The following is a 60948-nucleotide window of genomic DNA, read 5'->3' as shown; positions in this document are numbered from 1 at the left end:
TTCAAAAGCCGTGGAACTTAATGACCTTCCTCTGAACGCAAGGATTAGAAACAGCAAAGCCATCGGGCATATTCGGTAACACATGCAGATCTCCTTTTGCACATTTCTAGTCACCTTATATAGTTTCTCATTCATCAAAATATCCAGTTTCCCAGTATGTTCCAGTCAATGCCTGAGAGTAAATTTTGAGACTGTTATTCAGTAGCAGTCCAAAGCATTGCAGCTTATCATAATATTACTACAGCATCGTATTTGGGACGACTGCTGTAGAACATTGTAGTTCTATTCTTTTTAGTAGGGTACAAAATGCATCTTTAATCATTGTCAGCAATTAGGCCCCGATCTTGCCAACTAATGAGCACCCTCTATTCCCCATTGTCTTCAGCACACTGTACTTGATGGGATCAAGCCCTGAAGTTGCATACTATGAATGCTACTTCAAGGTGAACTGCAGAGATTAAAAAAAAACAACAAGCTTTTGCCTTTTGTGAGTCTGGGAGCCCCTCAACACAATACTGATACTCTCATTACCCCAAACATGCACTGTTGCCAGATGTATCTAAAAGGTGTCATGACCCGCCCATGCATAATAATAGCCATTGATGGACCTATCCTCCATGAACATATCTACTTGTAGCCAAGAAACAGCAGAACTGATCAATAGTAGGTTCATATTTGGGTCATATCATGTGGAAGAAGGTCTTTGATTTAATGGATGACTAAGAGTACTTGTCCCACCTTAAGGGTGTTTAACATTCATTGGGAAGGTATGTAAATGAGAGCTGGACACTCCTCATTCTGTGGAATGTTGAGTGAGGCCTTCTACACCAAAAAGTTATATTGGCATAACTGTGGTGGTCAGGAGTATGACAAAAGCCATAACCCTGACTGATTTAGCTATGCTGCAATAGAGGCATCTACACTGGGGGTTATGTTGGCAGAGGGCTTCTGTCAACATAGCTAACTTCATGTGGGGAGGTAGTGTTCCTGTACTGACAATAAATCCCTTCTGTTGGTGTAGGATGCATCTACCCTACAGGGCTATGCTAACGTAGTCCTTGTCCATAGTCCCTGTCTCTTGGGAGCCATTTAGAATACTGAAGCCAAGTTAATGTGGATTATCTGAATGACTATAAACATGAAACCCTCTATTTACAGAGTCACATTTCAGAGTAAAAGTTAACCATCAGAAGGCTGTATCCAGATCACCCCGAGGAGTCCTGTCGTGTTTTAACAACTCAGCAATAGAACCAAACTTTCCCCTCTGTCTTTTATTATCATGAAGAGAGACATTATTGGCTTATTGTTTCAGGTAGTAATTAGCATCTCTACACACTCCAAAGCCTAAACAATTACAAAATTGAATAATTTATGGTTAAATTGAACTATTTCTGTCCACTATAATACTGTGTGCGTTGGAAGGACGCTACATTGCCTGTAGCTCCTCACTTATTGAATTTAGGCATCTCATTCATTAGTGATACAATTGGCTGTTACAGGCTGTGTGCAGTAGCTACTTGGGGTGGGGGGAGGGTGTCTGTTTGCACTTCTGAATTAACTGGTACTAATCCATGGTTACTTGTGCTTAATTAGGGCTAGATTCTGCCATAGGCACATTCAGAGGTGGAGTGGCTGCACAGCAGTTGGAGTACCAAGGATTTAACGTTGAGAGCTGGGATTTCCTCCCAGCCAGAACACACTGGTATGTCCATCCTTGAAGAGGGTGCCGCATACTCCCCCTCAATACCATTCTAGCTGTGGGCACGAGGGAAATGGCAGGTCCATCGCTTTGACTTCACCACCACTCACCTTCTTTTAGGTACCTAGCAGCTGTAGCAGATAGACTTTTTTGCTGCTTTTAGAAATTCTAGCCAGCCCTTGCTCAGCATTGCAAGAGAAGTTCAAGCATCCTGCATGGGCGGGTCAGAATCTATTATGTAATAAATCATATGGTCCAGATTGTACCTCCAAGATCCATACGTGAAGGAGACCCTTCACTCTGGGCCTTCGCCTTGCTGCACAGAAGGTGGGAGGCTTTCAGCTGCCTCCATACCACTGACCTATCTCCCCAACTTCGGATGCCATGCAGATCTGGGATCTGTGCTTGGGAATGTGGTGCAGACTGGGCAGGCTGGGAAGAAGAGTGAGTGAGTGAGTGAGTGAATAGAGGAGGGTGCTCATAATTCCAGCCCCAAAGACAATCCCCAGAAAAATAATACAGCTTGGGTTTGGAGGAAGGCATGGCCTGGGGGAGTTCCTGGCAGTATGGGTACAATGGAGCAGTGCTATGAGGCAATTTTTAGGAAGGACGTGTGAGAAAAGTGTCAGCCCGAGGCAGAAGACAGTTTCATTAGCAACAAGCTATGTGGAAAGCAGACAGAGTTGTAAGAAAGATCTTTATTGAGCATGATTAGAGAACTGTGTTACATGCTGAAGCCAATAAGGGCCTGGTATCTCCTTTCTCCAGTTCCACTCATACCACAGGACCCACCAGGCCAGGGGGTGGGCCCTATAGCCATTTCCTCAAGCAGTTGAACTATACCTCCTTGCCTGGATGATGCAAAGGGATCTCTGCAACAGGATCCTTGCAGAGATTTCCCCCCAGAATTATGTATCTGCAAATCAGTGTTCAGGAGATAGTTTTTAAAACCTCTTAAAAAAAGCCCACACAACTCCTTGCAGCCAAAGAATTGAGTGAGGTAGCATGGAACATCACTGCTTTGCACACACATTTGGAGAACTGTTTGCCAATTAGTGCCGCCTATGAAAATCCAATGGCACATGGATTATGTATCAGAACAGCTCATAGACAGGCTGGGGCCTATAGGCCAGGTACATTAGGCCCACTAATACCCAGAGTCATTGTGATTTTGTGAGACAAACAGATATTGGTATTGAGGGACAGATTTAAGGTACTTCTGTTAATATACTAACTTCTTCCTCAGCCTCTAAACCTAATGTGATCTCTTGCAATTAATCTTCTCCAAAATAGCGCAGAAAAGGACTATCGCCTGTGGGCATTTCTTTTAAATTTCTATAATTATTAATAATCATTTAGATCGCACTTCTCATTCATAGATCCCAAAAGTCTAAAACTATTGGACAGATTCCCATGGAAACCAAAATCCAGAATCTTCACACGTCTCCAGTCCTCTTTCTGTAGAGGAATCTCATCACTGAAACGTGACCACCTCAGGAATGGAATTTTAGAAAGAACAATTTCAGAGGGTTTTTTCTATTGACTACATGGGAGCAAGCAGGACCTTAGCTTTGACAGATCTAGTAAATTATAGCCACAGAACTTCCCCAAAATAATTCCTAGAGCTTATCTTAGAAAAACATTCAAACTTGATTTTAAACAGGCCAGTGATGGAGAATCCACCACAATTTTTGCTGAATTGTTCCAATGGTTAATTATCCTCTTTGTCAAAAATTTATGCCTTATATCCAGGCTGAATTTGCCTAGCAGTTGGATCATGTTATACTTTGCTCTGTTAGATTTAAGAGCCCATTATCAAATATTTGTTCCCTATGTAGGTACTTTATAGACTGTGCTCAAGTCACCCTTAACCTTCTCTTTGTTAAACTAAATAGATAAAGACTAGGTCTACACTGGGAGGGGGATCGATTTAAGATACGCAATTCGACGTATCCGAGCCGACTTACCCCGCTGTGAGGACGGCGGCAAATAGACCGCCACGGCTCCCCCGTCGATGGCACTTACTCCTACCTGGGCTGGTGGAGTACGCGCATCGATTCAGGGATCGATTGTCGCGTCCTGACGAGACATGATAATTCGATCCCCGATAGATTGATTTTTACCCACCAATCCAGGCGGGTAGTGAAGACAAGCCCTGAGTTCTTTGAGTCTGTCACTACAGACATAGCTCATACTACAAGTTTCAAATCACATCACAAATCAGATGACAGTGTATAAGTACCTTCATGGAGAGAAAATACCAGGTACTAATGGGCTCTAATGTAGTAGAGAAAAGCTTAACAGGAACCAATGGCTGGAACCTGAAGCCAGGTATATTCGAATTAGAAATTCCACACAACTTATTTAACAGTGAGGGTGATTAACCACTGGAATGAACTACCAAAGGAAGGGGTGGAGTCTTTATCTCTTGAGGTCTTCACACCAAGATTAGTCACCTTTCTGGAAGATATGCTTTAGCTAAACGTAAGTTATGCTTTAGTCAAAATAAGGGCTCGATACAGGGGTAACTAGGTGAAATGTAATAGCCTGTCTTATACAGGATGAAAGACTACATGATCTAATGGTTGCTTCTGACCTTAAACTCTGTAAATGTATAAGTCCTCAGAGCGGCAGGCAGGGCCTCAACTGGCTAAAAATAACCCCTCATATGCAATATTCCTTTCTTCACACTTGTGCAGAGTGATCTCTTCCTCATTCCTAGGTGGAATCCAGCTTCTTGAAGAGTTAGAATTCTTCGAAAGCAACTGTAATAATAAACCTTGCAAATTTAAACAAGGGCTCAGACTCTCACTGTTACTTTTGTTAGGAACAAAATCAAAGGGCTGCAAAATGTATTTCATTTGGTTTTTTCCCCTAGGGCATATCTGATTCCAGACACTGCCTGGTCTCTTGTCATTACAGACTCAAGATTATATCAGATTAATAACCACATCCCACTCAGTATTAATTATATATCTTGTCCGATTTACTAACATTTAATATGGTTAGAAAACCCTTCAAGGAACCATTAGACTGTAGCAAATTCTATGGTTCCAATACAATTTGTGATTTTATCATTAGCCAAGAAATCTAGCTAGTCTGTTCTCTGACTCATTGGCTGAATCGGACAGAAATTTGCCTTAAAAGAAATTAATTAATTAATTGAAAAACATAGCTCCAACTTTACAGTATCAAATCCTGTTCTTGTTTCAACTGGCATAGATCCAGATTATTTCTGCTGAAGCCAGTGAGCGAAATACTGCTCTGAACCACACTGCTATAAATTATAAGTAATTCTGTTCATGTCAGTGGAGCTACTCTGTATTTATTTCAGACTAATGAAAGCACACTCCATGCCAGTAACCCAGAGCAAAATTTGTCTCTCATAGTTACACAAACATTTTTTCTAGAATTAGAAAAAACAAGTACACCTCTACCCCGATATAAAGCTGTCCTTGGGAGCCAAAAAATCTTACCGCATTATAGGTGAAACCACGTTATATCGAACTTGCTTTGATCCACCAGAGTGCGCAGCCCCTCCCCCCCCCCCCCCAGAGCGCTGCTTTACCGCATTATATCTGAATTCGTGTTATATCGTGTCGCGTTATATCGGGGTAGAGGTGTATTTTTACAAACAAATAAAATTACAATTTAATTTCTAAACTTTAAACTGGTGTTAAATATCTCCATTTTTTCCCCTCTGAAACAAAACCAAAAATCTATTCATGAAATATTTTGGATTTAGAAATATTTTTTTTCTATGGAGGATAATTACCCAAAAGTACCAAAACCTAATATTGGTACAAATAGAGTTAAATAGAAAGTTTTTTATTTGCAATGGTGACTTACATTTTTTCAGAAATTCTCCAATTCATCAAGGTACTTAAACATGTGCATACAATGGGTAGTACTATTGACATCAGTAGGACTACTTGGGTGCTTAAAATTAAATGTTTTATCTGCTTGGATTACAAGAAAAAGGTTATTCTTCTTCCCACACTATATTCAAGAACTTACTAGGTGTGATGCTATCTGACTGAATATGACCATTTATAGCATTGATATTACCACTGTTATACAATTGCAACAAATATTGTACAAAGTATGTCATGTAAGGTGTCAACAGAAAAGTTATGATTTGCTAAGTAGGATTATCCAGTTTAGGTGCATGTATCCTCTTTGTATCTGAAGTTACGAATATTGGCTATGCACTTGTATCTTACATGTGTAGTATTTCTGACCTCCCCAGGTAGAATTTACAGACAGCTAAGTGTTGATGACCCACTCAACTCCCAATGGGCCACCGAAGAAATTCATCCCACCCAGTAAGCCTTTCCTGTGCACACCACAGAAAGAATATGGGCTGCCTCTGTGTGTCACAAACTCATGTAAGGACATGTGATGTGCGCATGTGACCCTGGACTCCATCTTGGGCAGTAATTTTCCATGCACCTGGGCTGTGGGCTTCGTTTGAGCAGTAAAGTTCCATGCACATGGCACCTGAGACATCTCTATTTTGTCTTTAATTGCCTGCTTCATTTCTCTGGACTGGATTTCTAACAAGGAAGCTGTGAATAAGGACTGATGAGCCCCAATCTGTTTGGGTAATTCCAGAGAGACTTTTACAAGCTAGCAGTCTATTCCATCACTCCTTCAAACTTGATACAAGGACTTTGCAATCCCTTTTATGTGTTATATATATGATCTATTAGCCATTTATAACTCTTCTTTTATTTTCTTATTAAACCTTTAGTTTTTACTTAAAGGATTGGCATCAGTGTGATTCTTGGGTAAGATCTGAGTTATATATTGACCGGGCTAGGGGGCTGGTCCCTTGGGATTGGAAGAACCTTATAACTGATTAAATTGATTTTTCAGCTGCCACTCATAGTCTAGTGTCTGGATGGTGAGCCAATGGCTGGAATGCCTAAGGAGACTGCATTTTTGTTAACTCCTTGGTAACCAGTGTGGTGGTATAGAAGTTCATTTTGTTATTGGCTTGATATAATGACCAATGGTTATTGGTTCTGTCTAATGACAGAATAACCACCAATTTGGGGTGAGTCTGCCCTATTTCTCAGCAGTCTGTCCTGAATTTGGCATCCTCAGCTGTGACGCACTGAGGCATGGTACCTCTAGGTAATGATTAAGGCCCCAATCCTGCCAGCTGTTGCACCCAGGTACAGACACAAGGGTGCATCCATGCAGAATGATTTGCAGGACAGGAGCCTACATTTTCACACATCTGGATCCTTGCTTGTATTTTTTGCAGAAAGAGCATAAACAATAATTTCTCTCCCTGAAATTATTCATTGTATGTGGGCATGGAAAACAAAGTTGGAACCATAAAATGAGTCACAGAAAGTTGATATACAGTCACAGATTTTCATTACTGTGTCTGCTGTAAGACACTGAAGTCCAGTGTCATTTCTCTTAAAAACATATTTTTTTAGAAAAGGCCACTTTCCCACAGCAAGCAGAGCAGTAACCAGCTTCACTTGCAGAAGGAAATGTCATTCTCTATTCTGTGCTGTGGGCATCCCGGTGAAAGCCGTGGATTATAAATACCACCACATTAGCTAATCAATAACAATTTTTTCTTCTCTGGAAAGGGCACTCCGTCAGTAGGTCAGAAAATCGAGTAATGGAACCAAATTAACCATCACTAGTAAAACACAACTGAGTCAGATCCAAAGCAAGTGTATGTCAGTGTAACTCCATTGTCTTCACCTGAGGATCTGGGCCACCTTTATAACTAGAGCCCCGCAAATCTGTGGATATCCACTTTATATCCATGGACCATGTTTGACGATCGGACCCGGATACAAATTTTGTAATGGTAATGACTTTCAAATACCACCGACACCAGACAAATTTTAACTAGTCATCTTGAGATAACTGGTTCAGTAACTGATTCCCAGCACCAATTCCCTGAGTTCTAAATAGCGTTGCCTTATGAAAGGAAAAGTTTGAATCTATTTACCTGTCCACCCACCTACCCTTTATCTGTAATACACATAGCATTTGGTAATTTTTCCTGGTTTGGGGCCATGAGCCAATCCCCAGTGAAGCCAAAGCAAGTCTTCTATAGTCTTTAAAAGGTCAGGTCCTTTATGCATAACATGTTTTTTTAATCATTCAGGTAGAATTAAGGGGCCTCAGATAATTACATGCTCAGCTCCCATTGCTTTTCAATGACAGTTGCGTGCCTAACTTCTTTAAGCTCCTTGAAAATCCTAGCCTTAAAGAAAAACAAAAAATAGCAAAACAGGTTCCTCCTTACTTGCTGGAGCAATGCTGAAGTTCAGATGCAAACTCTAGGCCCACCCATGGTTACCTATATTAGCCAAATCATTTCAAAACCCTTTTCTGATTTAAACCAACCCTTAAAAAGAGGGATCTCAAGTAATCTGTACAGGAAGGTTATTCATAGTCCCTAGCTGCTGCTGCATTATTGAAAAGCCAAGATGTTCTTTGCATGAATATCTTTATGCACCTGGTGATGTTCACATTTTTGTGCAGTCTGTTTCACTGATCCATCTAAACATTAGAAAGCATTTTCAGGCCAGCCTACTGACCTAATGATAGTGCTAGGCACAAGTGGCTCACAGCTTTTTTCACAGGTCTTTTAGAATGCAGTTCAAACTGTTTTTAGCTAGGACAATGTTAGAATCCCATTTTCAAATGGTTAGGTTAACACAGCTAAACTACACATGCAAAAAGGACTTCTCATGTCAGGACTGTTGGAGGTAGAGGTTTCATGTCTCACTCTTTGGGATAAACCCTGTTATCGTCAAGCATCACCCAGTGTGGTGCTCTGCTCTATCCAATGTTGATAAGTCGGCTGCGTGTGTGTGTGTTCTCCCTATGTGCTGTCCCAGCTCTGTGCAGATAGCTGGCACAGCAGATCTCGAGCGAACTGCCCAATGACCACAGACTCTGATAAGGTACGAAGGCACCCGGCCAAGTTTATTGGCAAATGAAACACAGTCTCTAGCTCCCTGGATCAGATGTCTACAGTTCTGCTAGTACATATGTGCTCCCTGACAATGGACTGGCTCAGTCAGTGGCAGGATTTACCACTGCCCCCTAGGCCAGACAAAGACACCGCCCCAGGGATGCATTCTTATACACAGGTACAAACAAGTTACATGTCACTCCTGATGTATTGAAGTACAACCTCTCTGCGTGTTAGGGTGCCGCCTCTCACCTTGTACATGTTGGTTCAGACAAAACAACTCTATCCATCATGAACAGGAGTACTTGTGGCACCTTAGAGACTAACAAATTAATTTGAGCATAAGCTTTCGTGGTCTACAGCCCACTTCTTCAGATGCAGAATGGAACATATAGTAAGGAGATATATATATACGTACAGTATACGAAAAGATGGAAGTAGCCATATCAACTCTAAGAGGCTAATTAATTAAGATGAGCTATAATCAGCAGGAGAAAAAAAACTTTTGTAGTGATAATCAAGATCAAGATTATCACTACAAAAGTTTTTTTTCTCCTGCTGATTATAGCTCATCTTAATTAATTAGTCTCTTAGAGTTGATATGGCTACTTCCACTTTTTCGTGTACTACACATATATATATCTCCTTACTATATGTTCCATTCTATGCATCTGAAGAAGTGGGCTGTAGACCACGAAAGCTTATGCTCAAATAAATTTGTTAATCTCTAAGGTGCCACAAGTACTCATGTTCTTTTTGCGAATACAGACTAACACGGCTGCTACTCTGAAATCTATCCATCATATTACTCTTTTGCCCCTGTTTTTAGGATGGGTCAGCCTGTTCCTTGTTATCTGTGTGGAATGTGCTAGTATTGGAGTGTTCTTGGGACCATCCTGGCACATGTTTATATCTCTAGTGTCCAGTACCTTTTATGTATGTGTATTTTTGCAACATCAGCCCTCTCCTTGCCAGACTCTAAGCAGGGCCTGCCTCTTGCTCCTGTTTTATATTAACAAAGTCTTGATCATTACTAAGATCAGGCCTTAGGCCTCATACCGTGCCTCTGATACAAGGGTTTATGTTTCAGGGCCTCATCTTATTACACCTGTGTCCACTGAAATCAATGGCAAAAGTCTCATTGACCTCTTCCATCAGTCCAGGTTTCTTCACTTCCCTTTTAGGAGAGGATCATGGCACCTCACTTTCATGCATCAGCAATGATGGCCACATGTACCAATCCTTAGGAAATTAACCCTATGGTAGCAGCCAATATTTTTATGGTCAGAGTGTAGCTATGTAAACGAGCAATAAGCAAAGAATTTGTATAATTAAATCCTGCTTTACTTCCAGAGGGTTTATTTTTCCTGAGACCAGTCTATAAAAGTCTACTTAGCACTTTCAAAGCTCCTTACACCCATTATTTTTTTAAGAGGGAGAGGATCATTAAAAAACTAAACTACTCTACAACTGACTCACATGATTTTACTACAACAAATTACTCACCTGTGGCCTGGCATATGTGGTACTGAAGTCAATGGAAGCTGAGACTGTAGATTGAGGCTCTTAATAGCAATATGGGAGAGAAAGAATGGTCTAGTGGCTAGACTATGGGTGTAGTAGGGTTACCATATTTCAGCAAGCAAAAAAGAGGACGGGAGGAGCCCCGCCCTAGCCCCGCCCCTGCCCCTCCCACTTCCCGCCCCCCCAGAACCCCCAACCCTCCCCCCGTTCCTTGTCCCCTGACTGCCCCCTCCTGGGACCCCTGCCCCTAACTGCCCCCCAGGACTCCACTCCCTATCTAAGCCTCCCTGCCTCTTGTCCCCTGACTGCCCCAACCCTTATCCACACCCCCACCCCCAGACAGACCCCTGGGACTCCCACGCCCCATCCAACCACTCCCCACCCCCTGACAGCCCCCCCCAGAACTCCCAACCCATCTAAACCTCTCTGCTCCCTGTCCCCTGACTGCTCCGATCCCTCTCCCCACTCCTGCCCCCTTGACAGCCCCCCCCAGAACTCGCAACCCATCTAAACCTCTCTGCTCCCTGTCCCCTGACTGCTCCGATCCCTCTCCCCACTCCTTCCCCCTGACAGCCCCCCCCCAGAACTCCCAGCTCCCCACCCCCCTGCTCCTTGTCCCCTGACTGCCCCTTCCTGGGACCCCTGCTCCTAACTGCCCTCCAGAACCCCACCCCTAAGCCTCCCTGTTCCTTGTCCCCTAACTGCCCCCTCCTAAGACCCCCCCCAACTGCCCCCCAGGACCCTACCCCCTACCTGTACCCTGACTGCCCAAAACTTTCTCCACCCCCCCCAAAAGCCCCCCCCCGTTTCTTGACTGCCCCCTCCAGAACCTTCCTGCCCCCGGTCCCCCTTACCCTGCTGCTCAGAACAGGGTGTTGGGCTCTGTGCGAGCCGAGCCGGACACGTGGCTGAGCTCCCCAGCACAACAAAACCCGGTCCCTGGCCCTGCACAACAAAACCCGGTCCCTGGCCCTGCACAGTGCTGCTGGACCGGACTGCAGGGGAGAGCTGCCGGCTCAGAATGCAGGGCGGCTCCGGCTCCTCTACAGCTGCTCAGGAGTCCAGCCCGGGATTTTTCTGCAGCCCTCCCAGCCGCTCGCTCTGCCGGGGGAGGGGGAAATCCCGGACATTGTGAGTGCTTTACAAATTCCCCCCGGACGCTATTTTTAGCGCGAAAAGGAGGACATGTCCGGGTAAATCCGGACGAATGGTAACCCTAGGGTGTAGGAGTCAGAAGATCTGTATTCAATTCCCATCCTTGAGTAAATCAATTAATCTACCATAGGCCACAGAAGTACATAAATAAGATATAGGCCCTGATCCAGCACTGAGCTCCATGCAGACAGAGCCCTGCTTGCTGACTTAAGTGGGGTGGGCTCCAGGTAAAAGTTTGCCCCTGTGAAGCTCTGTGCCCCACAGGAGATACCCATTGCTCTCTAACCACACACACATTTGTTGCGAAAAGTGTAAATTTGTTTTTATCTGCTAGGTTTCAGTTCCTTGCAAACTAAGCAACTTGTCCTGTCTCTGAGAAAACTAAGACCCCAATACTGCATTCCTTGCTCTAGCACAAATTCCATTAGAGCCCATGGGAGTTTTTTCAGAGAATGAGTGTGCAGGATTCAGGCCCGAAAAGTTAGATCTGAGTGCTGCACTTCCTACAGTGGCTAAACTGAATGGCTTAGAAATCTAGAAAATTCCTGTCCTAGTAATACTTTCTTCCAGGACTCCACAAAAGCAGGAAGATTAATAGCCTTAATACCTACTCAGTGGAATATCATTATTTAAAGTCATGTAACAAAGGTACAATGACTAACAGTGTGATGGGTGAGAGGGAGAGCTGCTTTCCAAACCAATTAATCAGAAAGTCATGTACTTTGCTGCAGAATGATGTAGTGTCTCTAAAAAGCCTCACTTCACACCCACATCTGCTGCATGATAGAGTCTAAACTACTTGCATGTTTATGGTGAGCACAAAATGTGTAAATATCACATCTAAATGTGATATTCACGAAATCAATTTTCCCTGGAAATGACTGATCTCAAATCTGAGCCTGCATGATAGGGAGCGATTTATAGCACCTTCTTTCTATACTAACAGAAACTGAACGAGTTCCATCCCATTCACTAAAGAATGGTACATTTATTTTCTAATTAATTATTGCCAGTTACCATATAATAGTCCAATAAATTTATCCAAAATTTAGGCCTGGATCATGCAAATACTTATGCATGTGCTTGGATGGTCATGGATTCATAGATTATAAACCAGAAGGGACCATTATGATCATCCAGTTTCACCTTGTACATGCCACAGGCCATAGAATTTCAGCCAGTAATTCCTCTTAAACCTGTAATTTCTGGCTGAGCGTTTCAGTCTTTTAGAAAGACATCCAAACTTGATTTAAAAATTTCAAGTGATGAAAAATCCAACTCATCCCAAGGCACATGGTTTCAGTGGCTAATTACCCTCATTGTTAAAAATGTGTAGACAAATTCTGACTAGAAATAACCCAGTTTGTGAAGACAGGGGTCTAACAGTATTTTCACTGTTGGCTGATGTTCTTTAGGTACTATTCCTGCTCCCCTTGAGATCACTGAGATTTTTTTTACAATTGACTTCAAAAAGATAAGGATTGATTCGTTCATTCTGAAACCTTCATGCTGGTGTAACTCCGTTCCCTTTGCTGAAGTTAAGCCTCGTTTATACCGGTGCAATCGGGTTGAGAATCAGAACCTGTGTTTCTCTCTAATGTAGTCAGTAAAGCCTTCAGCACGTGAAAACCCAATGTGTGATAACTGTAACAACAACAAGGAAGTTGTCCTCTGCTGCTCCTGTATCAACTCAGCTATTAGTCTTCAGTTTAATTGGGAGTTTAATCATTCTGGGTCAACGGATGTCATTGTTTCCCCCACGCTCCCCACTGGTGCTCACTCCTTAAATATAAAATTTGGGGACTTTGAAGAGAGAAAAAGCGAGTCAGGGCAATAAAAACCGCAAACGGCGGGCGACAGGGACGAGCAGAATAGAGCCGAGAGGAGAACGGAGCAGTTTTCTGTCCTCTCCCATCCCCCCCAGGGTGCACAATCCCAGCAAAGCTGCGCGGGGCCATCCCCGTGACCCCCTCCCCTCCACGCGAGCAGGGGTTTCTCTGAAAAGTGGCTCTCCCTATGCCCGCGTTTGTATCCACAGCAGCCTGTGCACCGCGGGGGAACGGGATCCTGGCCCACCCCGGGGCTGCCCTGACACCGCTCAACCCGCGGCACCGCCGGGGGCCCCCCCGCAGCAGGCAGAGGCAGGGCTGGCCCAGCCGAGTTGCAGGGTGAGGCCTCTCCAGCCATCTCCGCTCGTGCCTGCTCCGGAGCGCGAGCTCGCCCGCCTACCCCGCGCAGGCTGCAGCGCCCGGGGCCGGGCAGAGCCTCCGCCCAGCCCAGCCGTGCGTGGCGAATACTTCATCTCCCAGCACCTCCAGCGGCGCGAGCCTGCGCGTGGCCGGGGCAGCGAGCTCTTCCTGGCTGCAGCCCGGAGCGGGGAGAGAAGACGAGCCCGGGCCCCACGTGGGTAGAAGGGAAGCCCGGGCCAGAGCCGCCATCCCCTGGCCTCCTCGGTGCATCTTTAGCCCGGGCGAGCCCGGGCCGGAGCATGGCTGAGGAGGTGCACGGGAAGTTGGGGCACGTTATGGCCAACCCAGCAGCTAAACTGCTCTCTCTGAGCGGGCTCTTTGCTGTGTATAAACCCAAAGGGCCCACGTCTGCTAACGTGCTCAACCAGCTGAAGGAGAAGCTGCTGGCAGGTACTGCAGGGAAGGGGCAGGATGTCACCCTCGGGCTGGGTGCGGGAGGCCACGGCGGGTGGTTCAAGCAGGGACTGCGGGTACGTTGGGAGGAGGCAGGTCTGGATGACACGTGCTGGGAACTTCATGCTCTTCCTACAGTTGTAGGAGTCCCACACCATTCGTGCTGAGAGTATCCGTCTGACCACAGTACTTTGCCCCCGAAATGTCTGTCTGCAAATCCAATTGCTGGACCATCAGTTTCCCCTTTGCAGGTGGCTGGGGACCCCTTGCCTGTGTAATTGTCCCATTCCAGTTACCCCAGGCCCAAGTAAGGGTTTTGTGTGTGCAAATTACTGCCTGTCTGTCGCTTCCTTGCTGTGCAGTTTGCACCTTCACCTGTTCATATTCCCTAATTAGCGTAGTTTGAATCCACACCTAATTTGTGGCCACACGTTCTCTTGCGCATGGAGATATTCATGAGTTTACCTGACATGCAAATTGTGATACCTGAGGTGCATCTGGAAGTTTCAAAGCAAGGTTAAAAATCCAGATTTTCCAGGGCTGCAGAGCTGGAAAAGTCTAAATGAGGGATACTTCGGTTAGAGGGAAGTGAGATTCGTAAAATGTCTGTTAAAATACATATAGACAAAAATCCTTAGTCACAGGAGGGAGACACTAAAAACTGGCCTAAAATTAAATTCAAAATGAAGGTGCCGCTTTCATTCCGATGTCTGATTTCACAAATACATTATCCATTTGTGTTCACCTAGTTAGGCTTTTTCAAGCTTCTGGTATGTGGGCCTCCTCTTTTGTGACTTAGTATCCCAGAAAACACCAGCAATATCGAAACCACAACTCCTAGGAACATATTACCTCTTCCTTTTCAAAGTTCATATCACTGTTGTCTGTCATGGAAAGAGAGAGCTAATTTTTCAGATTGTTTACTCCGGTGGGTCCCGCTCTTGCAGTATGGGCCATGGTGGTGGATTCTTATGCCGCCATCAAGTCCCACTGAAATAATTTCAGTCCCACGAGTTTGTCTGAGTGGAACAGAATTTAAGGATTGTGAATAACAGGGTTGTAACACGACAGAACCAATCCCCACTGACTTCAGTTGGGCTCCATGCCACTCCTTACTCCACCTCTCCATAGTGAATTTCAGGGTTGGGGACCTCCTTAAGGGGCAAGGACCATGTTATCTTGTATACAGCACATAGCATGATGAAGCCCTGATCCTGATTGGGGATTACAGAGTCTCCTGCATTATAAGACCCCAATCCTGCATGGAAAACTGCAGTAGGTCTGTCCCATATAGACACCTATTGAGTGGGGCTCCATGCAGGCACAGGGGTCTGCCCATGTGAGTCCCAGTGCTGGATTAATGTCTGTGTAGCATAATTACAGTTGTAGCACTTTGTTGACAGCTAGTTTCAAAGTTCTTCCCCTTGTTTGTATGGAGCTCTCACTGTAACAAAAGAGAGAGAAACACATGAAATAATAGGAAAGTTGTTATAAAGCTATAGAAATTGGAAAGGGGACTTGAGGGCAGGTGTAGCTCTTTCAACTGTATATTCAGTTGACTTGCTTTCATGTTTATAATGGTCCAGAGAGTCTGCTGAATGTTTCTTTTTCAGGGAGTGATCAAGGCTGTGGAATTCCTAGATGGGATTGTAACAGGCTAGTCACATTTCCCCATATGCCATAACAGCAGATGGGCAACAAAGAGGAAATTCCACTCAGTTGCATATAGACATCCCTATTGAAACCATTCATGGAGCTGAGTGTATGTGGCCCATTATGTGCAATCAAATAAAGCAAGAAGGCTCAGTGATACTTTCTGTGAGTGTGTTCAGCTGGTGATAGTGTTACATTTTTCATTAATGAAACAAATCAGGTAACCTGTCCACGCTGGTGTTTCTTGTATATTCCTTTAACACTTCTGTTTATAATGGTGCATAAGATTATTTATAATTAGCTGATATTCTATGATTTCATAATTAGCTATCAGTGTTGGAAGGGACCTCAGGAGGTCATCTAGTCTAATCCCCTGCTCAAAGCAGGACCAATCCCAAAACAGATTTTTGCCCCAGATCCCTAAATGACTCCCTCAAGGATTGATCTCACAACCCTAGGTTTAGCAAGCCATTGCTCAAACCATTGAGGTAGAGGTATTTAATCAGAACATGGAGAAAAATTATTTCCATTGAATGTTTTGTCTTTTTTAATATATTGCATATTGCCATGTTCTGAGGTTGTTCTGTAATGCATTTTGTCAATTTATTTTTGCAGAAGCTGGTATACAAAAGTGTGCAAGAAAAAGGAAAAAACAGATTTTGAAGATTGGACATGGTGGGACTCTAGATAGTGCGGCTGCAGGAGTTCTGGGTAATTAAAATACAAATATCTGCAATATCTTTGTTTTTATTTAATGAATTGTACTTCTAATAGCCTAAAAAACAGATATTTTTGTTTGGCTAAGCTGGTGTTTTGTAGCTGCTGTAGTTTTCTGTAGTGCTTGTTATAATAATGCTTTATATTTCTGTGTCTTTATCTCAAAAGATCTCAAAGTGCTTTAGAAACTAGAGATGTGTAGGATTCAGTTCAGCTATGGAGTGCAGCAACACAATAGTTCCGGATAGGAAGTGAAAAATAACCCATCTAATAACAAAGGCATCAATGAGGTTTCTACATTTACTATCTCGCAATGAGTTCTATATCAAGTGTGTTCAATTTATTGGTATTGGAATGATGATTGCCAGCTGTGTAAACTCAGCCTTGGGTCTGAGAGTCAAGATGGATGATTCCCAACTTGCACATCATCATCAGGTTTAGAAGATAAAATAAAAAAAGAACAAGTTAAAAATCACTTAGAAAAGTTAGATGCCTGCAAGTCACCAGGGCCTGATGAAATGCATCCTAGAATACTCAAGGAGCTAATAGAGGAGGTATCTGAGCCTCTACCTATTATCTTTGGAAAATCATGGGAGACAGGAGAGATTTCAGAAGACTGGAAAAGGGCAAATATAGTGCCCATCTATAAAAAGGGAAATAAAAACAACCCAGGAAACTACAGACCAGTTAGTTTAACTTCTGTGCCAGGAAAGATAATGGAGCAAGTAATTAAGGAAATCATTTGCAAACACTTGGAAGGTGGTAAGGTGATAGGGATAGTCAACATGGAATTGTAAAGAACAAATCATGTCAAACCAATCTGTTAGCTTTCTTTGATAGATAACGAGCCTTGTGGATAAAGGAGAAGCGGTGGATGTGGTATACCTAGACTTTAGTAAGTCGTTTGATATGGTCTCGCATGATATTCTTATCAATAAACTAGGCAAATACAACTTAGATGGGGCTACTATAAGGTGGGTGCATAACTGGCTGGATAACGTACTCAGAGAGTAGTTATTAATGGCTCCCAATCCTGCTGGAAAGGTATAACAAGTGGGGTTCCGCAGGGGTCTGTTTTGAGACCGGCTCTGTTCAATATCTTCATCAACGACTTAGATATTGGCATAGAAAGTACGCTTATTAAGTTTGCGGATGATACCAAACTGGGAGGGATTGCAACTGCTTTGGAGGATAGGGTCATAATTCGAAATGATCTGGACAAATTGGAGAAATGATCTGAGGTAAACAGGATGAAGTTTAACAAAGACAAATGCAAAGTGCTCCACTTAGGAAGGAACAATCAGTTTCACACATACAGAATGGGAAGAGACTGTCTGGGAAGGAGTACGGCAGAAAGGGATCTAGGGGTTATATTGGACCACAAGCTAAATATGAGTCAACAGTGTGATGCTGTTGCAAAAAAAGCAAACATGATTCTGGGATGCATTACCAGGTGTCTTGTGAGCAAGACACAAGAAGTCATTCTTCCGTTCTTCTCTGCGCTGGTTAGGCCTCAACTGGAGTATTGTGTCCAGTTCTGGGCACCTCATTTCAAGAAAGATGTGGAGAAATTGGAGAAGGTCCAGAGAAGAGCAACAAAAATGATTAAAGGTCTTGAGAACATGACCTATGAAGGAAGGCTGAAAGAATTGGGTTTGTTTAGTTTGGAAAAGAGAAGACTGAGAGGGACATGATAGCAGTTTTCAGGTATCTAAAAGGGTGTCATAAGGAGGAAGGAGAAAACTTGTTCACCTTAGCCTCTAAGGATAGAACAAGAAGCAATGGGCTTAAACTGCAGCAAGGAAGGTTTAAGTTGGACATTAGGAAAAAGTTCCTAACTGACTAAACACTGGAATAAATTGCCTAGGGAGGTTGTGGAATCTCCATCTCTGGAGATATTTAAGAGTAGGTTAGATAAATGTCTGTTAGGGATGGTCTAGACAATATTTGGTCCTTCCGTGAGGGCAGGGGACTGGACTCGATGACCTCTCAAGGTCCCTTCCAGTCCTAGAATCTATGAATCAATCATTTTGTTGAAGAACAACATAGAGCAGAATCTGCAGCTTCCATAATCTTAGCTGTGTTGCTCTGCAGGGCTAAAAGGAATAAAAACAGTAAAAATTCTGTTTTGTAATTAAATTCAACAGGTGTGAATATGAATATACATAGGGAACAGATCCACTGAGTTTTGACATAGTCACGCCTCAAAGTAGAACTGTGCTTCAAGGAGACAGTGTCTGTTCCTAATGGCTGCCAATATGTTGGTAATTGTCTCTCTGTGGCTTGTGTGCATTGTAAAATGTAACTCCCATAGACTAGAAGTAAACTTTAGCTCTGCTTGTTCCAATTTCCTGTTTACTTGGTTGCCATTTGATGAAGAACATTGTCTCTGGTTCTGAAGCAGAAGGTTTTTTTCTCTTGCACAGATGTTCCCATTGAACAGGTTATTTCTTGTTGTGGGAAGTCATCAGCATTGATCCAGAAAACAAAACACAAAAAAATTCATTGAGGTTTTTTAATTGCTTCTCCTACTGTCTTCTGGCAGCCAGTGGGCTCCAGAGCTTGCATCTGTGGCATAACAGAATGTATTCAAGCTTGGTGCATGTCTGGTAAAGACAGAAAAGTGCATCACCTTAATATGTTTCCGATCGATGCTTCACAAGGGCAAAGGATGTTTTGTTCTAGTGACAGAGAAAAATCAATGCAAGCCAAATAGAAAAGGACAAAATTGGTAGGAGGGTGGGAGTGAATGCTTTAAAATTTCTAAAGATGTGAGAAGAAATAGTCGGGGGAAGGGAAGAAATAAAAGAAAATATTTTTTCTTTGTTATTTTTTCTAACAGTTCAGTTAACTGTTCTCTGTTGTCTCCAGCGTATTGGTGGTGGTGGGGGAAGCTTTCTTCCACCTACAAAGCAGTATCACAGGAAGTCTTTGAGGCTACTAAACCTCTTCTCTCGATCTGTGCATCTGTGGCCTCAAATTTCAAGATCTATGCTCTGGTTCTTTCTCTCTGCTTGATATCAGACCTTTCTGCCTATTTGTAACAGCTGGGCGAAAGCATTCTCTCCACTGACATTCTAGCATTTGAGAGATCACTAGGCAATGTTTGAGCAAGGCCTAATACAGTTCAGTTTGGGGGTTTTATTAAGGAGCAGCCTGGCTCTAGTGTAAAACCTTTGGAAAACTTTAGACCAAACATTTCTGATAGTCTCCCTCAGTGGCTGGAGTTCTGCCCTAGAATAGGAATTGAACAGACTGTAGTTATGTGAAGTGTGATGGTTGCATGATGGAAGGTAAGAAGAGAAAGCAGAAAATTGTACAAGCACTTTGATATGAAAATCAGTTTGTCACCTTCTTGACAAGGCAGAAGTCACCATTTATTCTCTTAGAATTGAGTGCAGGCTGGGGAATGGTTGGTGCATGGAAGTCTTCTGAGTTAAGAGACACCCACTTGGGTAGTGGCTGATGTTCACTAGTTAGCCATGAAATAGGTTCAGAGTGTCAGCAGCACCCTAAAAGCTTCCCCCACCCCCCTGCTACTCTGCCAGTGTGCTTCTACCCTGACCTGTGGTGATTCCCCTTTAGGGGTGAGATCAGTTCAGTCTGAATGTCCGTGTGAGCTTCAGCCTCTCTTCTGAACCTGGCAGACATTCTGCAACCAGTGTTTCATTTGTTATAGATCACTGACTATCAGATTATGACAACTTTCAATCACTATTTACCTAAGCTGTATTTGAATCAGTGACCTAGAAGATAAAGACTTCATGGGGCATGTCTACATTGCAATAAATAACCCGTGGTACCAATTCTTAAAGCCTGGGTCCACTCACTCAGGTGTGAGGGGCTCACACTTTGGGGCTAAAAATGGTAGTGTAGAAGTCTGGGCTCAGGCTAGAGCCCGGGCTCTGAAACCCAGAGAGAAGGGGGTGTCTGAGCACATTTACTATACTAGTTACTATACTAGTTACTACACCTAACACCATAGTGCAAGCTCAAGTCAGTTGACCCAGGTTCTGAGACTCCTAGCTATGGGTTTTTTTTCTTTTCTTTGCAGCATAGGTGGGTCCATAGTATGATGTTGTATCCCATGAATTATGGTGTTAAAACAAATGGATGTGGAAAAGAGCTATCGAGTCATTGAGTCGGTCTCCCAGCCACTACAGGATGGTTCTCTGTGGTACATACTAACAGTGTTTTGTCCAGTCTGGTTCTAAATATTCTAAGTGGTTGTGGCCCCCTCCATTTGCTCTGAAGGTATATCTATATTGGCAATAAAAGACCTGCAGCATGACCTGGGCTTGTGGGGCTCAGGCTGCGGGGTTATATAATTGCAGGGTAGTCATTAGGGATTGGGCTGAAGCCCCAGCTCTTGGACCCAGTGAGAGGGGTGGGTCTTGGAGCTCAAGCTCCAATCCAAGCTCGAAGATCTACACTGCTATTTTTAGTCCCGCAGCCCGAGCCCCACAGATCCAAGTCAGCTGACCCAGGCTCTGCGACTCGATGCTGCAGGTTTGTTATTGCAGTGCACACATTGTGACGTTGCACTCCATATGTTCATGGAAATATGCTTATGAGTGTAAATATAATGTAACTGGAATATACTTTATGCAAAAGGCCTCTTGTAAGGTATTGTTACAAAGCTTATAATCTACTGAGTGCGTTTATCCTATTTGTATGAATGTATCATTCCTGAAACTAGGAATATAAAATATAACTCTCGGGTCCTATTGTAATTATGCAAAGTGTGGGCTATTAATGGTGGTTTAGAATCTTGATGGCTCCCATTGACTAGGACAATTGGTTGTAGATGGTTTATTTACCTGCAAGCCTTCTTGTGGATGTGGGGGCTATCCTGTGGGTAATGAAGAATGAGGTCTTATAGTGACATGTGACCATGTCACCTGATCCTGGAATCTTAAACCTGGTGCTTTTCCATTTAGAAGAGAGGGGAGAGGAAACCCAGAGAGACAAAAGATTCCCGCCTTGGGCCAAAGCTATAAAAGGGGGTGGAGCAAAACAAGGAGGGTTGCCAGTTATGAAAATCCCCTAGTTATCACCTGAGCTGGAACTAACAAGGATTGTACAATCCCACTTTTCATACTTAATAAAACACTTTTGTTTATTAATTAACCCAGGGTAAGTGATTAATATCTGGGGGAGCAAACAGCTGTGCATATCTCTCTATCAGTGTTATAGAGGGCAGACAATTTATGATTTTACCCTGTATAAGCTTTATACAGAGTAAAACGGATTATTTGGGGTTTGGATCCCATTGGGAGCTGCGTGTCTGAATGCTGGAGATAGGAAACCTGCTGAGCTGTTTTAGTTAAAGTCTGCAGCTTCGGGGTTGTGGTTCAGACCCTGGGTCTGTGTTGTAGGACACTTGTGTATCTGGCTCAACAAGGCAGGGTTCTGGAGTCCCAAGTTGGCAGGGAAGACTGGCTCAGAGGTAGTTTCAGCACATCAGGTGACAGTCCCAAAAGGGTCTCTGTGACCGAACCCGTCACAGACGTACTCTGAGAGACCTCTCTCCCAGACTCATTCTCCTTGTCAGGGAGTATTTCCTGTCATCCACCTTAAAATTTCCCTGAATTAGTTTCATCATCTTACTCCTTGTTTTACCATCTTGTACCCCTCTAAAGAATTTTTCTCCTCAGTGTTTGCACCCTTCTGCATTACAGCTTTCCAGGTTTCTCCCTTTGAATAACTGAGTCATTTAGTTCTCCATTACTATCCAGTTCTAATAAGGTGCTTGGATACTCTGGAGCTGAGCGCATTGCAAATGTATAGTCAATGTTTTTCTCAAAAGATGCATTTTTATGACTCTTTATTTCATACTTGGGGTGTGTCTCAGTCTGTGGGACTCAGGCTTGCGGACTTAGTGTTTCCAACCCCCTGTTTGAGCATTCACACGGCATTGTAAACCTGGGTCTACCATTGCTGGATCCAGGGCTCTCAGTTGTGCCAGTGCGTCCATACTGCATGATGCAGACCTTCCATCTTGGTTTTATGGCTTGACCTGCATCCACACTGCAAAATGACAGGGCTTGGACCTGAGTCTCAGTGGGACCCGCCCGTTTAGCAGCTTCCTAGGACCTGGGTCCTGTCTGCTTGCTCACCTGAGTCAGACTGATTTCTGTGTGGTTGGAAGCAGGGTTTGAACTCAAACCTGAGTCAGAGCATGGGTTTAGTGTACACTGTAGACATACCCTCGTAGTCTTGGCCTATTACAAATGTGGGTAAAAAGGGGTGTTTTAAGGTGTTGAGCGTCAAGTAATTTTATCACAAAAATTGCTAAAAATCATATAGTTTAGAGAGACAGGGAAATGGTAGGTCCAATCTTAATGGCAGTTCAGGGATGTGAGTTCCATTATTTCAGTTGCATGGGGTTCTTGCCATGCCTTAGGGGGAACTAAGATTTAAAGACTAGCAAAATAATTCTTCAGCTGGCTAAATTGTTTTTGTCTTTGTGTTGGGGAAACTCTCAGAAAATCTTTAAGTTAGAGCTTTAACTTTTTGTTTTATTCAGTCAGTTTTCTGAGATATCCCTTTAGTTCCATCAAGGTTTAATAGAAGTTGAAATTTTATCCCAAATGAGTCCAGACACTCCTATTTTGCATATAAAAGTGTTTAAACTCTTAGAAGTCATTTTAAACTTGAATGATTCTTAAATAAAGTCTTTCAACTTACATGGTTATGCAGCGAGATTGTGTCTCATTTCTTACCAATCTATAGAGAGGTTTTTCTTGCCTTCCTAAGTTTGGTAAGGAGTTGGTTAACCATTGCTAGGTAACTAATTAATTTTCCAATTAATATGAATGATTTTATACTCAGATGGCTTCTTATATTAGTAATCTGTTATAGCAAGGTCATTTGATTCCATTTTTTACATAATACATCCACTATTCACATAATAGTGGTATTGAGGCAGTTATTACATTTGCAAATACACATCTCAAAGCATTTAAGGGACAACAGAGGTTTTCACCTTCAAGAGGAAACATAGAGTTAGACATAAATAACATCGTCCATAAAACACTGTCCAACCATAAACGTTCTTCTTCTCATTTGAAGACTTTAGAGCAATTGTAAAAGAAATCAGTTTCAATAAGGATAATTCTAGAGTTCTTTGGGTTTTTCCCTTTGCAAAGGGGAGGGATAAAGAGGGCCTCTTTTATTACTTAGGATGCATTATCAGAGCTAGAAACTAAATATCACCCCCCCTTTGGAATATCTTGAATACACAACTAGATCTCTTTCTAAAACACAAGTATTTTAAGAAGTTTTATTTTCTTGAGATAAAAATCATGTCTATACCAAGCGAGTGTCCTGTTCTTTAAAGAGACACTCTTGTTGTTTGTTTGTCTTTTGACCGAATGGTTCCTACATTTACAGTTTGTAATTAACTTCTATCAAATAGTCTATACAAGGGACAGATCACAATAACTAACACTTTTATACTATTTTGAAAGATGTATGTAAAAGAATAAATAGACTGTTAAAGCAAAACAGAAGTTGTAAAGCTGCATTCCAGAGCATGTATAAACACACTTGGAGGTAATATATTTGGTTTTATGGCTAAGGAGGTGTCCTCCTCTTTGACACTTTTGGTGCCTGTTACTGGTTGATGGAAAGCAGAGATTTCCTATGGATTCCCTTAGTATTTGATTTCATTAATTAGCAACTAAAAACTTAAGCCCATGAGCTATCATATTCTTCAAGTATTGAGTGTGGAAATAATTGTATGTCCTAAAACTGAGTAAAGGCAAGATTATACTAATCTAACAGTATAAAAGAGAATAATAATAATTTTATTAATAACCATTTTGCATCAATATTGAGGTATATCCCCTACACAAGGTAGTACTGGAGAATCCTACCGTATACTCTTTGTATGGCGATAACAGTTTTACAAATGCGTGGTTATAACGTACCTGGTTTTCTTGTTTTCCTCTTCCCGTTGTATCTACTACTTCTGAACACTGTGCAGAAAACCAATGGAAAAAGTTAGTAAAGAAAGGCATATTACTGTAGGAAGTTTTAATGAGAATTCTAACACAGTAAAGAGATTTTTCTACCCATTTACTTTGAAAATCTGATTGTTAATCGCTTTGACATGTCAAAATGTAGTTTAAAATTGAAAAAGCCAGTGGGCCACACAAACACATGAGCCTGCCTGTTTGATTTATAAATGATCCTAGCAAGAGACTCGGGGACTTCATGATTATTTTACTTTCTTGCCCTGGTCCTATCAGTGCCAAACTAATTCCATTATGGTATTTGCTGCTACCTTAGCTGTGTTACTACAGGCCGCTAATAACCTTTAAATGGTCCATTAGTTACAGCGATGGCTTTGGCTCACTAATAATGAACCTTGCCAAAGACTTTATCAGGCTAGACTGAGAGCCATGGTTTGTGCTATGTCTTTCTTTACTGATGACTGAAAGTACAGCAAAATAAATCAAATCCAATCACAGGGTAGAATTAAAGCATTTTAAGAATAGGCAAAGCTTATCTGTCTTCTGCTTCTTGTCCTTTCCTCAGCCCCAGTAGATACAACATCAGAGGTATTTTCTCTTAGGCAATATCTTTATCTTTTGGTATCCTCCCCTTAAAAGACTCATTCAGCTGATCATGATAATTGACCATTTATATGCTAGCAGTGCAGGAAATGTGTTATTTCTGACTAGCGTGATGTATGATAGTGAGTAGAGGGAGATTGTGAATCTAGTTATTGGAATAGAATGCTGTAATATTTCTCTTTCTGTCTTTGCAGTGGTCGGTATTGGAAAAGGAACTAAAATGCTGAGCAATATTTTGGCAGGTTCCAAGGTATGGCACACTAAGTTATTGGTCTTAATATTTTTTCAGTGTCGAGGTGAATCGTGATACAGGCAACTAAAACATCCAACATTAAGCAAGGACTCAGAATGGCTTCATTCCTGCAAGGACCCAAAGTGTCGCTATTACAAGAATACTAAACTGTCTGTCGGAAACCCTTGTCTCTCTGATGTTGTCCCAGAGAGATTACTGATGATCAGGGTCGTTTGGTAGGAAGGTTTTTTTCAATGTTCAATTCCTTATAGATTTTAAATATGAGATGTAGAAACACAATAATGAATGATGTCCTGTAAAGATTGTAACTTTTGTTTTTAAATCAAAACTTTAAAATCCCATCCTCCCTATCCTTTCCTTCAAGTAGATATAAAAGAGTAATACTATGATTCTTCCATCACAAGCTGTTATGAAATTACATCTGTTCTTCACATCTTCTTTTTAAAAAATTCCATGCAGTGTTAAAAGACGAAACCCTTAGATTAAAAAAAAAAAAATCTTTATTATTAGTATTGCTATAATGGCTAGATGCAAGTGGGGATGAGGGCTCCATTGTGCATAGGCCCAGCCCCAAAACATTTGACACAAAATGTAACAAGCAATTTTGACCAAAATTAAGAAGGGACAATAAAGGTGGCAAAAGTAATCTATGTAATCACACAAACTTATATATGTGGTTCCTGATGTTTCCAAATCATCTTAGATTTTAAACAAACAAACAGCAGTTTCCCATGGATGTATAACCAGATCATTAGTTGGTTGACTTTCTTGTAGGTATCACAGCAAAAGTTGGTCAAGAGGAAAGAATTGGAGGAGGAGCGGGTACTGGTGTTCTGGGTTAATTCCATTGGGGAGTTCCATGCATCGAAGGCACCATGACATATAGTGCATAGATGGTTCTAAGAGTGGCTGTCAAACAGACCTGCAAGGCTAATAAACAACCTTCTATTAATGTTTTCTTATTCAAAACACACTGTGCACTTGGGACATTATGTGCTCCTAGACTTTTTTGGACTCTTTGATCAGGGGAACATACACATATTTAGATTATAAACCCTTCAGAGCACAGATGGTCTCTCTCTTTTCTGGGTTTGTACAGCATTCAGCATGGTGGGACTCCAGTCCTGAACGGGGATTTTGGGAGCTATCATAATATATGTAGTAATAGAGTTAGTAAACTTAACCAACAGGGTGTACAATCACACAAAAGAGAAAATGATCATGTATTACCAGCTTAAGGACTGATCCTGCAAACATTTATCTACCTAAGTAGCATTAGTCCTGTGAGGAATTCCTTTGTCGTCAATTGGGCTACTCACATGAATAAATTCTGTGCAAAAGTATTTGCAGGATTGAGACATTAGTATGCAAAGCACAAGTGACAACAAGTGGATTTGGAGAGCTCTCATTCTGCATAGTTAACAGATGGGAGCTTGACTCACCTCTGCTTGTACTTTCTGGCGAGTCACATCAAAACCTTGGCTTGTGTGTTTACATTTCCGGGCCGTAGATGTTGGGTAAGTGGATACATGGACCTACTCCAGTTAATCCAGCAGGGTTGGTTCCAGCCCTCAGTGTTGAGGTTTTGCACACTATCTTGAAAGCTGAAAATGTAAAGTCCTGTTGTTTTAGAGAATACTTTTAAAATGGGAAAATGGGCAAGAGATGAAGAAATCAATTCAGCAGTCAAGTGCTCTCCAGATTTTGTTACTTTAGGAAAGTCAATAATGACTTAAAAATAATTGACTTTTTCAAGTCAATTGACAGCTCCTCTAATGCATTTCATGCTGACTATTTTTCTTCCTTTTTTTTCACCTCTGATCCATGACCAGTAAACTATTTATAGATGCTGTGGTGATGATGATTTGAACTAGAGGCTGACTGATATCCACCCCAGGTTTAAGAAGAAATAAAAGAAAAGCAGTTGTGGCAATAGGGCTGATAATATGGAACATGGGTATGAAGGCAGGATGGCAGATGGAAATGAGTGTATAGAAATGGAAATGACCACATCTGAGGTGGGAGGAAAATGTGAAGATCTTAATGTGGTCAAATCAGGGGGGACCAGATAATTTCCATCCCAGAATACTGAAAGAACTGGCACATGAGATTGGTAGCCTAGGAGCAAGGATTTTTAATAAATCTATCTATTTGGGGCTAGTGCCATATGACTGGAGTATAGCTAACATTGTAACTATATTTAAGAAAGGGGGAAAAGTGATCTTGGCAATTTAAGACCTGTCAGTCTGCCCTCAGTAGTGTGTCTTAGAAAAGTGGTTCTCAAACTGTGGGTCGTGACCCGATTTTAATGGGGTTGCCAGGGCCAGCATTAGACTTGCTGGGACCCAGGGCTGAAGCTGAAGCACTAGCTCCAGCCCCACCTGTGGCGGTAGGGGTCAGGCTGTGGCCCTCTCTTCACCACACCTGGGGCGGTGGGGCTTGGGCTGTGGTTCCCTCTCCCCTCCCCAGAGTGGTGGGGCTCAGGCTCCGCCCCCCTCCCAGGGTCATGTAGTAACTTAGTTGTCAGAAGGGGGTCACGGTGCAATGACGTTTGAGAACCTCTGCCTTAGAACAAGTTGTGAAAGAAAGGATAATTAAGTTCATGGAGACAAACAGTAAAGGGGATATAATTCAACATGGTTTTCCAAAGGTAGATCACGCCAGACTAACCTGATTTCTTTCTTTGGAAATTAATTAATTTTTTTCACTAAGAGGAATACAATAGATCTAACATACATGAACTTAATAAAGCATTTGGTACAGTACTACAGGGGAAATTATTATGTAAATTAGAGAATATGGGATTAGTACAAGCACTGTAAGGTGGATAAAGAATTGGCTAAAGGGGAGAAGGCAATGGGTTTTGTTGAAGGATTAACTATTGGACTGAAAGGAGGTTACTAGTGGAGTTCCTTAAGTATTGGTTCTGGAATCAATCTTATTCACTATTTTTATTAATGACCTTGTCACAAAAAGTAGGTGTGTGCTAATGATCTGGATGACCTTGAAGATTGGAGTGACAGGATATCTCCATTAATTTATTTCTATCTCCTAGAACTGGAAGGGACCTTGAAAGGTCATCGAGTCCAGCCCCCTGCCTTCACTAGCAGGACCAAGTACTCATTTTGCCCCAGATCCCTAAATGGCCCCCTCAAGGATTGAACTCACAACCCTGAGTTTAGCAGGCCAATGCTCAAACCACTGAGCTAGACATCCCCCAATGGGATGAAATACAATAGTACCAAGTGCAAGGTCTAAGGGTCTAACCATAAGAATTTCTGCTGCAAGCTGGCGACTCATCAGTTGGACATGACGGGGGAAGAGCAAGACCCGGGTGCAGGGGTTGATCACAAGATGACCGAGGCACAAATGTGATGTGGCTGTGAAAAAGGCAAACGTGATCCTAGGCTATATCAAGTGAGGCATTTCCAGTAGAGAGAGAGAAGTATTAATGCCATTGCAGAAGGTAGTGGTAAGACCTCATCTAGAATACTGTGCACAATTCTGGTCTCCTGTGTTCAAGAAAGATGAATACAAAGTGGAACAGGTGTAGAGAAGAACTACAAGGAGGGGAGTGGAGGACCTATCTTATGAGAAGATACAGGAAGAGCTTGGCTTGTTTAGCCTAGCAGAAAGAAGGCAGGGAGAGGATATGATTGCTTTCTATACATACATCGGCGGGGATAAAAACCAAAGAGGGGGAAGAGCTATTTAAGATAAAGGACAATGTTGCCACAAGAACAAACTGGCCAGGCTGGAAATTGAAAGAAGGTTTCTCATTGTCAGAGGAGTGAGGTTCTGGAACGGCCTCCCAATAACAGTTGTGCGGGCAAAGAACCTCTCTCTCTTTAGAGCTGGACAAATTTATGAGTGTGATTATGTGGTGGGGTTGCTTGTGCTAGTAGGGAACAGCAGCTCTGGGGTTTACTTCCAGTTTGTCATATGTTCCTAAAAGCTCACGCTTCCGGGCTTCACCTGGCCACCAGGAGAGGGTCAGGAATGGATTCCGTTACTCCTTCTCCCCAGTGTATTCTGGAATTTTTTAAAGTCTTCTTCCTCTGATGCATCATAGAAGGCCACAGCCGGAGATGAGATATTGGAAAGGATGGGCCAGGGCTTGGAGGCAGTACCAAGCATTCTCTCCCGCAGATGCTTGGCTTGCTGGTTCTTACTCACAAGCTCAGGCGTTTTCCCTCAGATCAGATTGGCAGTGACCTTGGGGGCTTTCGCCTTCCACTGCAGTGTCTGAGTGCGAATCACTTGCAAGGATCATCCAATTATATCTTTCAATCATTTCCCTGACCTTGCAGGGGCCTTGGCGTTGGTACATCTCACGCCCTCTTATTCTCTCACTGTGGCACGTAACCATCTAGTCTCCTGTGGTTTTTACTAATTTGGCCTAGTTTTGGTTGTTGGGTTTAGTATGAAGGTGCTGGGTTGTGTTAGTGGCTTCTGATATACAGGAAGTCGGACTAGGTCAGGGGTAGGCAAACTTTTTAGCGTGAGGGCCACATCTGGGTATGGAAAGTGTATGGCTGGTCATGAATGCTCACGAAATTGGGGGTTGAAGGGTGGGAGGGCTCTGGCTGCTGATGCGGGCTCTGGGGTGGGGCTGGCAATGAGGGGTTGTGGTGCAGGAGGGGGATCAGGGCTAGGGCAGGGGGTTGGGCCATGGGAGGGGTTCAGGGGGGCAGGCTCCGGGCAGTGCTTACTTCAAGCAGCTCCCAGAAACAGCGGCATGTCCCTCCTCCGGCTCCTATGTGGAGGCGTGGCCAGGCAGCTCTGTATGCTACCCTGTCCGCAGGCGCCGCCCCTGCAGCTCCCATTATTTGCGGTTCCCAGTCAATGGGAGCTGCGGGGGCAGCGCTTGGGGTGGGGGCAGCATCTTGAGTCCTGGCTGCCCCTACGCGTAGGAGCCAGAGGAGGGACATGCCGCTGCTGCCGGGAGCCATGCGGAGTGGGGCAAGACCGTGACCCTGCTCCCTGGCTGGAGCACCAGAGTGGGGCAAGTCCTGGACCCCACTTCCTGGCGGGAGCTCGAGGGCCGGATTAAAACATCTGGAGGGCTGGATGTGGCCCCCAGGCCATAGTTTGCCCACCACTGGACTAGGTGATCTGGTGGTCCTTCTGACCTTAACCTCTGACTCTAATTGGAGTCTCTCCATTGACCTTGGCGGGCTTTGGATTAGGCCGATAGTACTCATGTAATTTACTATAGTTCTGGAGGTTGAGTCCCTGTTACTTGAGACTTTAACTGTTTATAGTCTGACATCCCCTTTTTAATACCTTATCCATTACAGAAAAGCTTTGTCATATTATCAAAATCAGCTTTAAATAGTTCTTACTAAACTAGTACAAATCCTTAATGTAGATGCTCCTAAATCCATTTGGGTTAGTTTAATTTGGTAATTTATTGACACAAGTTAAAATTATTTTTAAGTGAGGGCTAAACCAGTTTGCAAATCTCTGTAGATAGACTCATAGGGTTAACTAGGTGGCTACAGAGGTCTCAGGACTAATAGTAGTTAGCCGTGACTATTCTTTATTCTAAAGTTGTTGAAAAATGTTCTGCCTTTTAGGTGTCGTGCCGTCTACTATGATTGGAGTGTCTCTTACTTCATCATACATCACGTGTTTGGTGAAATAATTGTTACTTTTGCTCTGATTCGCTCCTTTTTATCTTCGATGCCACTCCATTCAATATGCGTTTCTGCTAGGGATTTTCTTTTTAATTACATTAAAGCTAGCTTCTAGAGAAATTAGATCCAGTCTATCAACATTGGCCGCATAATTACACTAATGGCCCAAAATGTAACGTTGTTGCTGTGAACTCTATATGGCAGCTCTGCCAAAAATATGCATGTCAGAATTTTTCCAAACGTCCTATCAAACATAAGCTGATTTGGCTGCCATCAACGTGATTCCCTGATCTGTAATTCATACAGCCTCTGTAAGGATTATCATGTTTTGTCAGTTCTGTAATCAAGTGTGTGACCTCCTTAAGGACTAACTCAAAAGAAATAGGAATGTCCAGCCAAGTTTCTCAAAGCTTCTTATCAAGTTCCTTAATATTTTCCCAGAAATAGATGTGTCTGTTTTGGTTTTTTTATTTCAAATGTTCCAGCAAAGTTGTGGGATAAATTACAGCATGTGAATGGGCTACTCTTACGGCTCAAAGACTGGCATGCTATGCTTCCTTTGAAAGACGTGGGGTAGTCGGTGATCAGAGTAACTCTTGTTCCTAAGACTGAGACAACGTGGAGATGATGTTTGTGGGCAGATAATTGAGAGAGCTCTTGCTAACAGCGGAAAGTTTAAAGGGGATCATTGCTTTGGAAAAATCTCTTCCCCACTCAGATGTGCTGTAATAATGTAGCTATGCAGAAAAGTTGTGGGCTCATCAGGGAGGTAGGAGGCTTGGCAGCCTAAGCAGGCGGCAATGAGATATTGCATTATTCTAATAATTCCCAATGCGGGGGAGAGTGCGGGGGAGGGATGTCTCTAGCACAGAAAGCCTTTACTGAAGTGGGATAAAACAAGATAATCAAAACTTCAGACACCTGGGTAGCATGTTCACTCACATTTAGTTAATTGCATTATAAAGAGCGCAACTCTGGCTTCGCTCACATTCTCTTCAGCAGGGTCACATGCAGCAGGGTGACCCCTGCGTCTTCACTGGGGTCATACCAAGGTAAATGAGACCAGAAGTTGGGCCATCATGAGCATTCTGTGCTCTGAATCCTCAAATACTGACAGGTTGAAACCTGCTTTTCTTTTCTGGAAGGTAGAATCTCTAGTCATTCTTTTTTTTTATCTGAAGCCCCAGGAGCTCCAGTGACTTGTGGAGAATTAGAATTGACTTCCCTGCATTGATTGCAAATGCTCGAGTGGAGAGTAGGTGAATTGAGCATTTGATCTCAAAGGTTGCAGCCTCTCCAGAGGGGCTCACTATCAAAATGTCATCTGGATAATATAAAACCCAAACTCCAAATCACCTCAAAGACTAGAGACAAAAAGGGATCAAGGGGAGAACGAAGATGCTGAGTTAGTGGCCTGAAGTGGAACAGCGTGGATTCTTTATAGTTAAAAAACTGAATGGGGCACGGAAACCATTTCAATTATCTAGTCTTTTTAAAGTGCAGCTTCACCATGTTTTGTCTCAAAAATACAGAGCTTTGCTTCTTAAGGAGAAACTGGACCAACGTCCTTTGTCATATGGGAACTTCTTACTGACTTGTAAGTTTATTGTAGCATCATTCTGGGAAGTGGCTGATTGGATCCATGGTCCATCTAGTCCAGAATTATTTCTGCAGCAGTTAGTCCCAGATCTTGTAGAGAAAGATGCAAGAGCCTATAATGAAATAAATGTCTCATAGGGAACATTATTTCCTAACGAGTAATTTACAATGGGTTATCTTATGCCCTGAAGCGTGAGAATTTAGATCCCTTAGTTTTTGTATACTATCTAATGTAATTGTGGATATAATAATTATGCATATGAATATCTAATTCTTTTTTGCCTCCAAAATACTTGACCACCATCTTGTGGCAATGAGTTCTGTGGGGGTAATTATGCTTTTTTTTTTTTTTTTTTTTTGTTTCCTTTTATCTGTTAAATTTTTTTGCAAAAACATCCTAGTGCATGCGTGTGGTGAATTTTTTCAAATGTAAGAAACTGAATAACTGACTTTCTTTTCAGAGGAATCTTTGTGACGCACATCTTTACTGCTTGCCTTGTATTTTGTCTAGCCAGCTATCTGTTCCAGTAAAACAATACACAGTGCAATACAGCCTAAGCAAGACATTGTGAGGGTATGTCTACATTGCAATTAGACACCCGCAACTGGCCCGTGCCAGCTGACTCGGGCTTGCGGTACTGTTTAATTGCAGTGTAGATGTTCGGGGTCATGTTGCAGCCTAAACTCTGGTACCCTCTCACCCGTCAGGGTTGTAGAGTCCAGGCCACAGCCCGAGCCTGAACATCTACTCTGCAATTAAACAGTCCCTCAAGCCCGAGTTAGATACCCAGCCACGGGTATCTAATTGCAGTGTAGACATACCCGGAGTGAAATCCTGGCCCTGTTGAAGTCATTGGTAAAACTCCCATTAACTCCAGTGGAGTCGGGACTTCACCCTCTTTCATGATTGTGTGATTATAAATGTGTCTGAAACGGTTTTATTGTTGCATAGTCAAAATAGCACTGTCCTAAATGAATTAAACCCCTACAGCGTGGAAGTAATTATTGTAAACAAATGTCAATTAGTTATGAAAGTTGCCAGGAGTATATTCAAATGGTTCCGCAAAGTAGATCTTCTGTGGTACTAAAAGGCCTAGGCATGCTTTACTGGGTGACATGCTGCTTCATTGATTGAGGAGATACATTTTTCACTTGTCTTTCCTATTATTGCCATTATTTTGCCTATACATGTACGCATATGAGGATATGACTGGTTCTTTGGGGTCAGGAGGGGAATTTTTTCTTTAGGACTAGAATTTTTTGATGCCCTTACATTGAATAGCACCTTACTCCACAAATGCTCCTCAGTAGTCCCCTAGATTTTAATAGGACTAAAATGCTATTAATCATGAGTAAAGGTTTCTGTTTTGGGCCTTTCATCATTGGTGAGGGTTAATAATTAAAAGCATGCACCTGGGGAGGGGGAGGTAAAACGTGAAAAAGAATCCCGTTGTGCTATTAGCACTATGATACACGCTGAAATAAGGCCCAGTTTCCCTGGGAAGCTTCTAATCTTGGGTGCGAAGAACCACCTCCTCCCTAAATTTAAGAATCAATAAAACAAACAAATACTCCCCCTCCCACACACCCTATGTTTGCACTATATCTTCTCCTGTTTCCTTGCTCTGTAGAAAGAGAGATGATCTGACTCTTCATCTGTTAAAGAATTTTACAAGAAGAATGGAGCAAAGTCTAATCATTGAAATGATGAACAGAAAGAGCTGTGAGGCTGTGTAAAAAGCAGATGCTCCTGTAGCTGTGAAGAGTGAATTGAGCAAATATTTGCTACCTACTTCCAAGAATATAACACACACACATTCGAAAAATGATACATGCCCACACTACTTATTTTAGACTTTGACAAACGTTTCCTTTTTTTTAACGGAACAATTGAAGATTATGGAGGGTACAGTAGGAAATGATGAGTCCCTCTCTTTTACACTGTTCCACAGTGGAGGACAAGGATTCACTGATGAAATTAATAGCAGGCAAACTTATCAGTAAGAGGAAATACTGCTTCAAAGAATATGTAAATAGATGGTGGAGTTTGCCGCTGTTCATTATTTGTTGTACTGTAATGCTTAGGAGCAGTAGGTGGGGACCAGTAGGTGCTGTACAAACACAAAACAAGCGTAGTTCTTGTAAATGGAAGTGGCCGGGGCAGAAGAATAGCCTTATTAGGGCAAGAGACTGAAATCAAGAGAACTGGGTTCTAGTCACCGGCTTCCTGAGTAAACCTTGAGAAAATCACCTAAACCCAGATTTTTCAAAAGTTGATTTTGAGTGCTTCAATTTTTGTGTACCCACTGTGACATACAAGGCCTGATTGTTTTCATTCATATATATGTTGTGGATGCTAACTGTCTCAAGATGGTCACCTCAAATCATTGGCAACTTTTGAAGTATGGGCCTTAGTGTTCTGGCCTGCCTGGAGTATGTGTATGTCTTAACATGTCAGTGACAGTAGATAACAACCATAGATACCAATATGTAGCATCTTGTATACCAGGCATTCTGCAATAGCCATTTAAATGGTAACCACACATAATGTATTGTACAGATTGAAAGCAACATTTAATAAGTGAAAACACAGAGTAATAGTGAAATGCTGCTTGCAAATATAGGCCGTTATAGTTGAAGCTAACTGTCTTGTCCCTTGAATTGTGCCTAAGCAAGGCTGCCCAATATTGTGAAAAGGAAATGTGTTGTGTATGGCTACTAAAGGCATGTCTACATTATGAAATTAGGTCGAATTTACAGAAGTCAATTTTTTTAGGAAGCGATTTTATACAGTTGATTGTGTGTGTCCCCACTAAGCGCATTCAGGCTCATTAAGTCGGCGGAGTGCGTCCGCAGTACCGAGGCTAGCGTTGACTTTCGGAGTGTTGCACTGTGGGTAGCTATCGCACAGTTCCCGCAGTCTGCACTGCTCATTGGAATTCTGGGTTGAGCTCCCACTGCCTGATGGGGCAAAAACATTGTCGTGGGTGGTTTTGGGTACATGTCATCAGTCGCCCCTCCCTCCGTGAGAGCAACGGCAGACAGTCATTTTGTGCCTTTTTTCCGCGCAGACGCCATTCGGCAAGCATGCAGCCCACTCAGCTCAGCCACCGCTGTTGTGTCCTGGGTGTGGCTGGCAGCAGACGGTACAATAGGGCTGCAAACCATCGTCACACTTCCACTGCCACTCTGCTCTCCTGCAGACACCATATCAGTTATGGCGGGGTGGGAGGATGAAGCAAATCGCCTGGTCACTGATTACACGCAGCCTGACACCAGCGTGGTTAGAAAAGCACAGCAGGGTGCGCATCAGAGAAGCTTTGGAAACCAGTTTCATGACTGGCCAGGCTACGGTGTGAAAGTTCTATTTGTTTCTCCTTGATGAAAACCCGCCCCCTTGGTTCACTCTACTTCCCTGCAAGCCAACCGCCCTCCCCTCCCCCCTTTGATCACCGCTTGCAGAGGCAATAAAGTCATTGTTTCAAATTCATGCATTCTTTATTAATTAGTCACAGAAATAGGGGGATAATGGCCAAGGTAGCCTGGGAGGGCTGGTGGAGGAGGGAAGCACCAGGTGGAGTGGTGGAGGGAAGGACAAGGCCACACTGCACTTCAAAACTTATTGAATGCCAGCCTTCTGTTGCTTGGGCAGTCCTCTGGGGTGGAGTGGTTGGGTGCCTGGAGGGGGCTCCCCCCCGGGTTCTTGGGCGTCTGGGTGAGGAGGCTATGGAACTTGGGGAGGAGGACAGACAGTTACACAGGGGCTGCAGCGGCGGTCTGTGCTCCTGCTGCCTTTCCTGCACCTCAACCATATGCTGGCGCATATCAGTTTGATCCTCCAGTAGTCTCAGTGTTGCCTCCTGCCTCCTCTCATCATGCTGCTGCCACCTCTCCTCTTGATCCCGCCACCTCTCATCTCGCACGTCCCTCCTGTCCTCGCATTCATTTTTTGCTTTCCTGGACACTGACATTGTCTGCCTCCACGCATTCTGCTCTTTCAGTGTGGGAGGACTGCATGACTCAGAGAACATTTCATCGCGAGTGTGTTTTTTTTGCCTTCTTGTCTGCGCTAGCCTCTGGGACGGAGATGATAGTGGTAGCGTTGAAACATTTGCAGCTGCGGGAGGGAAAAAAGGGAGAGTTGGGTTGACCATTTAAAATGGGTTGGCCATTTCAAAGGAGGGGCTAAGGTTTTTGGTTAACGTGCAGCACAAACCCAACTAACCCCCCCCTCCACCCAATTCTCTGGGATGATCGCTTCCCCCTTTCCCCCACCGCATGGCTAACAGCGGGGATGATTTCTTTTCAGCCACAGGCACACAGCCCAGCAGGAACGGCCACCTCTGAATGTCCCCTTAATAAAATTCCCCTATTTCAACCAGGTGACCATGAATGATATCACTCTCCTGAGGATAACAGAGAGAGATAACGAATGTTGTTTGACTGCATTTCAGTAGCTTTACTGGCCACAAATACATCTCAAGTCTTCAGGGCAAATTAATCATTAAACACGCTTGCTTTTAAACCGTGTATTATATTTACAAAGGTACACTCACCAGAGGTGCCTTCTCTGCCTTCAAAGTCCGGGAGCCCGGGTTGGGAGGGTAATGTCTCCAGGGTGATAAACGGTTCCTGGCTGTCAGGGAAAACGGTTTCTCCGCTTGCCTGCTGTGCGCTATCTTCGACCTCCTTGTCCCCCAAATCCTCATCCCTGTTGCGTGAGACTCTCTTGCAGGAGTCCACATACAGGGGTGGGGTAGTTGTAGGGGCACCCCCTAGAGTTGCATGCAGCTCATAATAGAAGTGGCATGTCTGGGGGTCTGACCCGGAGCGGCTATTTGCCTCTGTTTTTTTGGTAGGCTTGCCTGAGCTCCTTAAGTTTCACACGGCACTGCTGCGGGTCCCTGTTATAGCCTCTGTCCTTCATGCCCTTGGAGATTTTTTTCAAATATTTTGGCATTTCATCTTTCGGAACGGAGTTCTGATAGCATGGATTCGTCTCCCCATACAGCGATCAGATCCAGTACCTCCCGTTCGGTCCATGCTGGAGCTCTTTTGCGATTCTGGGACTCCATGGTCACCTCTGCTGATGAGCTCTGCATGGTCACCTGTGCTGATCAGCGTGTCACGCTGGCCAAACAGGAAATAAAATTCAAAAGTTTGTGGGGCTTTTCCTATCTACTTGGCCAGTGCATCTGAGTTGAGAGTGCTGTCCAGAGCAGTCACAATGGAGCACTCTGGGATAGATCCCGGAGGCCAATACCGTTGAATTACGTCCACACTACCCCCAAATTCGACCCGGCGATGTCGATTTCAGCGCTAATCCCCTCGTCGAGGAGGAGTACAGAAATCGATTTTAAGACCCCTTTAAGTTGACAAAAATGGCTTTGTGGTGTGGACAGGTGCAGGGTTAAATTGATCTAACGCTGCTAAATTCGACCTAAACTCGTAGCATAGATCAGGGCTAGGTAAGTGATCCTGATAAGATGACTTGTGCCAATGAGACATTTTGCAAGGCAAAAGGTGCACAGCTGCTAATCCTTGTATGAGTTTATTGAGAGAATGCAATGCAAAACATACTGTGTATACCAACTATGCAGTTTTTTCCAGCAGATCATAACTTGATCAAATCAAAATCAGTTTTCACGGGAACTTTTAAAGGCACTCCTTCCCCATAGCAGCTACTCCTGTGGCAAATTTGATCTTTCTATCATGATTCATAGACTTTAAGGTCAGAAGGGACCATTATGATCATCTAATTTGACCTCTTGCACAATGCAGGCCACAGAATCTCACCTACCCACTCCTGTATCAAACCTGTGTCTGAGCCATTGAAGTCCTCAAATCATGGTTTAAGGACTTCAAGGTGCAGAGAATCTTCCAGCAAGTGACCCCTGCCCCACGCTACAGAGGAAGGCGAAAACCCCCCAGGGCTTCTGCCAATCTGCCCTGGAGGAAAATTCCTTCCCGACCCCAAGCGATCAGCTAAACCCTGAGCATGTGGGCAAGACTCACCAGCCAGACACCCAGGAACGAATTTCTAGAGATGCCTTTATTAGAGGGAAAGTCAGACAGAATCTTCTTTGTACACCTCTACCTCGATATAACGCTGTTCTTGGGAGCCAAAAAATCTTACCGCGTTATAGGTGAAACTGTGTTATATCGAACTTGCTTTGATCCACTGCAGTGTGCAGCCCCGCCCCCCCCAGAGCACTGCTTTACTGTTATATCCGAATTTGTGCTATATCGGGTCGCATTATATCAGGGTAGAGGTGTATAATGGGGAAAGTGCTGCTTCCCATACTCCCACTTCTTCCCCCACACCATCCCTCTCCTCATATCTTAAAAACAACTGAACTGTGTTTGCTTAAATTAAGAAAAAAATTCACATGGAAGATTTCAGAGCAAAATGTGATAGTTTTGGAAAGTCTGAAAATGGGGTTAGAATGAAATGCTTCTGCAACCTTAAAGTCTCTGACAATCCACTCTAGTGATTTATATCTGCACTGGAAGATTTGTATTACCCTATATTTTTTTTTTTAAAAATGTAGGTACTGGAACTACTGAATTCAAACACTCTCCTGGTTTCCCTTCCTCTCCCTCTTTTTTCCTCCCGCATCTTCCCCCCAAAATATAGGTTATAAAAGGGCTCCAGCGATGTAGTGCAGGCAAATTAATACCTGCACTACGGCTTTACCATTAGTGAGCTGGCTCTGCGTGCTGTGTATTTCTCAAGTCTCTCTCTTTTATGTTAACCCCAGGGGCCTAACCTATTAATATCTCTGCTTCATGCTCTATTAATATTCAGACTTTTTAAAAGTACAGTATTGAAAATTTTGAAGAGGCTGCACTTACTGTGCTGCGGGAACTATTGCCTCACAAAATGGAGAGTCCGCTCCAGTTAGAATTTTTCTGTATTCGCTCTCTCTCCTCCACCCACCCACTCCTTCTGACCTTTGTAAATTACATATTTGTATTCGCTACATATACAATTCTTCCTTCCCACTTTAACAAAATAATAAATAACAGTGCTGACATACTGAGTCAACTTTTTTTTTTTAATTATGAAATCATGGGAGTCAGAAACAGATGATCTGTTAGCAGATCTGTCTATTCCCACGCGAAAGCAGCTTTGTTCCCTATAATGCCCCTTTCTAGTCACTCAGAGATTTTTGTACCGCTGCCATTTGGAGTTTACTAGATCTTAGCATGAGAAAACTTCTTTGGATTCAACCTAAATATTAATTTTCATAATTTACTTTGACATTCCTAGTTATACCCCATTGCACCATTCTAAAACAATCTCTTTTCTCAGTATCTCTCACCCCTGTAAAGAGTCTGCTCTATTTCTGGGAGAAAGAAAATCCAGAATTTCCTTAATACCCGATTCCTCAGAAAGTTGGGTGTGGGGTGGGGGTTTGCATTTCCCCTGTGTAATCCATTGTGCAGGCGGAAGAGGTTGGGAGTGGGAAGGAGAGAATGAGCTTGTGTCAGAATAAAACTGACCTCTATACAAGACCAAGGTTGAGATTTTTTTCCTCCAGTGACTGCAGAGATTTTCCAGTGGGGAAGGTGTCTGAAAGCTTTGAATTAAGAGACTTGGTATTACCAAGCAACTGGTTTCTTGAGTGGGTCTGCGTGTTGTAAGCTCTTGTTTGTGCTTAGCTGTGAGACCATGTATCACTGAAATCTGGGGGATGACCTGACGTCCCTAATATTTTTACAAAACTTCAGTATTTTGTTCTGGCTTTTGGAATTCCCTGGAGTCTCTGGCTACATCCCCGAGTTATCAAATCACTCCCTGATCTCTGGCAGAACTTTCGGCCGCAGGCTCCCCCCTGATGAGTGGTTCTAGTCTTTCACTTTGAAAATCAGGTCACCCCATGCGTTAGAGCATTTTAAGTAAGAGGCTGACATAAGGAGTCAGACAATCCAGCTAGTCCTAGGGTAAAGATCAGATCGTTCTTCAGCAATGACAGAACAATTATAGCATCTAGCAGTAAATAAAATTTAGTGCAGCTTTAGCACAAAGTCAGCTTTTTCACTCAGGAGAAAAATGGATGCTAGAGGAGAGAAATTGTAATGCTTCTCTGTATTAAGAGGACATGTTTGCTGTTCGTTAATTTTGAACTTGCTTTGTCATAAAATTCTTTTTGTCCCCTCTGTAATCTCAGTTTTGTCTTTTGGTAACATTTTCAAATTGTTTGGGGGCCTCCTGCTTTTAATATGTCTGATCATGGCTGCTGGAAGTCCTTTTTGTTTTGTAAAATAATTGGGTATAAAATAATCATCCCTTTTCTTCTATCCTTGGGCTGTCTTTTCTATTCAGAGCCAGGCACTATTTCTTGCTATTTGTTTTGAACCGTGCTTAGCACAATGGAACCCTGGTTTTGCCTGAATCCTCTAAGTGCTATTGAAATACATGTAACAAGTTATGTAAATAACTAATCCTGGTCAGGAGTTAGTAATAAATTTTATGAATCTATGGACACAAATTGAAATAACAAATTATAAATAACCATATAGGGCCAATTCAGTATGTACAGAGGTCCAAGTTTGCAACCAAGATGCATCTGCAGGTCTGGTAACTGTACGCACAAAGCATGCAGTTACATGGCTAGGCACCAGCATGGCAGTTTTAGATTAGATTAATGGAGATATCCTATCTCTTAGAGCTGGAAGGGACCTTGAAAGGTCATTGAGTCCAGCCCCCTGCCTTCACTAGCAGGACCAAGTACTGATTTTGCCCCAGATCCCTAAGTGGCCCCCTCAAGGATTGAACTCACAACCCTGGGTTTAACAGGCCAATGCTCAAACCACTGAGCTATCACTCCCCTGCCGCTTTTGATGCACACTTACCCATTTTGTGCTCCAGCTGGTTGCTGCCAGTGTCCTTGCAACCTCTGTAGGCTTTCTGTGCCTCACCTGTGTCAGGCACATACATATATTGATCTTCTATTCATGTCAAATCTGATTTCTCTGATGATTCTGTCTGTCAAACTAGGGTTCTTAGCTCTCCTCCCCCCCCCCCCCTTCAGTCCCATGTTTAATTGCTGCTCTGATTTGAAAATACCTTATCCTCAAATGAACTCTAGGAACCATTTGTCCTACTTCCTACAGTCCTTCCTTTCCAGGAAATTCCCTCAATGGGAGCCACCTTGCAACTTTAAAGTCAGCTACTAATGACCCTATTTTACAATTGCATCCCAGAGGTTGAGTCTCTCTTCTAAAAGTTTCTGTTCCATTTTTAAGAGACGCTTTTAAAACAGGTTATAATTTAGGATTTCAGACCTCTGGCCCTTTTCCCAATAAAACTTTGATATATAAAATAAAACAAAACTGAGAAGTACTATTCCCATGGTCTCTCTGGCACTTTCACTGACAAGTGGTATGGACATGCCCTGCAGTCAACCCAGGGTTTCTTACCATTGTGAAACTGACTAGAAAGAATTTAAGGTTCCTAGCTACGAGTTCAGAGAACCCATGTACATTTTCTTTTTCACCCCTCCAGTAAATCTACATATTAAGTCAGAATATCTCCCCTCCCACCCCCAATCAGGGTTTAACTGGTAACTATCAGTTGACGTTAAAACTGGAAGCATTTATTTAGTGGCTATTCTTTTAACAAAAGAAACATCATTGTTATATAACATTTATTTATATATATATAGGGTTTGCCATTTGTGTGTGAATCCCACCAGTCTTTCCCTGCAGAGCTAAAGGGAATGGCTCAGGTTACCAGGGTCCCATTTGCAGTGGTGACTCCAGAAAAAAAGCTGCTCCACACTTCTCAACCTGCAAATCTGCCAGTGGGTGACACAAGCCATCGAGATGTGTCACGAATGATCAAAGTATGGAACACCTGGGTTTTGTATAATTGACAGAGTGCCCAATGCTTAGACACTAACACCTGTTTTTAGGGATATTTCCTCACTGTGTGAATGAAACAAACCAGTTTTACAGTCTCTTACAGTGTGGAGAAGTGGTGGGGGAAAATCCCTGCACAGCTGCTTGGGCACTGGGAGGCTTAGAGGGAGGGTTTCTGCCTGAACCTCACATGGAATGCCTGGGGGGAGGCAATTTTAGAGCAGAAGGAGGTGGTGGATGCTGCCTGGTCTGCCTCACAATCCAATCAGTTTAGTCTGGGAGCAGCTCAGGGCTCTAAAACAGTCCAATGAGAGAGGTCTAAGAGGAGCATTAGGCCCAGTCTGAGCTCTTGGCCTCTCCTCTGCGACTTCCGTTCTCCTGTAAGTGGCCAATGAGGACTGTGATAGATAATTACAAATACTCAGGGGTGCTGTTGAGATCGGTAGCGAATCAAATATAACTCTCAATTTCCTGGACCTTTTGTGGCTTGATTTTTCTCCAAGTGTGGATTAGTGCTCCCCTCACTTTATTGGTCTATAACTAGACTGGGATTTTTTCTTTGCAATTATAGAATCATAGAATAGAGTATCAGGGTTGGAAGGGACCTCGGGAGGTCATCTAGTCTCCTTTGGCACATGCACTTTTTGTAAATTAGAAAGGTTTATGACCTTACGCTGAACCGAAGAGATAGAAACTGAGGCTGTGGAATGTGTTCGCCATTCAGTGATGGAGTTTCTATAAACTGTTTTTATATAGATCCAGCGTAAAGAATTTTTCTCCACTGCTGGAATGTTAAATTTAACAATGTGGTTGTAATGGGCAGCCAGAGGCTAGTTGTTTATAACCAGATTTTAAAAAATCATCATACAGGCCAAGCTGATGCCAGGACTTTCATCCCATTGGAACCTCTTTCACCTGAAATCTAATGAAAGACCTTAAAGGTTTAATAATAATAGAACCGTTCAGACCTGTTCACGCACTCATTGTAACATCTGAAAAAGTTGTCCAATATATAGTATTTTATTTTGCATTTTATTGTTCAAAAGTCCTTCCTTTCTCTCTGTCTGTGCCACAGTAGTTTGAAGACTGTTCTCCTTATTGCTTTATTTACAGAGAGAGAGAGTGAGTTGTAAAGTAGTAACTTTTTTTGTTTGTTTGATGGAGATTATTGTAGCCTGGCACCCGAGGACACTGATAGGCCATATGGATAAGGTGTAGGTGGCTGTAATGCAAGGGCATACACACCTGATACCTGTATGACAATTAGCTTAGCATAATCAAGGTCTAGCTGTTCATAAGGAACTAACTCATAGATGACCTTATATCAGAAGGTGTGTATTACAGTGATACATGACAGAAAATGGTGACGTGAGGAACCGCAGATATATGCTTTTGGGATTTTAGAGACAGTTTGGAGGATATTGAGTTTAATCAAAACTTATATTTACTAATTGCAGGTATACTCTGGAAACTAGTTGACTTAAATACTAATAACTATGAGGTAAATGGTTAATTAACCTATAGATGTTAGGAACCCCAATATTATTGAGGTATGGAAGCATGTGGCTAAAACCATCACTAAATATGTATAATGCCAGTGGATGTTAGCATAAATCATTATAAAAGTTGATACCCAGGCTGTGGGCAGTGGGAGACATTGGAAAACACTGACTTGATGACTATGTGTGAGCCAACTCGTCTGCACTGGGCGTCCCTGCGAGGGATGACGTGAATAATGCATGGAGTACTGGACGTTCTGTATTGGCGCTGTCTCCTTTGCCATACTACAGGGTGTGTGATTCTGTTTGTTGTGCTAATAAATTTTATAACATTGATAATCCGATAATTCTTCTTTTCCCGTCCAAACTATTGTGTGGTACTCCATTCCACTGCTGAACAGATGTCCTGTTTTGCCTCAGAGATGGCCGCATTACAGTGGTAGATAAGTCCATCTTCTCTCTCTCTCTCATATTGTATTAAGATTGTAAAGCACTGTGCAGTCCTTTGGGATGAAAGATCCTACTGTTTTTAAGAGGATATTATGGCAAATATTTTGCTCATTCTTTTATTTCACTAAAATATTTGTATTGTTAAGCTCTTACATCACACCAGTTTTAATGTTGCTTAGCTACCACATTACTTAACTCTTTTTGAAAATCCTAAATCAATGAATGGATATGTCCAGGTAATGCTGGATTTCATTTCTTGTGAGTTTCCTATCTTAATATCTCCATCTTTGTTTCCCCAGAGTTATGTGGTTGGTTATTCACGATCCAGCTTTACTAGTGCCATCTGAAGTTCTCACTGGATGTTCAGTTAAAACTCTTAAAGACATTAATCTCTTCTTTTTCCTTCACAGAAGTACTTGGCCATTGGGGAACTGGGAAAAGCTACTGATACATTAGATGCTACAGGAAAAGTAACCGAAGAAAAGCCTTATGGTAACTTTGTATTAATTAGATCATAGATCTAAATTAAAGTGCAATAATTGGCCTGTATCTTACCAAAGCGAAGGAGAGATTTTGGACTTCACAGTCTTTAATTTTTTCAGCATTGCATTTGTGGGAAAGCAAGACAATTGACCTGATGCAACAGTTTATATTAAAAGGAAAAATACCTTCTTGGGGACAAGAGGACATAGCTCTTTGGAGCTTTGTGTCTCATATGATGCTGAAAATTAAATGTAATTTCTAAATCAAATTGCATGATTATTTCAGCTTTAACCTGAGTGCCTAAGATTTCACAGCTGGGTCCAGCACAGTGGTTGACTTCAGTTTTTTCAAGAAACTAGCATCAAACTAGTAAGGTGAAAAATAGAATCAGGCATAGCTGTATTGTTTTGCCTTCAGTGTACTGGCATCACCAATAAAATCGTCATCCTTCAGTGCACAATCCCATGCGGGATGCCTTTGCCCTTGAAACCCAGAAGGAAAGAAGTACTTCAGTCTTCCCTCCAAAAAGCCCCTTTAAGTACAGGCTTTTTTATTTTAAAATGGGGCTGGCATAGACTTACCTTTTCACTTTTTCACCTGTTCATGCTGTCTCTCTTTTGCAGGCTGGCTCCTAGCAATCTAAATAAATGAGCCTCTCCTACACATGGTGCATAGGTTTGACAGTTTTGAACTAATTCTATTTACTGCTTTGTCAGTTCACACGTTCTGGAGTGCATTCACAGATAGGGTAAAGAAACCACTGTATGTCTGAGAAATAATGCAGGACTAATTGGGAACCCACCTGAAAGTGTTTGCCATTAATTCTTTCGCAACATAAAAAGAATGCTATAGATAGCTCGTCTCCTAGCAACTCTTACAGGCCCCACTCTGTTTCTGATACCTAGGAACAGGTAAATACAACAAAATTACCTTTCATTATCTTGTGATGAAAAAGGTATGCTGAATTTTTTCCCTTCCCTCTTGCTTGTAATTTTCCTCCTTACACTTGGTGCAGGCAAGCACCAGTTCCTGTTTCACCCTGAACTGCATTGCTAATGCTGGCTGGTAATGTCTTTTTGACTGCCTGGTGCTGCTCAGAGAACTTGCTCACACTGCCTCCATTTCAGTACCGAATGGTCAGGGGCTACAGTAGAATCTTCTTATCCATCTATCTAGCCTTTTGTAAGGTTGCCCATCTGAGTTGCTAAACCACACAGTTTTATAACAGGTACAAATCAAAGTGGTTTCTACTTGCTTCTCAGAAAGGCAGAATGCATGATTCTGTGCGAACACTCTGTTATGCTGACAAAATACACTGCACGTTCACCAGCCCATGATGAAGTATTATCGCTAGTAATTAAACTCAATTTCCATTGCCAGAATGGATGAACCAAGTATGTTTCATGATACATTAGCCTTGCTTGCTTGCTGTCTTCATGCTTCTTGCGTTCTGAAATTTACTGGGGCTTGCCACCATTAGTGCAGACCAGCGAGATTGTATTGTGAAATCTCCAAAGGGGAGAGCGCAAGAACCATGTGCTCTCCTCTACTCTTATTTCCCCCGACTTGTTTCCTTCTCTTCCCATCTCTTAACAACCTCCCAAACCGCTGGTTTCAGCTTCCTGTGTAGTTGCTGATTTTTTTGCACATTATACACTGCTGAGGTTTGGAGCTGAATTTCAATTTCCCTTTGAGCTTTAGGTCCTAATCCTGTGAGGTGCCGAGTGCCCCCTATTCGCATGGAATCCAGGACTGAGTCCTAAGTGTGGGGGAGGGAAAGCGGCTTACGAGATCTGCAGAATTCTTCCTCAAGGACCACACTGGGTCCAGAGTGGAGAGCACTTGCAGAAAGCTGCCCACTGTCTGAAACAGAAGCAAGCACTAAAATTTTATAGAAAAGTCTCTAGACAGAAGTTTAGAAAACAAACCATTGTAAATATAAGTTACATACTGCAAGGATGTGTTGAAAAGGTCTGCTTGGGTTTTAACCCCTCCCAATCTTTTTTTTTAATTATTATTTGTTTGTTTATTTTTTGAGGGAAAAGCACCTTGTACAGCCACATTGAAACAATTTCCACTGGAGGAAGCAAGAATCACTTTATTGCCTTCCTGTTGGAAAATGAAAATGAACTTTGAAAGTAGCTGTGAACTTGGTTTAGTGCTCCTTTGATGCTTTTCTGAGAGAGCCGTTTACATTTTGTGGCTCCTTTGATAATGATCCGTAGTGGTGTATACCCACGACCCTCCCCAGCCTCTTATTGGCTAAATCCAGGCATTGGGAATAGAACTTGCAAGGACCTTTACCACTTAAGCGAAGGGATGTCATTAATAGAACTGGTTGAATAATTATAAAAAAGAAACAAAACCCCTCTTTTTCCTCTTTGCAAATCATTTGCAACCAGACTTGATCCCAGATCCTAAACTGATATATACTGGCATAGCTCCATTAAACTGACACTGTTTGGTGATCTGTGTGTTGTTTATGTTTATCTGATGAATAGTTTATGCAAATAAACATTGAACAAATGTCAGTCTTTAGCGTGTCATAGAGTGCTCTTACAATAATTTGTACCATTTTGTTTTGCACATATTATTTTGCTTGGTTTTAATCATTGACCTGTTTTCCTTCTGTAATTTTATCAGCATCCCAGTGCACTGTTGACCTGAGAATTTCTGGTCTCAGAAGACAAAGGAGTTATTTTGATTTACACCAGTATAGATAAGACTAGAAGTTCTTGAGTCAGTAGTTGTGATCTTGATGGACTTGCAGTTGGGGACTATTCCATCAGAATCTGGCCTGTGTAGAGGTCACTGGTCACATTATTTCTTTCAGTGTTTAGTGTAGAAACCATTGGCAAATTGTCTGCAGTGCCTATTCCAAGCACAAACTGGACATGACTGCTGTATTTTAAACCATTGTGCAACAGGTGGCAAACTCTAAAAGCCTGCATAGAAATACAGGGCTCCTTTATTAAATCATCCTTTTATCGGCAGCTTGAAGCCTGCATGAAGGTACTGTGTAATTTGTGCTGAGACCTACTAGCAGTTATAACTTTTATCTCTCCCCAGAATGTAAGAAGGGGTAGAGTATATTTCTCTATAGCAGAAAAAACTAGATCTGGAAAAAGAGAGACCTGGCAGGGAAAACCTCAGGAACAGCCAATCTTGGGGAGAAAGTTTAGGCTGAGCATTGTGGTGGCTTTTGGATGAATTATCAGCAAAACCAAACCTCAGGACTGGGGTAAATCTGAACTATATAGAGTATGCGTATGTGCTAATCCAAGCAGGGTGAGTACAGAGCTTACACAATGTTTCAGCAAAGTCACGAATCTAATGAAGCTGCCTTTGCTTTTGTGGGTTTACAAGTGAAAGCAAAAAAATCCAAACTGTCATGTCAGCCTGTAATGGCACTGGGGGAGGAGCAGACAGGATTGTCATTTTTAATACCAGCCTGTTCAAACCGTGAGAAATTGCAGAAGACAAACATTATTTATTCTAGGTCCTATCAGGCTAATTTGTAAAATGTTTACTTTGATAAACCGACATTGCACAACGTTGTTTGTTAATGACTGAACATTATGCCTCACTTTTTTCTTTTTCTTTCTTTTCTTTTCAAAGATTACTAAATTAGCTGTACCACAAATTATTTTCTCCAGAGCTTAGTGGGCTTTTTCCTATTCCCCTCTCAATCTGGGGAGTATGAGATCAAAGCAAGAATTGAACCCAGCTGTGTCATTAAGTGCCCTAACCACCGATTCATTCCGGGGGGTGAATATTGAAAAAGAAAACAAGTGACACTCCTGCTCAGTTTACATACCAAGTTTCAGCTGGAGCAAATGGGTTCACAGTGGACACGCTGACAGGCTCATAAGGATAGTATTTACTGCCGTATGGTTTCTTCTCTGACACCTTGCTAAACTGCAGCACACAGCAAGACTGCAAAACAATAACACACATGAGGTTCTTTAGGGGAAGCTCTGAATTTATGGTATAAAAGATTCTGCCATTCCCCTCCCCCCATGCTAATGTGCATTGGTCTCCCCAACATCCTTGACTGATTTATGAATCACTGCAGCATTACTATTAATGACACTTCTTTTAGACAGCTGCTGGGCATAATGGCAGCATCTGCTATTGAAATTGCAGTGTTTGGTTTACGAAAGTGAGGCATAAGTTGCTCTCCTCTGATGCTGCAACGGAGAGGAGACTGTTTGTTTTTGGGGGAATAAACCCTTATGCATATTGTGAGATCCATCTGCTTTGAAGAACTACTGAAGTGCAGAATAAAACCTAATAAAGGGCCTGAGAATGCTATCCATTTTATTTCGTTTTAATCAGAACTCTGTTGACTTCATTGGAGTGACATGAACCAAATCTATTTTATGAGAAATGGGGCCAGCCAATTCCTAGTCATTCATTGATTTGCATGTAGATTACAGATCTGAGGTTTGCTTTCTGAACAGATAAGAGGCAACTGTCATATTGAAACCCCTCTTAAGCAACCAACAAAATTGGTTACTGAAAAGACGGCCTTCTAATAAAGATAGTGCAGAACTGTACTCAGTACACTGGAGGCAGTCTCTCTAGAGAGAAGTGATAGTTAATAAGGGTATTTGCTGAATAAAATGGCAACAGTTAGAATGCATAAAGAAACATAATGATGCCTCCATGAGCTTTAATGGGTTAGATATTTGAATCTTGATAGTTAGGGAAATTTGATGTGTTGTTCCCACTCTCTTCTCTTACTGGAAAGAAAATGTGTGCTTTACATCTCAAATGTCCTGTAGGATCGTTCCCCTAAAGCTATGGGATTAACTGTTAAGAGAAGCTGCTTAGTTTAGCCAAGCAGTTCCCTCCTTTATCAAAATTGAAACCAGGAAGGTTTTCATAGTCTTGCAACATAGTTTTCCAAAAAATGAATGCTCAGGCCTGAATGGAAATTGGAAAGTATTAATAAAATCATGTATGTTGGGGTTTTTCAGCTCTTGGGTACAACACCCATCCCGCCCCCAGTTCCTGCTAGTAACTACCAGTTTCATCGGCTGGGAGGGAGCATTAACTTTCACAATGTCCATTCAGTTCTGGGATGAATGTGGTGCCCCTACCTAATTCAAGAAGATAAGGGAGAGGGGGTTGGGGGAGGACGTGGCTAAGGCTTAACTTGTTCCATTTCTCTCACCCTTTCCTTCCACGTTTAACTCAGTTATGCAGAAAGAAAAAAAGAGAGGGGAGCAGAGGATCCAGGGAATGGAAGAAAACTCCCTTGAGGGCTTCCCTACGTGCTTAAATTGTATCACTTTAACTGTACTGGTAATGGATGCAGTGATGGCAGTAGTCTCGTATGGGTAGGGGCTAAATTACACCAGTATAAGATACTTCTGTAACTGTGTCCAAATAGGGGATGATGTGGTATAACTATTTCAGTAGGAAATTTTACCCCTAACTGAAATAATTAAATTTGGTACAAAAACTGTGTGTGGACCAGGCCTTAGAACTGATTTCCTAACTACAACTCCCTTCCCCCGCATGCCAGAGGCTGTGATGTGGTATGGCACAGAGCAGCTATGCTGGTCTTCTGTACCCAGGGCTCCTCCTGTTCAAGGGAAATTCCCAGCTGGCCAGGTCTGCTGGGTTTCCAGACCCTTTTCTTTGGAAAAGGGACAATATCCGAACAGAGAATCAGGCCCACTGTATTTACTGACTTTTATTTATTTATTTATTTATTTTTAAGGCCGCAGTTGAACAAGATGCTTAAGCACATGAGTAGTCCCACTGACTTCAATGGGATTTAGTTATTATTTGTATTTCTATAGTATCTAAGATCGTAATAGTGGACCAGACCCCCACTGTGCAAGCACAGAACAAAAAGGAGGTAACAATAATATTTGCAGTCTGGAGCATCTTTCTGTATTGGTGCCTAAAATAGGACTATTGAACTAAATGTTTTAAACTGCAAGAAACGTGTAAATCAACCCAGACAATTTGCCCTCCTCTGCTTGTGTTTACTCTCACTCTTACCTCCTCCTCTACCCACTGTGGTCTCCCACCATCTTCTGAGAGTTTCTTTTCTTAGTTTATATTATAAGATCCAAAGGGCAGGGACCTTCTCTTTGTACCTGTTTGTAAAGTGCCACAGACACCGAGAGTGCTATATAAATAATCAGTGCTAATGTATATCTTGTTTCCTTTTGACAGATCAGATAACAAAGGAAGATCTTGAACGTGTGCTGCAAAAGTTCACAGGGGACATAATGCAAGTTCCTCCACTGTAAGTTGTGTAGTACTCGGGCACTGCCAGCAGCATTACCCCACTTGGAGCATTTTTCAGCAGAAGCCAGTTTTGCCATAAATAGAGTTCTCTTTTGACAAGAAGATATTGGCAAGGCAGGTGCAACCTTTGGGTGAGATAGAGTTTACTTTACTGCCTTTATCCTAGTGCAGTGGTTCTCAAACTGTGGGTCGCAACCCCATTAAAATGGGGTCGCCAGGGCTGGCTTAGACTTTCTGGGGCCTGGGCCCGAAACCCAAGCCCCACCGCCTGGGGCCAAAGACGAAGTCCAAGGGCTTCAGCCGTTGGCGGCGGGGCTCATGTTACAGGCCCCCTTGCCTGGGGCTAAAGCCCTTGGGTTCAGCGTTGGCGCCCCCGCCCAGAGCGGTGTGGCTCAGGCTTTGGGCCCCCTCCCCACTGGGGCAGTGAGGCTCGGTTGGGCTCAGACTTTGGTCCCCTCTCCTGGGGTCCTGTAGTAATTTTTGTTGTCAGAAGGGGGTCGCGGAGCAGTGAAGTTTGAAAACCCCTGTCCTAGTGCCTAAAACCAACTCCCATAGAAAAGCACATGGAGACTCAGAATTCACTCCTTGAGGATATTCAGCAAGGATTGCACAGGGTCAGCCGCCCCACAATCAAGTAAAAAAAGGAATGAGTTTAATTCTTAAGTACCAACTTTATAAAATATTCTGATAAAGAAACAATAATAATAATACCTTCATTTCTGTAACACGGCTCCTTTATAACTCACATACGGTACGTTATCTTCACAGTGATACGTAAACATAAGTAAAGAAAACAAATAAAATATAAACAGGTGAGTCTCAACCGAAACACAGTGAGAAGTAACTCAGAGTTCCCAAAACCGTAGGTTAAGTTCACCTGAGTCTCAGCTACAGTCTTTGATCACCAAAATCTATACATTCTGCTGAGTCGAAAGCACTGCGACATCATCTTCCCTCCACTTGCTTGCAAAAATCTCCAGCTGGAATCCATGCGGACTCTTCTTCCTCCTCGGCTAGTCAGCTAACTAATTAACCAACCCCCCAGTTTAAGTATATAGATTTAAAAAAAAAAAAAAACTGTTACAAGAAAAATACAAAATTAAGAAAAGCAAAACATAAATGACTCTTTCCCCATCGTCATTCAAATAAGAGAGAAGTTGGTGAATCATACAAGTTGAGACAATTTAACTAAAACAGTTTGGCTAAAATCAAGCAACCTTCCAAGTATACAATTAAAATGAAAGAAATTAGTTTTCCCTTCCAATTTCTTCTTTCTGCAATTAACACCTCCAGGGCTTCCCTGTTGGAGGGTTAACAGTATCACTGACCTACTGCAAAAGGCTTCAGAGTCAGGGGGAAACAGCCTGCTTTCTGCTGCTGTGTCTCCGCTTCTCCCAGCCTACACACTTGCATGTGACCTTTTGTAAAGCAGCTATCCTCATGGCGTCTGAGTCCAGTTACTGGGAAGGTACTGACCAGACCCAAAACTACCATACCCAATTCCAGAAACTTCTGAGGTGGAGTGTTAATTGTGCATCTGCCTAACAACAGTGAACCAGACGCAACTCCTTCCTACCCATCCTTCTCTCTACACAGGCTGTAGGGTTTATTAACTTGACAAATTCAGAGCTGACGGTCACGTTGATTTTAACATCAGACATAAATTGTCACATTGTACTGTGTTTTGCGGCAAAATTTTAACATAGAGAAGGAATCAGATACTATTTTTGCAGGAGTTTGTCAGGACCCTGCATTATCTGCCAGTTAGCGAAGAATATTTTGAGACTTCCACTTCGTTCTGTAAACAGAATGGTACTTTAACTTCTGTCTTTAAAAAAAAAAAGGTTTGAGATTTCAATACTAGCTTCCTGAAAACTTAAGCCTATTTTCTTCAAGCTACATGTAAATTACTTCTGGTAAATTTGGGTAGTTCTTCTCTTTTAACATTGTCCTGGGCTGAGGACTACAGTGGTCTTTGGATAAGGCCCTTTGTCACCAATTAAATGAATCTAGTTTCATCAATAGTGGTCAGTTAGACATACCGAAACAAGGCTGGGTAGTTGGCAATTGTCTCTCATGAGAGACTGAAGTAGTGGGGATATTCTGAGTCAGGGTCAAGGAGAAAGGAAGAGCTATATGAAGGAAGCGGTCTGTACAGCATCAGCTGCACTGCCTACCGACCATGGGCCCAACATAACATTCGGTAGTGTGTTGGTCCCGTAGGCTTCAGTGGGGCCATGTGTTTGAGGCCGTTACCATACTCTCTATTGATTCCTCACTTTCATAAGCAATGAATTCAGTTATGAACCCTTTTAAAATGCAAGTATTGAATACGTGACTAACATTTATTGCGCTTAACTATTTCTCGTATAAAGAGGCTCCTGTGTACAAATGATTTCAATAGTTCTTTTTTTATGAGCACTTGGAGAGGATTAGGAGGCTAAAATATATCCTCCTGTAGTGCTGTATTAATAGGATTTGAGGACGGGAGGCTTGTTGCATTACAGCTGTCTGACACACATTTGTACGGTCTATCCCATCAGCTATTCTGCTCTGAAGAGAGATGGACAAAGGCTGTCATCTCTGATGAAGAAAGGAGAAGCAGTGGAAGCAAAGCCTGCTAGGCCGGTTACGGTGTACAGCCTCTCTCTCCAAAACTTCCAGTCACCACTGTTCACGCTGGGTAAGGGCCAAAGATTTGATGTAGGCTGATGTTCCCAGCTAGTCTACACTCAACCTGGAAATGAAATAACTAAGTGGGTCTCAGTTCACATGGTTAGTTATTAGAGGTTTTTAAGATCAGGCTTGAGAAAGCCCTGGCTGGAATGATTTAGTTGGGGATTGGTCCTGCTTTGAGCTGGGGGTTGGACTAGATACCTCCTGAGGTCGCTTCCAACCCTGATATTCTATGATTATTTCAGTGCGAGTCTGCACGTGGGCGCTTCATTTCGCAATAAGAGTGTCCCAATTCGATTTGACATAAGCTGATTTCGTATTCTCATTCTATGGCGAACTTGGCCGGGCTGGGAAGGGAATTATTCACACCCACCACAATTGCATTCCAATCCCTGGCTCACTCCCTCCTGAAAGGGGGCAGGGAAGAACAAGGATATGACCCTGTTTCCAATTTGCGGAGAGGAGAGCCACACTCCCTTCTTCCATATGTAAAGAAATGTAGTTAACACATTAGGACGCACAGAAATGAATTAGAAGCCTTTGAAAATCTTATCCTCCTTTAATATTGACAGTGAAGGCAGGACAGTTGTATGCCTTCTGGAATTACCCCGATTGCTCCCTTGGGAGCCCTTTGGTATACTACATGTCGTGTTGTTAAAAGTGGGTCTGGCCACTATATTTCAATGGTGTATGTTATTTAAATAGTTATTTTATGGTTGGGAGATTAGTAGCTGATCACTGTGGGAGGCAGGGAAGGGAAGGGAAGGGAGGGGGAGTTAAGGAAGACAGGAATAGTAAAGATGTTTTTTATAATGTCACAGCTTGTGTCAGCTGTGCACTTTAAGTACAGTCAATATTTTAAAGTGTTCATTGTTGGTTTGGAGTAGCACTTAAAATGACTGTTTTTCATCATTGGAAAGATGAAACTTATGACCTTTTGAAACCTTTCAAATGAACGAGACTGAAGTATTTATTAAAATGCCAAGGCCAATAGTTAATTTATAATGCATTTGTTCAGTCACTGTTATGTTTGCTTTCTCTCCTCTCTGGCTTTGCAATCTCACCCGCACATATGTTACAGGATGAATAATTTATATTGTATCCTATAAATATTTTATCACTTGATTGTTTGCTTAGTGCATTTTTACATTTGTTGGGAGCACTGTTTCTATGTAAAGTAGATTTCATACTGGGCTGGGAATTTACTATGTCACTGTTAAAATTCCAGATGTTGAATGTGGAGGTGGCTTTTATGTGAGAAGTCTGGTCAGTGACATTGGAAAAGGTAGGCATGGAAAAAGCATGACTGCGTACGGAATGTACATCTCTGCTAATAGAAGAATATTTTCCTTTTGCATATCTCTGGTCACCAGACCTAATGTGCTGGGCTACAGTGCTGTCATTCACTTTCGTGTACTAAGGTAGTTGCCTCTGGAGCATAAAGGAAAGAATGGTAAATAATTGTGAAGGAATCACAAGGGAGAGAATAAAAATGGAGAAGGTGAAAGTGTTGGGCAGAAAAAAAAATACAAGGCCCTGTGATTTTTATTTATTTATTCACCGCTTGATCCTTTAAAGGACAAATACAAAGACATGGTCCCTGCCCCAAATTTCTCCTTTTGATTGCTTTTCAAATTCATTTTGAAATCCTCACACACCTGAGGAGATTAAGAGTATATTTCAGAGACTGTTCTTCATTCTATGTCCAAAGGCCAACTCTGTGTGTGCTGTATCCTTGTGAACCTGATTCGGAATCTCTTCTGTCTCAGTGGTGATTAATGACTGCATTGGTATTTATCCTAGATTGTTCCTCATTTTATACTGTTCTAGTAAGTGATCTAAAGTAAAATTTTAGAAAAGCCTAAGCCTTATTTTTAAAAGGGATTGAGGCTCCTAAATCTCTTTAAAAGTCAGTGGAACTTAAGCTCCAAAATCCTAAAGTCACTTTTGAAAATTTTACCCTGGATCTGTTTTAACTTGCATTACTAATTTTCTTTTTGTATTTTGATATGAATATGCAAAATCTCCTGAAGACCTTTGGTCAGATTCTGATCTCCTTTATTCTGAAGTAAACCTGTTGAAATTGTTCCAGATTTACATTGATGTAAGTGAGATGAGAATCTGAATAGGAGTCCCTTTTCTCCAACTAAAAATATATGAAAAAAATTATAATAGCTCACTAGGGATTTTGAACAAGATCCATCGTTTTTAACTTGAATATTCACCTTTTCTGGCTGCTTTCTCCTTTTTATGCTATAGAACTCTCTTCCTGTGCCAATGTGCAAGAGCTGACCCGGACCAAACAAGGACCATTTACACTAGAGGAGCATGCACTTCATGAAGACAAATGGACAATTGATGAAATTGCACAGTCCTTGGAGCATTGCATGTCTTTTCTTGCAGTAGAGCCCTCTCTTAAAAAATTAAAGACTGAACATTCTGAAGAATCCACTGTGAATTGTGAAGATAAGTGATGTCAGGTCAAGGAAAAAGACTGAACGATTGAGACCTCTTAAGATTGGAGTGGGATTGTCTTGCCTTGGTGTGTAAATTTACAACCTTGTGCATTGAGAATGACAAATTGCAAGGCAAAGAAAATGATCCCTTTCTATCTTTTTCTTGTGTTAAGCTACATGCACCCGCACACACAGTGTCCAGCATTTATTATTTCCTCACTCATATTCTGCACTGCACACTGTAAATGGGTCTGTCACTACTGTAAACTCCTCATTGTACTCTTGAAAGACCTGGCAAGATACATTTTTGATACTACATTTGCAATAAAAACTTTGTTTAAATTTTGCAAAATGTTCCTGGAAGGGGGAAAATAATTCATTTTCTTTCTGTAGCTGTTACTCAAATTCAGATATTGGAAAATGGAAACCAAATTCCATGCTAATTTGAAAGATGCAAAAATGTGGAATGGCACTTATTTTGAATTCTTATGAGATTTCTTGAAGTGTAGTCCTTATTACATGGATTGGTCAATCAGTGGAATTTCACTGAGGGGCTGGTCAGCATTGCCCTGAATGAGTTGTAATATAATAAATACCATGATGAAGATTTCAGTTTAGCTGAACTGCTTATGTATATAAACAGTAAGAAACGCAATATTGTCACTGACTCTCTCTCTGCATACAGATGCGCATAGCTTCATATTGGTAAAATTTCATAATTTCTGTCTGCAAATAAATTGAGATTATAGTTACCTGTTGTGCTCTTTATGGGCTAGAAGGGATTCACCTGTTGTCCCAGTGTATTGCCTCAGGTTCCTAATCAGCTCTAGTGGCTTGGATGGAGGCCTGAGGCCAGTGTAGTGCTGGGTTTTGACCAGTGAGGCCCTGTAGTGAAGCAAAGGCTCACAGGAGTGGCGCCTCCTGCTGGTCATCTCAGGAATTAGCATTCCAGCCTACAGAGCGCATCCTACTGGCCAGGGTCTTGCCTGCCTTAAGGCTCCCCTGTCCCTACTGGACCCTGGTGTCTCTTACCTCGGGGTTCTGCCCCAGCAGTCCCCACACTCTGCGTCTCCCCTCCCAGGGGAACCCCCAACCCTCTAAACCCACCTTGCCTCAGTGGCTACTGCCAGTCATCATCTAGCCCCCAGTCACTGGGGCAGACTGCAGTCTACAATGGCTACTCATATTGGCAAGGGGTTAGAACCAGCTGCCTCTGCCTATTCCCAGGCTGTATCTTTGCAACCCCAGTACTGCTTCATAGGCCTTCATCAAGGCCTGCAGCCTGGGGGTTTACCAGGCTGGCACTCCTTTGCCCTATTCCCCAGCACTGCTCTGGTTCAGGTACCTTCCTCTCAGACAGCTAGCCCTTCTCCCTCCAGGGCTGGAGAGAGACTCCTCCAGCTTCTGGCCCACAGCCCTCTTATCAGGGCCAGTGGGACCCTAATTGAGTTGGCCACAGCTGTGGCTGTTACTCCAGTCAGCCTAGCTTGGCTGTTTTAAGCCCTGTTCTTCAGGAGTGGGGCAGCTGCCCTACTACAGGCCCCCATTAGCAGTTGTGTTGGTGACAAAGTGACCCACCATAAAGGATTTAAGTTGCTCAGCTGGGGCTTGATCTAAAGCCTGTTGAAGTCAATGTGAGCCTTTCAGTTGATTTGAGTTGTATTTAGATCGGACCCCTACCGACTTACAGCCTGAAGGTTGTTGGAGACCGTTGGAAAGCACTACTCTCCTAAGTTCTTTCCACATAAGTTTTATCCCACCATACTTTCCTTCGGGAAGAAGGGATGGCACAGTTAACAGCCTGAAGATGAGCATTATTGCCCTACTTAGAAGAAGTTAGCAGAGGGTCACCAGCCCTCTTGTAGTGAGTACTGAGGATGTGCAGTTTAGTAAGGAAGTAATCACTGAGATAAACTCTTGCTTCATATTGCCTGAAGGATAAATGATTGAAGGCAACTGTCAGCTAAGTGGGATGGATTGGCCATTGTTACAGGAGACCACCATTTTAAGGCCAAAGGGTATGATCTTCTGGTCTGCCCTTCTGTCCTACTATAACATAGGACATAGAGTATCATCTGGTTATTCCTGAAGTGCAGGAAGTTACTCTTCCTTTCTATGCAAGTGAACACTACCAAGCCTAGTAGCTTGTGGCTGTATTAGAATGCATTTTTTATAGACACATATTAAACCTTGATTTAAAGACTCCAAGTGATTGATGAATTCACCACTTCCCTTGGAAAATTGTCCCAGTGATGGGTCTCACAGATGAGCACCCTACTTACCAGCTATAGAGTCATTCTCCCTTCCTCTCTCTGGACCAGTGAATATTCAAGTATTTTATACAAAGTAGAAGAGCTTCAGCAGGAGAGACTGAGAGACACCCATCTCAAGCTACCCAGTGGTTATGTTACCTATTTGGGAGGTGAGAGACCCAAGTTCAAGTCCCTGCTCCAATGACTATTGAAGTATTTATAGAAGCTGGAACCGCTTCATCGGGAGAGATTGAGACCTGCTACAGAACACCCCACAGCCCAGCAGTTCAGGCACTCTCCTGTGAGGGGTAGGTTCCCTGCTTCACATTAGCACAGTAGGAAACTGAACCTGGGTCTCCCACATCCCAGGTGAGTACTAATTACTGGGCCATTGGTTTATAAAGGAGGTGGCACCACCTCTTCCTCCTCCTTCCACCCCAACCACATCTTTTTTTTTTTGGAACTACCCAGAGACCCCAAAAAATCAATTATTTTCCCAGTTCTGTCTACAACAGGCAAGGTAGTTAGCATTTTTTCTTCTGTTTCCCCAAAGGAAAGCAAATGAAATAGCAAACAATCACCTTTCAGTATACATCTCTTGAATGATCAAAGACTTTGGATTAAAGCCCTGTTTTTTTTAAACTGTCTATCCCAATCTTCCTAGGCTCTTGCAAAAGCCTAATTAGTGTTATCCCAGTGGTCCTGTGGAATTGAATGGTAAGCTTTCACTTTGTTCACATATCCTGGGGATATCTTTCTGTTTTTTTTTTCCCAATAGCCAACAAGAATAGTCTGCCAGTCTAGTTGTTATATCTACAGGGAGTTGTTTCGGAGGAAAGGATTGGAACTGAAAATCTCCTTTTCTATTGTTAGGTAACATATGTACATAGTGCTATAACTGTCTCACACATTCGTCTCATCTGTTTGCTTGGTGTTTACCACTTTTCTCAGTATTCTTTTTAAGCTTTCTAAATATTCTTAAATTCAGCAGAGTGACCTATATTTTCTTCTGCCTTTGAGTAAGTTTGATGCTGTCTAATCTGCTGCAGACATTACCAATGTACATATAATTTTCGTAACAAAGGGCCTGTTCCAAAGCCTATTACACTCAATGGAAAGGCTCCCATTGACTTGTATGGGCTTTGGATAAGACCCAGAGTGCTAAGCAAAATCTATACAGAAAGCACAGAGAGAGAGAGAGAGTGTGTCTGTCTGTCTACTCAGGCATTTTCCTGCGTCATCTTTGAGGGCTTGTGAAGAGGTATGTAGACAAAGAATCTTGCTATAGGCTGTCTAAGGAGTACAGAGTTTGGTTCAAGCCCTGTATAGGAGTGACTCTGCTACTTGAGAGAATGCCTTTCCCTCTACAAACTTGACTTTCCATAAAAGTTTTGTTTCCTTGTGACACACGGTCAAGCCACAGAGTAGGCTTGTAAGGGCAGTGGTCAGAACTTTCTCAGGGGATGGGGCCTGAACTCTGGGCCTTGCCCCCACCAGAGGGAAGAACAACCATGAAAACTTTCTCACTTTCAGAACTAAATAAAAAACTTAGTCTGCTTGGTTTTCCCTCAGCAAGTTCCTCATTCCTTCATCCTCTCTGTCCCACAGATAAAAATCTATAAGCTAATAGTTTCCTCTCCAATCTGGGAAAGAAGGAAAAAAGCACATGTTCCTGTTTTAAAATATTTGCATGGTGCCCAGTATCTACAGTAGGGAGCAGCACCTAGAAGGCGTTTGTGTAAAGAGTGAGCTTGACAGGACTGTATCAGTCGGTGAAGTCAGGAATGAGGCATGCACAGCATTCCAAAGACTTGTCCATACAACCCCTCACAAGGTGGTAGCGTAGAGGGAACTGATCCTCAACATTGGGCTATCTGTCCCATAACTCAGACTGCCCTATCTCTTTCCCTGTGCCTCTTCCTATGTGCTCAGCTTGGTCTCTTTACTGGTCCTTTCCTGGTTGTTCTCATGTTCTTTAATGGAGCACTCCCTTTCAGGTCTACTCTCCCTGCAGAGATTCCCCTCCCTGAACACAGGCTACCCTTATATCTCCCAGCAGTCCTGGGCCCTAGTGACTTGCTACTGTCACATTTCTCTTGTACACTTAGGGGGGCAGGCTACACCTGACACAGGTGCAGTTCACAATGTCAGTGTCACAGCTCAGAATAGCTACTTCAGGGATGCTTTAAAAAGTTGTTCAAAATATTTTGGGACTACTCCTTGTATCCCTAAAAAAACCAACAAGGAGTTTGGTGGCATCTGAAGAAGTGAGGTTTTTTTACCTACAAAAGCTTATGCCCAAATAAATCTGTTAGTCTTTAAGGTGCCACCTTAAAGTTGTTTTTGTGGATACAGACCAACACAGCTACCCCTGATACTTGACTCCTTGTATCCCTCTGTTTGTAAAGACCAGATAGAGCCTTAGCTACTGTGAGCCCTGCTGAATGGGGACCAGAGGAAGTTGCTGAGATCTGAAAAAAGGATCTAAAAACTTTTTCTAGACATAAAAATTCTCATGACCTTAAAGTCCAATATCTTGGAACTTTCCAGGGCTGGAAATGAGTGCTCAGTCCC

General features: G+C 42.6%; 1 protein-coding gene across 1 annotated transcript; it reads left to right on the top strand.

Moving 5' to 3' along the window:
• Window positions 1-13641: 13641 nt before the first annotated feature.
• On the top strand, window positions 13642-56874 carry TRUB1 (TruB pseudouridine synthase family member 1). Its single transcript, XM_054036228.1, has 8 exons — window positions 13642-13975; window positions 16247-16342; window positions 25125-25180; window positions 44648-44729; window positions 50916-50988; window positions 53534-53673; window positions 54895-54951; window positions 55926-56874. The coding sequence occupies exons 1-8, from the start codon at window positions 13825-13827 to the stop codon at window positions 56138-56140; spliced, it is 870 nt and encodes a 289-aa protein (XP_053892203.1). The 5' UTR covers window positions 13642-13824; the 3' UTR covers window positions 56141-56874.
• The last annotated feature ends 4074 nt before the right edge of the window (window positions 56875-60948 follow it).

The sequence above is a fragment of the Malaclemys terrapin genome, chromosome 7 (assembly GCF_027887155.1).
Source record: "Malaclemys terrapin pileata isolate rMalTer1 chromosome 7, rMalTer1.hap1, whole genome shotgun sequence".
In the NCBI taxonomy this organism is placed as follows: domain Eukaryota; kingdom Metazoa; phylum Chordata; order Testudines; family Emydidae; genus Malaclemys; species Malaclemys terrapin.
The sequence above is the reverse complement of the archived record's forward strand: the minus strand, read 5'-3'. Positions and strand labels throughout refer to the sequence as shown.

Excerpts from the sequence above, each read along its gene's own strand:
- TRUB1 (XM_054036228.1), top strand. The coding sequence starts at position 13,825 with ATGGCTGAGGAGGTGCACGGGAAGTTGGGGCACGTTATGGCCAACCCA. Across the intron at positions 16,343-25,124 it reads TGCGGCTGCAGGAGTTCTGG|TGGTCGGTATTGGAAAAGGA; the intron begins GTAATTAAAATA and ends CTGTCTTTGCAG. Across the intron at positions 44,730-50,915 it reads AACCGAAGAAAAGCCTTATG|ATCAGATAACAAAGGAAGAT; the intron begins GTAACTTTGTAT and ends TCCTTTTGACAG.